Source organism: Cavia porcellus, unplaced genomic scaffold (assembly GCF_034190915.1).
Source record: "Cavia porcellus strain 051 isolate PalLab524CR breed Dunkin Hartley unplaced genomic scaffold, mCavPor4.1 scaffold_12, whole genome shotgun sequence".
In the NCBI taxonomy this organism is placed as follows: domain Eukaryota; kingdom Metazoa; phylum Chordata; class Mammalia; order Rodentia; family Caviidae; genus Cavia; species Cavia porcellus.
The window spans coordinates 6169686-6241774 of NW_026947495.1; the positions used below are offsets into that span (position 1 = coordinate 6169686).

Below are 72089 nucleotides of genomic sequence, written 5' to 3' on the forward strand. Positions count from 1 at the left end.
GATATTTCTAGTGTTTTCATTCTAATGTACAAAATCAATACTCCTACCCCACCCCTTTTTTTTCAGTATTGTACTTTGGAGGCTTCACTCCAGTACCAATATCTGGTGATTCTCGGGTCCTGATTTTCTTTAAGATAAGGCCTTGGGGGCTGGGTGAGTAGCTGTGTGTGGAGCTCTAGTCACCACCCAGGGCAGTGGTGTGCTGTGGTGTTGTGGTTTGATGGTGCTCACGACCCACAGTCCCTAGGTGTCTGGGCTCTTTCTGTATTGCTGGAAATTTCTCCCATTTCCTGCATTTGGGGCATGAATGGTGTGTCAGAAACACAGAGCGGCTCTCATAGGGCCTGCAGCCACTGGTCTGCATGATGGCAGAGTTGGGGTGCTATGCCTCAGATTTTACTGTGCCCCAGAGCAGCTGGTCAACTCTGCCTCTCTACCTCCAGCTCTCTCACCTCAGGAAGGGCACGTTTGGGTATTTCTTACACTGCTTTATCTCTTCTCAGGTTGGCTCAGACCTGGCCTTATGGTCAGTTATTTCCTACCACTCATTTCTCTCTCTGTCTCTGTCTCTGTCTCTGTCTCTGTCTCTCTCTCTCTCTCTCTCTGTGTCTGTCTGTCTCTCTGGTGCCTGCACTCTTTCTCTCTCCTTCACTCTCTTTCTCCATCCCTGCCTCTCATTCATCAGTTAAGTCTGTAACTGTATCTTTGTGGAGTTTACAATGAGGACTATCACTTTAATTGTGTGTCGCTTTCTTTCTTCCCTTGGAGAATATGCTGTCCCCCATTCAGTTACACTGGGAGCACAGTGTGCCATGAAGCTAGGCCTACAGAGGTACCCTCCTCTGGAGAGGTTGAAACCTGGTTCCATACCTCCGTGGGAGTGCACTCTGCTGCCAGGGTCAAGGTCTGGAGGCTGAGGTATTTGGCTCCCAATAGGGTCCTGTTGGTAGCAGCTGGGGCCTCCAGTGACTTTCCAGAAGCGCATGAGCCCCTCCCACCCAGGACCATGGGACACAGTGGTTCCTCCTCAGCCCAGCAGGGACCTTCTCCCCCACCTGCAGGTGAGGCTTCTCATCCTGAGCCTCAGCTCTGTGCCCCACCCTCAGTCCCCATTTCCATGTTCAGGACTCTGAAATGGGGGCTTGGACCACAACCAGTTCCACTGCCCTCACCCGTGCCAGTGAGCTGTGCATAGGACAGGAGACCACAGAGGCAGGAAGACTTGGAGAATGATGGCCTTCTCAGTTAATGGCTCTTTCTCATCGCTTTGAGAAAGTGTAGTCAGTTCTTTGTAGCCAGCTCTGGTCAGTAGGAAATGCAGAAGCAGGTAGCTGATTTGAAAACAGCTTCTCACTTTAGCACCTGGAGGACAAACACAGATACCTTCTTATCACTCTGCCTGTGTTTGCTCAAGCTCATTACCCATCTGCTGCCTTACAGGGATCTGCTGACCACATTTGCAGAGGAGAGATAGGAGATCTCTGAGGACTTAACACCAGAAGAAAGACAAGGAAAGCATTACCCACCCCTACCCTCAGCCACCTCTGGACCTCCCAAGGAAAGACCTGGATTAGGGAGAGGTGCTGGGCTCCTGTGGCCTATGCTGCAGCAGCTGGAGATGCTGGCCCATGCTGAGAGGTCAGTAGGTGGTCTTAGAGCTTGTCCTTGCTTTGTCTGACCTTCTACAGCCTGGTGCGGGTCTGGACTTTGGTTCCTGTGGGGTCTCACTTGTGTCTCTACTCTGGGCACTGGAAGAAGCCAGGCCTCACAGAGCAAAGGAGGAGACAGTGTGTAATCTACCCTGACGGTGTTCACAGGGGTGGTACAGGCCTTTCCAAGGAGCATGGGGGACAAGTTCACTAGCAAGAGGCAAGGTTAAGAGGATAAACAAGCAAACACTAGGAGAGGTCAAAATGAGCTGTGTCCTATTTACCTGTGCAGTCAGATGTGGCAGCTGGCCTCAGAAGCCAGGGACATATGAGGAAGTGTAAGAAAAGACAGGCTGGGGTTGGCAGCATGCAGCATGGCACGCAGACAACTGGCATGACCACCTGGTGGGTTTGTTATTGTTGTTTGAGTGGGTTACAGTGTGGTTTCTCTTTTAGAGGGTCATGTTATGCAGATAACAGTTTGGAACCAAGGATTTTATCCACAAGGATAAAATCACAAGGATTTAACTACAAGGACAGATTTCACTACCTTCTCAAATTACACATTTGAATATTTGGACCCACTGGGAAGTGGTCTGGATTTTTCTCTTTCAAGTATAGTTTACCTTGGGTTCCTTAGAATTCAGAGGAACAAGACAAAATGTAAATGTTTTGGCTTTTGATGAACACAGCCCCAAGAAAGCAGGCACCAAACAAAAGGAAAAGGAAGCAAAGACAGAGGAAAAATAAAGCAACTATGTATTTCTAAGGTGGTCATCATTTTCCAGGAAGTGTGTGGGACCCATCCTAGCTCACCTTCGCATTTTGTCTTTTTCTTGTCTTTTCTTCATTTGTCTTTTTCTTTCCTTCCTTCCTTCCTTCCTTCCTTCCTTCCTTCCTTCCTTCCTTCCTTCCTTCCTTTCTTCCTTCCTTCCTTTCTTTCTTTCCTTCTTTCTTTCTGTACCTTGAATTGAACTCACAACCTTGTCCAGGCACTGTGGCACTGGGCTGTATCCCTGGCACCATCTTCCCATTTTCTGAGACGCTGGGAGCAACAAGTCCCATAGTAAATCTGTTGCCTAAAGCCTCACATCCTCCCCAGCACGGACACCATGTCTCCTGACTATACAGGCACAGTGCTGGTGGGCTCCTCACTCAAACTGCAAGGAGTTGCTGGCACTGCAGCTCGGGATTAGCGAGTGGGTGAGCACGTGAGGAGTGAGGTGGCTAGTGCAGGCTTTCTCTCTCTTGGCCCATTTGGTCAGCCTCAGTTACACTTTTACATTTTACAGAAAACAGAACACTCAGTAAAGTTCAGAGCCCCCTTTAAAGCAGGGGAAAGCCTAGTGTCTGGAGAAGATTATCAGTAGTTTGGGCTTGGAATGTCCTCTAAAGATCCATGAGGCTTAATGCTCAGCCTACTGGAGCTACTGGAAGGTGGTGGAAAGTATTGGAGTCAGGGCCCTGAGGAAGGAAGTGAAGTCATTAGGGCCGTCACCTCAAAGGAGACTGTGGAACAACCCTAGTCTCTGTCTCTTCCTCTTTCATTTCCAGCCACGAGATGAATGTCTTCTTCTTACCATGATGTGCTGTTGCAGGCCCAAAACAATGGGTTAATTGGCCATGGACTCGCATCTCCAAAACTGTGAGCCAAAATAAACCTTTGCTCTTTATAAATTGATTATATCGAGAATGTTGTTATAAATGGAAGCTGAGTAACAGTAGCTAAAAACAAACAAACAAAAAAAAGCTATCATCCTACAGTGTAACTATATTGTAATCCCAATATTGTAATCACTTTTGCCATTCACCTTGCAGTCCAGAAAGTTATATTTGTAATCCCACTGATACATCATTGGAATTCCAATCTACCACTTCAGTGCAACCCATGGCAAGAAAAAAGACACTAAGACGTATTCAAAATTGTTGGTAGTCAAAGGGTCCTGAGTCCCATCCTGGTGAGGATTCACAGAAAGGCCCTGATCCAAATCATCACCCAGAACTTATTGTCTTGAGAAGAAGGGAGTGAGTCGAGGGTGGGTGACAGTGAGGATGGCAGGATTTACATGAGCGAAGTGAGCTGAGCTGGCCAGATGGAGAGCAAATACTTCCACAGTATGTGGAGAGAATGGTATGCAGAGAGACCAGTTTGCATAACTCAATCAGGGTAACATTTGAATGGTTTTAGGAGGTTGTTGCTTCAGTGTCTGATATGTAAATTTTGTGCTCAGGGAAGCCATAGCCTCTTATGGCTTGAGTCCAGTTGACATTCCTGAAGCTGACAGGCTCTGCCGTCCTGCTCTGCTCAGCCACTTCATAGGGAACACAGTTTGAGGAAACAGTCAGCTGGCCTCAAGGATATATATATATATATATATATATATCAATACCTGAGGGAGCCTTACTTGCATTTTTAGTGCCAACTGAAGGGAGAGAGAAATAGCATGGCCAGCTCTGTGCCTATCAGTACATGGAGACAGTATTCAGTTCAATTAAAGCTGAAGTGATGGTTTTGTATCAAGAGAAATCACTCAGGTCATCTCTTACATAGCTGCTCCCAGGATTTTCAATAATAAGAATCATTTCCCTTTTTAACCATCTGGAAGAATGCATTTTTTCCTCTGATCTTTATATTGGAAAATTTTTATCATGGAGAATACGTGAAGAAGAATATTAAAAGGAAAAACAATCACCAACAGACTCAGAGAAACACTATTTTATGGCTTTTTTCTTTTTCTGGGAATTTGTGATATTTCATTTTCTTTTCGTTTCCATTGTTTCTCAGATATGTCGGTCTTGTTTTTGTTCCTTTTAAGATAACCTGTCGTTTCACCTACAGTTATTTCAACATTTTTGTCTTTCCTTTTCCCCAGTTTTAGTAAAATGCGTTTCCCCAATTTTAGTAAAATCCATTGGAGAGAGACCAAAGCAGGCTGAAATCAAGGTACTATACATCTTTGAAATCAGCAAAACTCATAAACTATACTCATTTCTTTCTTTAGAAAATATTGTGGTTATGCTTCTTTGGTTTTTATAGGCCATCTTTGACCTGGGATATGATGTATTCCACTGACTTGGAAAATTCTCAGTATTCCTTTAGATATTGTCTCTCTCATTCTGTGACATCTGGAATTCCAGGTGTAGATATGCATGTTCAGTTTTCTCTGTTGTGTCACATATATACCCCACAACTTTCCTACACCTTTCGTTTCATCCTCTCACTGTTTCACTTGTAGCTGCTCCCCAGTGTGCAGGGCAGGCCACTGTAGTGTCACTGGTTCTCTTTTGGCATGGCCCTTGTCTTAGTGTGAGTATATGAATTCAGCTTCACGTGACTGCAGGCACCACCTTGATTTTCTCTGAGTAAACCTCATTAGTTTTCCTTCCCAGGGTACTATAGAAAGCAGGAAATTTTCCCAGGGTAATATAGAAAGCAGGAAAAAATCAGGGGGATATGTGGAGCCACGCGTCTCCTATGCTGCCAGCATCAGAAATGTGCCTCATGTCTTTGCTGTTAGCTAGAAATAAACCAGATTCCAGATTCATGCCAGCCTGGATGAGATCATTTTTGCACTAAGAACTTCATAAGCCTCCCTAGTTTTGACTCACATCATGGGCATGCACCTAGTCTTGCTGCTCCACAAGATCATGTACTATCTGGAAGGCCCCAGTAAACTGTACTCGGTGCAGTGCTCGATCTGCCTGTTTTTTTCTTGGGTCTCTTGGCATCTTGGAAATGTTTTCATACAGTGCAACTAATTTGCCCCTCCTGAGGTCTCAACTAAGACCCTGGAATATTCTTTGAGGAAAAGTCAAGCTAAGTACGAAGTATAGTTTATGAGTTTTGCTGATTTCAAAGATGTATAGTACCTTGATTTCAGCCTGCTTTGGTCTCTCTCCAATGGATTCTGTAACTGTTTTATAGGATTTGCCCAACTTTTATCAACTGTGTAGTGTGAAGTTAGGCCTGTGTTAGCTGCTCCATTCTCAAAAGAACCAGCAATACCCAGCTCCTTGCTTCCCACTTAACAATTCATCCTGGTAGTTTTTCCACATAAGTACATATTAAATGCCTTGGTAATTTAATGGCTGTTTTATATTCTGCTTTATAGCTATTGCATCATTCATGAAAACGTTCTTCTTTCTGAGGGAAGTAGGTTACTTCCTGGTATTCTGCCAAATATTTAATTTTTACAAGTGCAATTGTAGTTCTTAGAGTAGTAGGTAGAAGTGGATTCCCTAGACTGGGAAGGAGGTGAGGTACTCAGATGGGTGCGGCAGTCCTGAGCATGGCAGTTTATGCCAGACTTCTTGAATTTGCGTCTCACTTTTACTCTTCATGAAGACTGTGGTCTTGCAGAAGATACTTAGCTCTATTTGCCTCAGATTCGTAGTCATTTGGTGGACAAGATGATTTGGTGTGGGATCATCACTGTGTGTACTTAAAATGTCAGTTATTGCAAATTATCCTTACTAAAGGTTTTCACTAGACCACATTCTCACAAGTCACACTAATTACATACTTGTCCACACGTCAGTACTAAATTTTTACCATTCCAAAAACTGAAAAATGGCATGTCATCATAGTTTTATTTTCCTTTTCTACTACCCAGGCATGCAGTTATCTTTGTGTTCCTGTGATACAATACCTGATATGCTCTGCTGGTGAGGAAGAAAGGCTTATTTTGACTTGGAGTTTTGGAAGCTTTGGTCCACTGCAGAGGGGCCAGCTGCTTTTGGCCTGTGCTGTGTTGCTATGTCAGGCAGGAACTTGTGGCAGAAGAGCTGCTCACTTCACAGAAACCAGAAAGTGGAGCAAGAGAGGAAGGGGCCAGGGTCCTGATGCCCCCTTCAAAAGGATACCCCATCCTATGACGTAATGTACTCCTACTAACTAGGCTCCACCTCCAAAGGTCCCACTACCTCCAATAGCGCAATGGGCCAGTGAAGGACATTCAAAGTCCAAACTGTGGGACCGACCATCTATTCATTCATGTTTATACACCACAGCTGCTGGCTTCCTTGTGGACTATGTGTGTGTTCTTTGATAATTTTCAATCAGGTGGTATAGTTTGCATACTAAATGTCTCTCCAAGGTCTATGTATTAAAAGCTTGGTCCCAGAATGATAATCTCAGGAGGTGACAAAACCTAAGGAGAAGGAGCCTCATGCAGAGCTGTGCTTTTGAAAGGTATGACGGGATCTACTATCTTCTCTCCCTCTCTCCTTTGCTTGTCGGCTGGTGATGTGCACAGTTTTGCTCTGCCCTATGCTCCATGTCATTGCCATTCAGCACCTGAAGTTAGCACTTGTCGGTATCAGTAACAAATATTTGCCACAATTATTGGCCAGTCTTTTTTATTTAGAATACCTTTTTCTTCTGTGGAATATTATAGCTTTACGCAGATAAGTCAATTAACATTTTCTTATAAGAGCTTGTGTTCAGATATTTAAAAAACTTCATGCTATGAGAATATACAAATTATAGCTTTTATGATGTTTTATGTTTAAATATTTAATTAATCTGAAATTAGCTTTTAATCTATATATCCCTAGGTATCCTAGGTGATTGATTGAATATATTATTGTTTCTTCATGATGTGGAATGATGCCTTTATTATCTACTCATCCTTCTATCTTTATCTATCTATCTTTTCATCATCACCATTTTGTCTTTGTGTTTGTTTTTCTATTATCTATCTACCTATTGCCTGTATATCATCTCCATGCTCTCCATCCATTTAATTTAATTGATTCACCAGGGATGATTATAAAAACAAAACTACACTAATAATTTTAATCAATGAAACGAGTATAATATCTTTTTGAACACATTTAAGCATGTGAGAGGGGACCCTGGAAGAGTAACACAGAAAGAATAACCTTAGAGACGCGATTATTCTCCAAGGACTGCAGAACAAAGGGAAGTGGTTGGGCTTACTAGAACCTAGAGGCTAAGAGAAAGGCTTCTCGGTACTGAAGCCAGGACCTTTAGGAAGGACTGCTGATGCTGGTGTGACAGTGTGAAGTATATATTTGGTCTTTCTCCTTACATCTGGCATACGCCTCTTAAAATCCTTGACATCTTCAAAGGAGTAAGAGTCTTGTAAGTATCTTGTAAACAAGATGACCAATGGCTGGCAGCTCTCAGGCAGCTTCAGGATGGGATGGTCACAGAAAAGATCAAGGTGGCATTAGATAATTGGGACTTTCAGTGCCCTCCCCTGTCTCTGGGTAAGGGTGAGGGGTGGAAAGATGAGCTCATTACCAAGGATCAGCGATTCAGCCAGCCCTGTCTGTGTAACAACTTTCACAAAACCCAACAAGAGCAAGGTCAGGGAGCTTCTGCAGGATGGCTGAGCACAGGGAAGGCTGGAGTTGGGTGCACCAGCGAGGGTGTGGAAGTTGGCACTACTGCACCGCACCTTGTCTTCTCCCATCTCCCTCTGTATCACTTGGGGTGCACTTGCCAGTGAACCAATGAACAGGTTTCTCTGACTTCTGTGAGTCTCTCTAGCAAATGAATCAAACATCAGGCAGGAATCATAGGAACCCTGATTGGTATTCAGTCAGTCAGAAGCACAGGAAAACTAGCATGGGCTTCTGCTGGCCTCTGAAGTCAAGGGAGAAGGCAGCCTTGGAACTGAGTCTGCAGGTGGTGAGACCCGAGCCTGGCTTGGGTCTGAGGAGGGCATCAGCACCTGACAGGAGCATGCTGGGCCGAATGAGAGGGCAGAGGGAAACTGAAGCTGCTCCTTGTACCGCAGTGGGACTTGGCCCAGCCACGCCTGTGAGGCACAGTGCTGCTGCAGAGGCAGTGCATATTATGAAGGGGCACGGCGGGGGAAGGCCAGTGTCTCAGCTGTCTCATGCCCTCCTCCTCATCTTTTTTCGGCAGAGCTGGCCAGGACACCAGCAGCAAACGAGGGCCTGCAGAGCTCTTGTCTCACATCTCAAGGCAAAAAGTTGGATGGGAGTTTGGTCAAAGGACAGCAGCTTAGTTAACCTGCTTGAATATGCTTTGAAACATTTCTGTGTATTCTGTTTCATTCTGTGCACCTGACTGCTCCTGCACTAGCATCCTGACATTTTCTGTGTGTGTGAAAAAGGCTAGTATATCCCTTCCCCACAGCTTCCCGTCTTACCACTGACTTTCTGTTTCCTTTCACTTTGTGGTTCTAGGGATGGAATCCCGGGTCTTATGCAGGCTAGACAAGTGCTCTGCCTCTCAGTGGCATCCCCAGTCCTGGCTTTGGATCTTCCGGCTGGTGAGATCTGTGCTCCATTGTTGCCTCTCTTCAGCTGTTCTTGCTCCAAAACCCAGCGAATGCAATCGTGCATGTGCCTGTTCCAAAGCACTGATGTTTCTGCTTTCTTGAAAGCTTGCTGCTGCATATGAACAAGGCCAAGTTACCCTGCTGGTAGATGTGACATGTGGGGGGCAGAAAAGCAAACAAACCAGGTCACTGGGTTAGTTTCTTCTTGCTATTGTACCAAATTATCAAAAACCGTGATGGGTTAAAATACCTATATGTGATGGTAAGATTCTGAAGATGAGTAGTACAGAATGTGTCTTACTCAGTTAAAGTCACAGATTTGGCAGGGCTGTGTCCCTTTGACGCTCTAGGGGAAAATCTGTCTCCTTCCTTTCCCAGCGTGGAGAGGCAGCCAGCTCTTCTTGGCCAGCAGTTCCTCTGGGTCTTCATGGCCTGCAGTGCAGCAGCTTGGCCTGTCTCCCAGCCTCTCACTGGCTTTCCTCATCTCCTGGAGCGCCCCCCCTTCCACATCACAAGGACCCTTGTGAGTGAACACCCCTCTGCAGGGTCGGGACTGCCTCTGCCACCTTGCCATCACAGCCAAAGTTACTGACTGACTGACACCCAAAGTTACTTTTCCAATTTCTTAATTTGGATCCCAGTTCATTTATTTTGACAATTATTTTCTTTTTAAAAAAAAAAAACTCTTTTTTTTTTTAATCAGTACCAGGGATCGAACTGACGACCACCTGTTGCAAGGCAGACATTTATGCCACTGAGCTAAATCCCCAGCCCCCAAAATTATTTTCTTTTGGGTTAGAAAATACATGGACATTCCTAAAAATTCTGCCTGCAACAAATTATACATTTTGATATATAACTTTTTATTATTCAATTCTGAATATTTTATTTCCATGATTAGTCTTTTTTCTACTCATTGCGTAAGAGAGTGATTTTTACATTTCCAACCGTATTTTAATTAGCACTTTCTTATTTACTCCCAGCTTAATTAAAATGTACTCAGATAATGTAACTTAGACTTGCTTTGTGGCACAGTGTGTTGTCAATTATTCCTAAAATTTCAGGCAGGCTGTCCAGAGTCATATTTTACATGTGTCCACTAGTCAAGGTTGCTAGCAGTGTTCATTAAAATATTATATCCTTATTTTCTGTTCATCATTAGGTTTAAAATTCTTCTCTGTTTTAATTTTTCTCACAATTATGATACTTTGCATTATACAGTGTCAGCCTTTTGTACTGTATGTGTTAACTTTTTATCTTTTGATAAATTGGCTCATGTACTTAATTTATAGCAAATATCTTTATTCTGGCATTTTTTCAATTTTAAAAGCAAAACAACAGCAAAAAGAATAAAAAACATGATACAGAATTTCAAAACAAAATAATACGAAATTAACATTAGTTAATATATTGTATATTGTTATATGGAAATAGTTATTCAGATTACAAGATTTAGGCATAAAAATGGTCAAACAATCAGGGAAATCACAAACTGTTCTTTCTGATGAATGAACAGAGATTAGAAGTATAGTTACTTATCTTGTAATATATTATATATTATATACACATATATATTATATATACATATATTTATAATCTTTTCTCTTGTTCCTTTTCTCCTTTCCCCTATCCCAGTTGTTCTTTCCTTTCAAGCACTTTCTTTCCTTTTCATTTTCACAATATCTATGCTACATTTTGGATCTTATTTACTCTTTCAAATTTTTCACACTAGAGAGACAATTTGATATTTACACGTGCAAGTCTGATTTACATCACCTATGAGTGTGGTCTCAAATTGCATCCATTTACCTATAAAAGCCTCAGGATTATCCTTTTCTATGGCTGAGTAATATCTCACTGTATAAAAATACAGATTTTTTTTATCCATTCCACAGCTAATGGGCATTTGGGTTGTTTCCAAGATTTAGCTATTACAATTTGTACAGCTATAAACATGGGTGCACATATATCACTGTGGCATGACGTGTTCAGTTCTTCTGGGAAAATACCCAAATGGGGTATTTTCTGGATGGAATGGAACCTCCAATCCTAGCTTTTTGGGAAATCTCCACAGTAGAAATATCACTCTACAGTCTCCAACAGTGGAGAAGTGTTCCTTATTCACCACAGCCCCACCTACTCTGGAAATATTTTCCTTTAAAGTTTATTTTGTCATTTCTATTAGCCTTCATTTAGTGAGATTTGCTTTATATACCTTTTATCTACTTCGAGTCTATATTTTTACTTCCAAACATTCTGTCATTTGAAGAGTAACCTCTGATATCTGATTCAAAAGAAAACTGACAGACATTTGTCTTTTCATTATCAAATTTTAGTCCTTTTAAATGTATTGTTTTAGTTCATTCAAATTTGTTGTTTGGATTATATGATTTCTTGCTTTTTATTTGTCTTGGATTCTCTGCACATTTTTACTTTCCTTGTTTTGGATGACTTGTTTTCTCTTACTCATTTCATTTAATCCTTAGAGACTATTCAGAAAGTTACCTTCTTTTTGTTTAGCTTGCTCATGGTTACCTCAGTTGTTGTAACAGGCATGCTTAACAAAATCTTAGGTCAGCACCCCCTCTCTCGCGGTGCTCCCAGACCTCATAATGCTTGACTACACTCCCATGCGTGTCGTGGTTGCACAGTACATTTTCTCCGCTAAACTGCTAAGTTCAACATTTGTATTGCTTTTGTATAGCACTTACCAGGTAGATAATGGTTGTTCAGGTTTAATCATTTTCCAGGTTTTTCTATTTCCTCCTACATTTCAAATTTTCTACCTCAGATTATTTTCTTCTACTCGACATATATCTTTTAAAGTTTTCTGAAAGTTATTAAAATTGCTCGCGAACAGAAAAGATCTAGAATATCAAAGGCAATCCTGGGCAACAAAGGCAAGGCAGGAGGCAACACATCCCCAGCTTGAAATTATACTACAAAGATACAGTGATAAAATCCGCACAGTATTGGCCGAAAATAAAAAGAACCTGGAGATCAATGGAGCACAATAGAAGATACACACACAACTATAAAGACACTCAGTCACCTTATCTTTGACAAACTGGTCAAATATCTTCACTGGAAAAAAGATAAACATTGCTAGTAAAATCGGCTTTCAACATGCTGAAGACTAAAACTAGACCTATGTCTACCACCATGCAGTAAACTAAAGTCAAATGGATCAAAGATCTAAATATCAAAACAGAAACACTAACTCTACTGGAAGACAAAGTAGCCAAAAATCTTGAAGACATAGGGGTAGGCAGAGAGTTAATGAATAAAAACCAAAGTGTGTGGGAAACACTTCCTAGAATCAACAACTGGGATCTAATCTTATTAAAAAATTTTTGCACATCAGAACAATAATCCAACAGAGTGAAAAGAAAACCTACAAGTTAGGGAACAACCTTAGTCAATTATTCCTCAGGCAAAGGACTTCTATTGAGAACATACAAAGAACTGATAAAAATCAGGCTCCCAAATTCAAAGACCCAGTCCAAAATGAACATCCAATATGAATGGCAAATAAATACATGAAAAAATGTTCAACATCACTGGTCATTTGAGAGATGCAAATTAAAACAACACTGTGATTCCATCTTACTCTAGAAAGAATGACCAAGATGAAGAAATCAGCCAACAACAAATGTTGGAGGGACTGTAGGGGAAAAGGGAACCCTTCTCCACCGTCTGTGGGAGTGCACACTGGTAAAATCCAAGAAAACTAGGAGTGGAGTTTCCATTCAATCCAGCTACTCCGCTTCGGGGTATTTGCCGAGAATAATTAAAAACATCATACCACAGTGACATATGTGCGTCTATGTTTATAATAGCACAATTTGTAATATCTAAGTCTTAGAAACTCTCCGAATGACCATCCACTGTGGAATGGATAAAACAAAGTTGTGATATATTATACAATGGAGTACTACTTAGTTATAAAAAGTGGATAATTTCAAGACTTCTATAGGCAAGTGGATGCAACTAGAGTCCATAATTATAAGTGAAGTAAACCAGACTCACATGTGTGAACATCCTATTATCTCCCTAGTGTAAAAAACTACAAGAATAAAATGTTTCAAAATGTACAGTGGATATAGTGAAAGTGAAAAGGGAAGAAAGTATTCAAAGGGAAAGAACACCTGGGATAGGAAAAGAAGAAAAGCGAGAAGGAAGAAGAAAATATATACTACATATATGATAGATTTGGTAATTACACTACTAATCTCTATTGGTTCAACAGAAAGAATGGTTTGTGCTTATATTGTTTGATCATTTTTGCCTACCTATATTTTATAATCTGAGCAACTACTTTGAAGATAAAATTACACAATATATTAACCTATTATTTTGAAATTCTGTATCATTGTTTTTATTGTTTTCTTTTTGAAATAAAAACGATGTGTATTGTTAGGACATTTTATTTCATTTTTATGTTACATTGTAGCCTACCTTCTGAAAAGATAATTTCTTATACATAGAATTCTAGGTTGATGGCCATTTTTCTCTCAGCACATTGACACCATTATTACCATTGCTTTTGGTCGTCACAGATCTTGGGGAATTCAGCTACCTGTTAGGTGATGTCTCCTTGTCTTTGTCTCTGCCTACTTTAAATATATGCTGCTTGTGCTTGGCCTCTCAGATGAATTCTTTGTTATCTTACTTGTAGATTGTTGGATTTGTAGATCTGATATGTTTTGCCAATTCTGAAAAAATTATCAACTGTAATCTCTTCCAGATAGTTGTCCTTCTGCATTTTCTCTGTTGAATTCTCAAATGAGAAGTCGTGCTAAGCCTTTCCTGCTTTTACTTCAGTGTCTCTGAATCCCTCTTTTGTATTGCTCATCTCTGGGCTGCATTGTCGTAATTTATCTGGACTTGTTTCCCACTTTGTAAGATCTCCCTCTTGTTTCTCATATGCTGTCGAATGTATATTAAGTGCAATTCACGTTTTCCAATTCTAATTATTATGCATTTTATTCCTAGAAGTCCTATTTAATTCTTTTCCAAATCTGATTAGTTATTTAAAATCAGTTCTATTTATTTCTCAGATCTGCATATTTAAAATACACGTTGCTGTTTTGTTTTTCCTGATATTTTAGTGTAATTTTCATGTCTTATAACATATGAGCATTGGTGGAGGTGTGTTGATTGAGCCTTCACCTTTAGCACTGAGCTACATTCAGCCCTTTTTATTCTTTATTTTGAAACCTAGTCTCACTAAGTTGCCCAGGCTAGGCTTGAAGTTGCAGTCCTCCTATTTCAGCCAGCCAGAGTGCTGGGGTGACAGCTGGGCCACCACCCCTGGCTTAGGTTCTGAAAATTCAAGGAGATATGGTGCAATGCTATAGTCTTAGTGCTTCTTCTTGCTGTTATTCACAGAAAATTATTTTCTTGAATGGTTTTGTGAGTTTTGACTATGTGCTATTGTTTGAAGGTTCTTTTATGGTGCAAATTCTCTGGGTTCTGAGTTGAAGCTCAGATCCTCTGGGAGACACATGCCAACCACAGAAAACAGTTTTTTGATCCCTGAAGTACAGTGAGACCTTCCCTGACCTTGCTTGCAAGGTAGTTCTTATTTAAGAATTCTCAAAGATCGTCCTTCCTCTGCACAGAACCACTTATGCAGTCAAGCTCTCTTGCTGCTGCTCTCTATCAGGCCTGATGTCTGATAGAACTGGTGGGGGGGAGGGGACCGGCGGCAGCTGAAAAGATAAGAAGTATGAAATATAACCTTTATTCTGGGAATGTGGGGAGAGATACCCCCAACACCCTGGGGCGTGGCATCTCCACACCTGGGCCTGCAATCTTTCCGTGGAACACGTGGAGTGAGGCACATAAGTAGCCTTGGCTTGGGGTGGAACCTAAGGGGGCCATTAGGGATGCACAGGTAGCCCATTGGTCTTTGGCACCAGGAGCAGATTCCTAAGGGAGGGGGAGATAGGAGCTCTTTGGCTTTACAGGCTACAGTATCCCGCCTCGGCCAAAACCCTTTCAATGTCTTATATCTTTGCTTGTGCTGAGGATAATACTTTGCAATTCCAGTTCTATAGTGGTGTCTCTGTGACACTTCCCACTTAAGCAAGTCCTGCGCAGGTCCTCTTGGCACTCCCTTACCCTGAGCAGCTGCCTGAGCAGAGGCCTAAATCTCAGGAATCTACAGATCTGCCTGAGATCTCTCCAGGTTTTAGCTCACAGAATGTTCTGGCTTCTGTGTTTGTTAGCAGTGAAGCTCGTGAAGAAGCCACGCAGGGTCACCAGTCAAGGCCTTGCCCCCTTAGAACTGATCTTGCTGCTGCCCTCTATAAGGGATGATATCTATATCTTTATTTATATCTTCACTATCCAACGTACCTGGTTGGATAACCTTTACTTGCTTTTATTCTAAAGCTGAGTTTTTATTACAAGATAGCTTTCTCGGGGCAGGGGATTTAGCTCAGCGGCATAAGCGCCTGCCTTGCAAGCAGGCAGTCGTGAGTTCGATCCCTGGTACCAATAAAAACGAAAAAGACAAAAAAAAAAAAAAAAAAAAAAAAAAGATAGCTTTCTCTGACTAACAACTACTGACATTTAAAAATCATCCCTTGAGCTCCCCCTAAAGAGTGGAATGTGCTTTGACATATAATTTTTGACATCATCCTGCCAAATTGTAGGCTTGGTAGCCCTGGGAAATGGTGCAGATGTTCCCCTGCCTCCTGGATGAGAAGTGCCTCCGGATCACCCCTAGCAGTTGACTGTATCGGAGCATATACAGGTATGGGAGCATGGCACGGGGCAGCATCATGAATATCTCACTGTTGGCTGCCAGGAGCCATGTGTGAGTGCTGGCACTGAGGTGGTGGTACTTGGTCAGTATGACGTCCAGGGAGAACACCACACCTGCAACCACATAGAGTGTGATCAGCACCATGTGGATGAACAGGGTGCCCCTGGCTCGGGAGTAGCCTTGAGTGCAGACGCCTGAAGGCCTGGCCTCTACATAAATCCTCCAGAAGCAGTAGGTAATGACAGCTGCACAAAGAAAGAGGACACACAGGGTGCAGGTGTGGGTGACTGTGACCAGGGAGCCATGATTCTGCTTGATGTCCAGGTTCAGAGGCAGGGTGCACATGGCCCCTTGTACCTCCAGATTGGCATCCTGCCGCTTGGCAAACCAAAGGAGAAATGTGGGGAAGAAACAGGCCACCAGCCAGATAAGGGCCAGTGTCTTCCTTGTGACCCTTCCAGACAAAAAGGAGAGGTACTGCAGAGGATGAGTGACCGCCAGGTAGGCATGCAGCACAGTGGCTGTGAAGGACAGGATGGTGCTGAGATAGACGACGAAGACGCCATCCCTGAGAATGCCGCAGAGGATGCGGCCCAGCTCCCAGCCACCCAGCTTGCTGGAGGAGATGAGTGTGTGGAAGACAATGTAGGCGAGATCTGAAAGCAGGATATTGGCTAGCAGCAGGTAGTGGGGCTGATGCCGCGGCTGCTGGCTCCGCAGGATGGTCACTAGCAGCAGGGGACTCAGGGCCAGCGTGGCTGCAGCCAGGAGGCTTGAGGGAAGCAAGAGCCAGCGGAGCATCGAGATGGGTGCCCTCGTGTCCCTGAGGCCCTGGGATGTGTTGCTAGTTTCCTGGGACAGGAAAGATGTCTTGTTGAGAGACTGGAACGGAGTCAGCCAGGCTGTGGTACACTGGGAACACGGTACCAGCTTGCTCCCCATGTTTCCAGCAGGGGTGGCAGGCTGCAGGTGGTCTGTTTTGTGCCTGTCTGGTGTGCTGACTTGTCCCTCAGGGGTCCTGGTGGTGCTCCTTTTCTGCAGAGATGCCAGGCTGGGCCTTAGGAAGGACTGCTTCAACAAAAATAAAAATAACAGTGTGAAATTGAGTTCCGACATGGCTGCTGTGTTCATACTTCTCTGCACCTGTGGCTGTGCACATACGAGCCGCATTACTCCTCAGGGACACTGAGCCCTGAGCTACCCACAGTGGTGAGACTGGCTTGCAGGCAGTGCACAATGAAGGCTCGTTCCATTAGTCTGGGTTCCAGGCTGCCGGCCAGATGGAAGCAGCAGCCACCAGTGAGCAAGGTTTGCTGGACCATGGACCCGCCAGGCTGCAGGCCTGCTGGGGTCTCAGAAAATGAGGCTGTTCTGAAAGAGCCTGGGCACATTCATTCCTCCTCACAGGCCCAAACCTGGCCACCCCTACTCTGTGTGTGTGTGTGTGTGTGTGTGTGTGTGTGTGTGTGTGTGCAGATGCTCACATGCCTGCATGTGTATAGTCACATGTGTGTCCCACTCAGGGCTCCATGTGCGAGCTCTCTGCAGCCACAAACCATCAGCTGCCTTGTATGGGTTTCCTGTGTGGTGGGAATCACTCTGCCCCTGAGGAAGAGGAGGCATGGCAGGGGGATGCATAGGACCTGGTGGAGAGGAATGCAAGGGAAGAGGTAAGTGCACAACAGATTCCTAGGCACATGGGACAAGTTGATTGTGGGGTGATGTACTCTGGTGAGCCCCCCACCCCCACCCAGGTGGCTGATACCACCTTGGGTTTTGGCTCAATGGAGCTCTCACCCTCTGTGGGAGACAACTCCAGTGACTCCCTCTGAATGCAAAACAATTACTGTGACTTTGATTATTTGGAGACTCGTTTCCTTACACTGATATGTAAATAGCTGGCTAGGATATTTCCCCTCTCTCAATTGGCATTAAGCATTGCAAATAAGGCTAGCCAAGGTGTAATATGTAATCTCTAAAGCCAACAGTCAGTCCTGTTTCCTCACATAGTGTTCTCCATACAATACAGAATACATACAGGATATGAGCACAGGGGAAGTTAGAGCAAATAGCTAGGGGAATGTCAGCTGGGTGGGAGCCTCAAGGTAAGAGGCTATGATTCCCCAGGACACAAGAGTTTGCATTTTAGAAACCAAAGCAACAGTCTCTCAAAACAAGTCCACTGTTACTTAATTGGATTATGTAAATTGACTCACCTGCATATCTTTATCTCTGCAATTTACAGAGAAGCCATTCTTGCACCTGGCCAGCCTGCTCAATTACTCCTATTATTCCCACCGTCCTAACTGTCACTCATCCCTTAGCCACCCCCCTTCTTCACAAGATAATAAATTTTGGGAGAGGCCTAGGGTCCAGGCCTTTGTCTGCATATCCTCTTTGGGATTGGATTTAGGACCCCTTGGCTTCCCTTAACTTGAAACACATCTTAGTGTGTTTGCTCTCACCTTGGGTTGCATTGGTGGTGGTAGATTGGAATTAACTTGTTAGGATTCCAATAACGTCTCAATGGGATTACAAATATAACTTTTTGGATTGTGAGGAAAACTAGAAAGAGGATTACAATACTTGGGTGCCTGAACTCGATATTTGGGTTTACAATAGCCCTCCACACCCCGCACTGTGCTGGCTTGGGGCCTTGGAAAGGCTTGTTCATTTCTCTGTGTTAGTTTCCTGATCTGGGAAAGATGGTACTGTCCAAACTGACAGCAATGGAGACATGGCAAAAATTCAGGGATTTTTTATTAATCGAGTTTTAAAAATTGACATTAGTAATTGAACAGATTTACAGGGTAAACTGCGACGTTTCATGTATGCAGAGTAATCATCAGAGCAGAATACTTGGCATATGGATCACCTCAAACATTTACCATTTCTTTGTGTTGGGAGCATTAGAAATCTTTTCAGTTAGCTAATTTGAAATATTCAATTAAATGCCGTCAACCATATTTACCTGATGGTACTAAAGAACACTGGAAGCTATCCCTCCTTCACAGTATTCCTCTACTTATTAAGCATCCTCTCTCATTCTCCCCACTTCTAAGGCTCTGAGAATCCCTATTCTATTCTCTATTTTGTTTGGATCAACTTTAATGTGCACATAACAAACTTAGTGGCACTAGGTTTGTAGAGCCCGAGGTACATGCCTAACAAATATTGTCCCTCTCCACATTTAGTCCCTCTGGGCCTCAGGTTCACCCTGCTAACAGACCTCCTTGCCATCACTTTGAAACTGGCTGTGCCCACAAAGAATACTTCGGCCCACCAGCCACCTTCAACCCTGGCAGACTGACCACTCTATGGGGTAGTGATTTCAGGGTAAGCTTTCTGAGAATGAGCAGAAAATGCTTAGGGTCAGAAGGAGACGGATTTGAAACCCTAGGCCTTGACACATGAATGGATACTGCCTGGATCTTGTCAGGATATGAAATTCAGCACCAACCTGGTCCATTGGCAATGGGCTTCTGGACCACTTCCTGCCCACCTCCTTTGTCTCAATGCATGGTGGTATTGTCCTCCCTGGTCTTCAGAAGAAATATGGCTCTACCTCCTGTGTGTGGTCTTGACCAATTACTTAGCTCCTCTGGACCTCTGTGTCCCCTCCAAGGGCCTGTGGTGACCATAAACCTGTCTGAGGAGGTAGAGTGGTCCCCCATGGTGACGGGAGCTCACCACAAGAAAGTCTTTTTCCTATGTGCTGCCTAGGCTGGCTCTGCCCTCAGAGCTCTGGAACACAGTAGGATGGATAAGGCATGAAAAAGTGGAGCCACCCTGAGCTCACTCACAGGGAAAATTAGCGGGGAGTTTGCCTGAGATGCCTTCTTCCCATCCATAAGCCCCTCCTGGAATGAGCTCTACCTTCTTTTCAGAGTTGTGGAAATAGCCCTGCTCTTCCAAGGATCCCCACACTCCTTGCCTTCTGATGTATGCTTCTGCCCTGTCCAGAGCTACCTAGCCTCATCTGGCGATGCATTACAGTGAAGTCCTGAAGAGTGGTTCTGAGGATGCTCATCTCCCTCTGGGCGAACCACTATGTCAGGCCACAGAATCTGCCTCCTGCTTTTGCTGCTCCACCCACACTCCTCAAGTATTCCCTAGTGCTTCTGTAAACTCCGATGCAAGTCTAACTGGCCCCAGGCCCACAAGAGGGCAGAGGCCTCCGCACAGACATGTTGGGTGGGGTCCTGGTGCCCTCCAGTGTCTAGCTCTGCAGAACAGTCCTGCAGGCCCTTGTCTTTGAATGCAGACTCCCTGAGAAAAGGAAACCTGTTAATGAAAATCCATGAGTAAAATTGTGGCCAAGAGCTGAATCCTTCTGATAGTCTGCAACAGCAGTGACAAGCACAAGCTCCGTGGGAAGTGGAGAGGCTTAACTCTGGGATGAATGACCTAAGTGCAATAAACAGCTTGCCTTCTGCTGAGAACCAGTTTATGACTGAAAAGTACATAAAGCAATCTCGGAGGGAACAGACCACTCTTTCCTGCCTGCCCTTCCTCACCTGCCCCAGATTGGCCTCCGTCCAGAATGAGCATGTGGTGTGCCCAGGGCCAGCCCAGAGTGGATAGGTTGCATTTGCAGGGCATGGAGCAGCAGGGACACTGACTCTCCCCAGGGGGTCACGCTCAGCTGCTGATGACTGCTCATCCCCACTCTCACCCCCTCCCCCGAGTCCAGACAGCCATGTACTGTGTAGGTTCCAGCTCGACAGTGTACGGACTGACACAGGAGCCACACAGGGCGAATGCCCCTTTTGGAAATCTAATCTTGTTTTTCATGGCACCTTCACAGTCTCAAGATGCTGGAGCCTTCTAGGAAGCTGGATATAAACTGAAACTCTGTGTGTGTGTGTGTGTGTGTGTGTGTGTGTGTGTGTGTGTGTGTGTTATAAACGTGTTTAAACTGCAGAAGAACAAGCTCTCAGCCCTCCCCTGCCCCAGGGTAACATCACTTATGATGTACTCATTGTGAAGGCACCAGGCTCAGTATCTCACAAAGCCCACACTGCTCTGCAGAGAGGGGACGAGGGAAGGAAGGTGGGAAACGGAGGCTGAAAGAGGTCAGGTGCCTTGACTAAGATGGCATTTCAAGGGGGCTTAGGGTCACTAAGAACCAGCTGTACCGTACATACAGTTCCTGTTGCTGTTCCTCCCAGATCAGTATTAGGACAAGATTTACTCACTGTGGCACCAGAAGGAGGCTCAGGGCTCAAAGAGTGGGCAGCAGGTGGTTGCGAGGTCACACATTCCCCCAGCAGGAGCTCCAATCACTCAGCTTCTCCCTCCAGCAGCCAACAGACATGACTACCAAGTCATCCAGGATGATAGAAGCAGCTCTGGGGATTCTGGCAGTGATACAGTGTCTCTCAGCAACTGGTCACATCACCTGACCAGGGCCAGGAGCGGAGCAGCAGGAGAAATCTCCACCCACAGCACACTCATCATTCACACCTGGATGCGTGCATACTTGGCAAGGATGAAGTGCGGAGAATGGACATAGTCACTCATTGGTGCAGAAACTTTTATGCACATTATTTGTTCTCAGAAACACTACAGAAGATGAAGAAATTGAAGTGAACATGAGATTAATTAATTTCCCCAGGCTACATAGCAAGAAATAGTAACACACAGCTATGTCACACTCCAAATCCTGTATTGCTTTCAGCCTCACACCTTTAGTTTCCTGGGTGGTCTTCCTCTTTCTGCCTCCACGAAGGCACTGCTAAGAGCCTCCTCCTCAAGACTATTCTCATCAGCATCTCAAGGAGCACATCATCCTTGCCATCATGATTACTGTGTTTTCATCCCCCCTTATCACTCTCATTCTTGTCTTATCGGTACCACCACCATCACCATCATCACTGTCACATCACTGTTGTAACCTATATATTAAAGAAAAACTCCCTCATAAGTCTCCCTGGAGGCTAGAGAAAAATCAAAGGTAACTCTAAGAGTAGAACAGGATGTCTTCCTAATCTAAACTTGCTTGTTTGCAGGATAACTTGCTTGTTTGCAGGATGTGCCTTCCCCAGAGGATGTTTGCCTAATCTAAACTTGCTTGTTAGCCCAACCCTTACTTGAACCTTGCTCTTCCCAAGAAATGTAGCCGCCATGTTCCTGTTCTGTAGTGCGCCACGAAAACACCCCCTGCATTTTGAGACCAGCAAATGTTTGCGGTTTTACAGGATAAAAACCCTGTCCTTTAGCTGTTAGGCGCGCAGCATTCCATATTGGCTACTGGAGGCTGCGTCGCCAGGCCTGTGCTTTAATAAATAATTTTTTTCCAAATTATTTTCTCTGGCTCCTTCATACCTCGGGAAGCGGACCGCCACAATCACCAGCATCACCATCATTACCATTGCATCGACAACATGTCGCTTCTATAAGAAACACTCTCCTTGGTCTCTCATTGCTTGAGATTGCTATGACTTGGGTCTGAAATGTCCCTTAAAGTCTCATGTGTTAAAGGCTTGGTCCTCAGCCCATGGCACAATCGAAGGGTGGTGGGACTTCTAAGAAGTGGGGTTGAGCTGTGTGAAGTTAGGTTGTGTGGAGCATACCAGCCCCTTTCTGTTTCTTTGCTCCCCAGCCACCATGTCGTGAGCAGACCTCCACCACACTTTTCTGTCATGGTGCACTGGGCCACCTCAGGCCCAAAACAACGGGGCCCAGTGACTATGGACTCAGCCTCTGAAACCATGATACAGTGAACCTTTTGCCTTAGTATGTCGATTATCTGAGGCAGTTTGTAACAATGATGGAAAGTTAACACAGTCTTTGTTCTAATGCACAAGACCTAGCACAGCCTATTGTCATCCATCCCTCCCTCTTTATTCCTCTGTGTCTATCCTCTTTTCCATTCCTTAAACTATGCATGAACTTGGTCACCTGGGGAGATTACATATGGTACTTCTGCTCAGTGCAATCTCAGTTCCCATGATAATGTTTCAGAAAATATCCCCCAACTCTTATGATGGACCTCAGCTCCCTTCTTTGGATTCATATACTGCCCATTGTTTCTTGAATGCCATTTTCCACAACTTGTCTTAGTGTCTGCTTGTGTGATCCATGCCTACTTCTGCTATCACAACCCACTTTGTGAAGCAAGCCTGAGTCAGTCCTGCCCACCAGCACAGCTCTCTCCCCCGTGGCTGACACAGAATGGCAGATGATCATTAGGATGGCTCCTTTTTAAGACCAGTGAATTTAGGCAAGAGCCAAAGATGACAGACAGTAAATCCCAAATATGAGGCTCAGAGCCTAGCCAGAGCTGTGCAGTCCTGGTTCTGCCTTGGTGTTCCACGTGGATTCCACAGGCTGTGACAAGGAGACCAGTAACCTAAACTGCAGAGTGACAGGACCAAACTGAGCACCAAAGGAACAAAGGGGCCCCTGTGGGGCCAAAAGGCTGGAAGTGGCCTAAACTCCTAAGGTGGTGCTTTATGATGGGCCAGAGGTAGGTGGTGAAGGTGGGTCCTGAACTAGTACCAGAGCTGTGACAAGATGCTTTTCTGGAGCTAATTCTGAGGTCCTAGAGAGTTTGGGCATCTTGAGACTTTTATAGTTAGCAGATTTTCAAGATAGGTGTGGTGGCAACACCTGTCATCCCAGCATGCTGTGAATCTGAAGCTGGAAGATCACAAATTCAAGCTCTTCCTGGAAAAATTAGTAGCTTAGTAAGACAATCTCAAGAAAAAATGTTTAAAAGTTTAAAAAAGGAATTCACAAATTTTAGTTCACATCGAAGAATGTTGTAACATTGACTACATCGTCTGTGATACTCAGATTTATTTTAAATTGAGTAATATTTATCGCTAAAGATAAAGTAATTCTGACAACTTTTATGGTCCTCATCAATCCTCTTTTCCTTTTTCTTCCTCTCTCCTTTGTCCATCACCCCTTTTTATTCAATCTGTGGCTGGTTCCTGACTCCAGAGACTGGTTTACTTGAGTGCAGGGCTGGGTCCTGTTGGTATTCATTCCCCATCCCCACTTCACAGAATTCTGTTAACTGAGCCTGGTGCTTGGGCAGCCCTGGGATGCCAAGTAAGTAACCCACTGGGTGTGGAGATTGTTGGTACCTAGCGGAGCAGACCACGTGTTCTCATTCTTTACACATACTCGCCATGTCCTTCTCTGAAGTGGCTAGCTTGTCTCCACTGCCAGCCCCTGGTGCTGTCACTGTCACCCTTTATCCATTCAGCAGCCAGGAAGACTGTTTATTCACTTACTTTTGGGTGAGGATGCAAGCTAGTGCCTCTGTGAAGCCTTTGGAGTTCCTGACCACATTTCTCTTCTGAGAGCAGTGTCTGTGCCCTCTGGAAGCCTCCCTGAAGTCCTCATGAACTGGAAATGGAAAAGTTTCCATCTGCTGCTGTAGTCTTCAGAGCCCCACAGCCAACCTCCCTGCAAGGCAGGGGCTCCTCCATCCACCCTAACATGTTCTGCCCAGGCCTAGGCCGCCTGGTGCTGGAGTGTGTGTGGTGCCCTCTGCCTGGAGTGCTCTCTTGTGGCGGAATCTTTCCCTTGCTCCTGCCCCAGCTTCAGAGGCCTCCACTTTCTCACCTTCCTGCCTCCCCCAAAGTCCTGGTTCTCTCTGCAATTTGCAATAGTGCCATCCTGCTGCGTCCCTTGTTGGCTGGTCACCCAAGAATTTATTTTTTATTGATGTGATTTGGAAGGGCTGCTTATATATTTTACATAGCTAAATATATCACATACAGTTCATTTTTTGTTACTATCCTTCGGCCAATTCCAGTGATGGCAAACTTTTCAGAGCTTTCAATGATACAAATAGCCTGCTGTGGTGCAGAGCATGCACACCACAGCAGGCTATTTGTATCGTCTAACACTGGGCTGTTCCTGTCTCTACTTCCCCAGAAGAAGATTCTAACCTGATTTACTTCTATACCTCTTCCACTTATATTATGGAACTTCCACTGCAAATGTATGGCTCTCTACTACCTATATCACTGCTTTCTACATATGATGATGTTCCCAAATTAGGGAAAGACGGGTTTATTTAGCTTATAGTTTTTGGAGGTTTCAGCCCAAAGTCAGCTGGCTCCAAGATAAGGTGGCATGACTGAGGGGTAGCTGTTCATGAGAGCTGCAAATGACAAGAGCAAAAAGACCAAAGAGGGAAAGTTCACCTCCCTGCCTCCCTTACATGGGATGCCAGTTATCTGCTTCTTGGCAGGCACATCCCTCACACTGCCAATCCCAGTGCTGGACAATGAACCAATCACAATTTTTAGATTCAGCTACCTCTATCTATGGTTGCATGAGTCTTGGGGTGGGGGGACTATCTGAACAAACCATAACAGAGTTGTGCTATCATTTCATTATGCTGCTTGCAATTTTTGTTCAGTATTCCACCTTCCAGGCCCACAGTTTTGTCAAACACAGGTCTATTTGATTGTATGAAAGTGCTCCACATTGTGCCCACCACCTTATCTTCCCTATGCTTCCTGACAGCACTAGTTCATTGCGAGTAACACAAGCAGGGAGTGATAAGGATGCTACTTGGGGTTTAGATCTGCATGCATGTGATGATTCTGCAGAAATCAATCAGCTCATCACTGGGAATCACATTGTCAACTATGCAAAATGCACCTTGTGGCCCCACAAAGTATTCACCCTATGCTTGCCAGGATGTGTAAGATAGCCATGCCCAAGTGACCAAGGAATCATCAGGGGAAACCTGGTGCCAAGGAATGGGCTGGTCTACCACCTGCCTATGTAAGATTCACTCCATTCATTCAGGTAGCAGTTTGGAGGTGGACTATACTTCAGAGAAGACTCCTCTGTGAGAAGATGCACCAAATGATGGGGTCAACAAGCAACTTCCTTCACCTGGATGAGCAGGGCATCTCAGTTGCCCTTCCCCACCAGGAGCAGTGGAGCCCTGTGTCACCAGTGTCTGGTGATACCAGTAGCAATGGTCCTCTTCTCTAGCCATACCTCCTATGCTGCTTGCTGTTCCACTAAGGCAAACATGGAAGGGCTTCCTCAAGTACAGCCAAGACAGGGGAGGAATCCTTTGTGTTCAGCCTCAGTGATCTGATCACCCTGGAGCTGTTCCAGAGAACAAAGAGCATTTTCCTCTCAACACACCCTGCCCTTCCTATGCACACTGTCACATCTGATGGCTGCACAACTGCTGAATGCCCAGGACCAGAGAGAAGTTCCCTCACAAGGCCATGGACAGAGTGAGGTCCTCAGGCCTGCACTTTTCTTCTCCCATTGCTGCAGCTATGTGGCTTGGGGAGCTGCAGCAATCACAGAGTTCTCCAAACCAGCACTCCAGCTAGATGAGCCATCACTGGTGTAGTCCATTTCATAGCAGATCTGCAATGCAAGCCGGGTCCAACATAGGCTCTGCCTTGAGGTAGCTTGAAACTGGGAGAGGGAATGGTGTTTATAGTAAGCTTATAGTGCAAGAGGCTAAGTCTTCCTCCCTAAGTTCCTCAAAGCACCAAGTGGACTCCCAGAGAAAGTGAGCCTTTGCTTCCTTGTTAGAGGAGGATAAAGGAGAGTCCCAGGGTGATCTGGGAGAGTGCAGTTTGTGGGGAGAATGTAGAAGCCACAAGTAAGTAGAAACTGAAGATGAGGGGAAGAATAGTACTGGCCCAGGCTTTGGATTTGATGTTAGGTCCTCAGCATGGGATGCAAGGTGGTCAAAGCAGGATCCATGGTTTGTGCTGCCCCCTTGTGACAAAGCCGAGGGCAATGCATTCTTGTCCTTGGCAGAAAAATGCAAGGAAAATGGAAGGTCTGGTCCTAGCAGTGGTTGGACTGTGAGCTCTCAGCCTGTGGGTCTTAGGCAGAGAGCCATCTGGGGCATCGGTTGCTGGCCTGGTTTAGGTGCCAGCTGGAATCAGTCTGGTCACATTGCTGGTCCTACAGTTGTCCTGCTTGTAGGCCACACTGCCTCTGGTGGTCCGATTCTTCATTTGTGAGGCCAGCCTGTCCCTGAGGCAACTGTGCATCTGGAGTATGCTGGCCACACTCTACACACACAGCCTGCCCAGTGCTCGGCTTCTGCCTGCAGTCCCATTCTCTCCTCTGTGTATTCCCCAGTCCCAAATCCAGGCCCAGCCCTCTGCTGGAAACAGCTTGGAGCCAGAGGGAGGTACAGAATGGTGAGGGCTGTGACCCAGTGGAAGCAGGACATGATGGGTAAGCAGAGGACAGACCTGGGCCCATCCCTGTGCTGCTGTGCCAGGTTGGAGTCTCCTTGTTCTGGCTGCTCATCTCTGTGTGCTGATATGTGGAACATAGCAGTGCTGGATTACCGTGGTCGACCTGGGCATCCTCGGGAGCTAACCCTAACCCTAACCCTAAGTTAGGAAAATAGGAAGTTAAATTATCAATATTTGCACATGACATGATACTCTGCATAGAAGCCCCCCAAAACTCCATTGAAAGACTCCTAGATGTAATAAATAAATTCAGGATTGTAGCTGGATACAAAATCAATACTCAAAAATCCATAAAATTTCTATACACTAACAACAAGATTAGAGATAGAGAAATAAGATAAGTCACACCCTTCACACTGGCAACCAAAAAAATGAAATATTTAGGAATGATTCTCATGAAAGAGCTATATAGGGAAAATTATAATACACTGAAAAATGAAGGTATTATCAGAAAATGGAAAAACATCCCTTGCTCATGGATAGGAAGAGTAAATATTGTGAAAATGGTCATTTTCTCAAAACTGTTGCACAGATACAATACAATCCCAATAAAAATACCATCCACATACCTCATAGATCTAGAGAAATCACTCCTAAAATTCATCTGGAACCAGAAGAGACCTAGAATAGCAATGACAGTTCTAAGCAGCAAAGGCAAGGCAGGAGGCATCATAGTCCCTGACTTGAAGTTGTACTATAAAGCAACTGTAGTAAAATCAACATGGTACTGGAATAAAAACCGAGCTGAAGATCAATGGAATAAATTAGAAGATACAACCACAACTACAAACACACTCAACCACCTTATCTTTGATAAAGGGGCCAAAAATGTTCACTGGAAGTACAACATTCTCTTTAATAAATGGTGTTGGAAAAACTGGCTCTCCATATGCCGAAAACTAAGACTAGACCCATGCCTATCACAGTGTACTAAATTAAAATCTAAATGGATCAAAGATCTGAATATTAAAACAGAAACACTAAATTTATTGGAAGACAAGTTGGATAAAAACCTTGAAGACATAGGGCTAGGTAGAGAATTCATGAACAGGAATCAAACCACACCAGAAATATTTTCCAGAATCAACAACTGGAATCATGTCTTATTAAAAGTTTCTGCACATTAAAAGAAATCTCTATGATAGTGAAAAGAAAACCTACAAACTGGGAAAAAAATCTTAGTTAACTGTATCTCAGACAAAGAACTTCTGTCTAAAATATATAAAGAATGAAAAAAATCAGACCCCAAAAATTCAAGGATCCAATCCAAAAATGGGCATCTGAGATGAATACACAATTTTCAGATGAAGAAATACAAATGGCAAATAAATACCTGAAAAAACAGTCATCATCATTACTCATTAGAGCAATGCAAATTAAAACCACACTGAGATTCCATCTCCCTCCTCAAAGAATGGCCAGGATCAAGGAAACTACCAACAACAAATGCTGGAGAAGCTCCAGGGTGGAGTGCATCTGTGGTAGTGACCTGCATTCTGTCACCCCCATGCTAGTCCTTGGCTGAAACTCATCATTTTGTGGTTCCTGCTAGTTTGTTTCCTGCCCAGTTACCGAAAACTAGATATACATTCCCAGAGCTGCTTCATGAAGCCTGCACTGGTGGCAGCTCCCATACTCTATGAGCAGCAGGGTCCATCCACTAAATATTTAAGGACCTCCTTGACCCCATAACTACAGGCTGAAAACAATGTCAGCGGGGCAGAAGAGGGAATCCCCTTATGCCTAGCAACAACACTGGGCCCCTGCACTAGGGGCTGGGAAAGTTGGGTTTTCTGGCTGAAGCGCCCAAGGTAGGGAGAGGGGAAATTGGTGGGGGCAGGGCCAGCCTTGGATTCCCCCTTGGGTGGGAGAGGCTCCGCCCAGTCTCCGCTCCAGTCTGCCACCCCCACTGCAGTGCTGCTGCTACAGACAGACCCTCCTTGAACCTGCAGGAACCCTTCTCTCAGTTCCCTCCATCCAGCTCTCCTGGCAACCCTCTATCAGCTAATTCTGAGAGCTTCCCAATGTTTTCCATTCTCCACTAAGGAACTGTTTTTGGACCATGGTCAGATAGTGAGTGCACACCATGTATGCAATAAAATCAGAAGTGCTTGCACTGTTTCTTTCTCTCTTTCATTCTAATAATCTGACTTTACCACCTACTGACCCTTATGACCAGTCTACAAAGTGTACCATCTGTGTGTCCCCAGGCTGGTCAGCCTGGGCTTATAGACAGTGGCACCCAGGACTGTTTACATGCTGGCTGTGATTGGAGCACCTCCATGGTAGGAGAAGGTCCTTTTAGGACATTCTACCTGAAAATTCTTGCTCTAGTATAATTTACTGTACAATTATGGCTGTGGTCTAACATGGCAGAAGGCCAAATTGGAAATGCTTACCAATTTCTTTTTCTTCTTCAGCCCTAATTGCAGCTCGCTCCCTTTCCTATTTTCACACAAAGAGACTTTCAATCAGTTCTTCAAATGTCATTAACACATCCCATGTGCTACTTCCAATCAGAAGTCATACAACCCTCTACCTTTCTGTATCTGGTCAAAGGAGATAGCCCAACTGCCATGGGTTGTGTGCTCCTTTCCATGTCCTCAATAAACTTGTTCTTTTCTTTTTGTACACTTTGCTTTTCTATTGTGCAAGAAAACTCTAACATTTTGGTACTGTGGATTGGATTGACAGACCATGTTACTTCGTGGGAGTCACTCCCAATTCAAGCTCTCCTGGCTACAAACCATCTTTCCTTCCACTGGAACCTGTTTATTTGCTGCTGCTAATCTACATGCAACACTGACCCTCCTCATTCATCACAAGTGAGCTGCCATCCAAGATTTTGTTTCTGAAAGAGTTGCTGGCCCAGACGGAACACTGTAACCAGAAAAGGCTGCAGCTAAGTTAGAAACTCCCCCCCCCATGGACTTGACTGTAACCCTATATCCCCATCCTTAAGAACCTGTGCGCCAATGAGATACCGGTGCATCTCTAATGGCCTTGGGGCGCTGCCCTAAGCTTAGGCTATTTAGATTCCCCCACACCACGTGTCCGAGAGAGATTGCTAGAGAGAGAGAGGTCACAAAAGAGAGATCGCTAGATTCCAGCAGCCAGCGCGCCAGTCTCCTCTCCCCGTGTTAACCACGGCCCCGGGTACAGTGGAGAGGCTGCACCCGGGGCCGGCGGAGGGGGGCCCCCTCCCCACATTCCCAGAATAAAGCCACCGCTGCCCACTACTTTCATGGCCGTCCACTCCACTCCTTCCACGGACTTCTTCCTCTCTCCCTCTCTCTCTCCTCCTCTCCCTTCTCTCAGACCTAACAGATGGTGCCCTGTGACTCAGCGGCAGGTGAGAGACTATAATTTTTCCAGTTTTGTTTTATAGTCCCCTGCTGGTCAAACTTCTTCACTTCTACAGTCACAAATCCACTACCACTCTGGTGAGTAATCCCCTTACAAAACTTTTAAAGCAGCTCTTTCTTTCCCAGCGCGGCTCCTCTCCCCCCCCCCCTCCCACCGCGTTATAGCTCCCGCGCGCAGCCTCGGTGCCGCTGGTCCCACAGTCATGGGACGGTCTCCCGCGTGGCCCGCGAGGCCTAGTCACCCCAGGGGGGGTCCCGCGCCCGGCTCCTCCACGCCCGGCGCCGGCGCCTCTCCCTCCCCCCTGCAACCACGTTATAGCTCCCTTTCTTTCGCCAGCGCAGCAGCTCTGGGCACGAGCCGCGGCCCTTCCCACATTATAGTTTCCTTTGTTTCCAACTTTACACCAGCCCATCCGCCACCGCCGTTCTGCCGAGGTTAAATGAGACCAGACAATGAGACCAGAGATTCACATAAAACTGCTTTAGATTTTAAAAACAGCCTTTTTTTTCCTTTCTTTTCGCTCTCACATTGCATTCCAATTCTGTGGGCCCTGTGGCTTTGGCCTCCAGCCCAGCCCATTTCCTGTTTCACCACCCGTGCAGCCGCACAGCCGCAGCGTCCTGCAGTGTTCCTGCGCCATACCCTGCCTGCCGTAGCCACCCAGGAGCTGTCGCTTTCACAGCGCACCTGGGTCTGGCACAGCCCGTGAGCCTTTCAGACCAGAGCCCGCCTAACTTCACGCTGTGCCTCTCCCGTGGCCACAGCGTACTACTCGCCCCGCCCCACGCGCGGGGCTCCGCGCAGCAAGCAAGCCGTGCCTCTGACTGCCCCTGCCACCGTCTCTGCCGCCCGCCTCAGCCGTTGCCCCTCCCCTCCGGGGGATGGAACGCGAGCCGCAGCTCCCATTGGTCTGGCGCCAGGCGTCACCTCGGATCACCACTGGGGCCTCCAACCCCCACCCCCTTATGCAGTCGCAGCAAAACGATATCATTTCCCTGCGCCGCTTAGCGCGTCACAGTAAGCCTCTGTTCTCTGCTTACTGTGTCCCGCGTTCGCCCTGCCCACTCTACACGTTCCTTGCCTGCCCGCCCCTCCGCGGCACCAGGCACACAGGCTGCCACTGCTGCCCCACGACAACCAAACATGCGCCAGGCGCATGCCACGGATCTCAGTGTTTCAACCTGCCTTTAACACTACACGTTTCCAAAGTCTCACAGCCCTGCCCAAACTTTTTTTACAGTTCAGTTCCACTCGAGAGAGGCTATTTTTTTCTTACAGTTTTTCTACCATTTGTTCACTATTGCTGGCCACCTGATAATTTTACCAACCTGCCTGCCTTATAATCTTAAATGCTGATATTAAATTCCTACATACTTACTTAATTCTACTGTAGTCCAAATCCCAAGCAAAAAGGCAAAACTTGACCTTCAAACCTTATAGAGATCTTAATATGGTTTTTCATATTTTTAACACTGGTGACACTTAGAGTTCTGAGACAGGTAAACCTACACAAGGTGGAGCTGCCTGCCCCCTCCATGGACCACGCTCAAATGCAACAGAAGACACCCCATCCTGGCATTCTTTGAAACCTTACTCCAGGGCTACTGGACTGTCCTAGCCACCAGAGAGTGGGTAAGTCATCCTAAGTAATAGCCCTTACAGAAAATGTCGACACTGGCAGATTCGTCACCGACAAAAAATCGCTGCTGGAGGCTGAGGGGGTTCAGGGCAACAACAGCCCCCTTTAAGGTGTCCGTCTCAGATTCCAAGTCACACTACAGTCTCAGGTAAGATATTCTCTATATTTGTGGACATAGAGGTCATATATACAGGGTTCTTCCTGAGTATTCAGGTTGCTATATTAAATCAATCTCTATGACATGGTATTGATGGTCAACCTATGCCATTTACAAACAGGCCCATTTTTATACAGGTCCCAGTCCTAAATCATAAAATGCTTTTATTCCCTTTTAAACTGCCATTCTGGTTTCACATCACTCAGGCCCTAGATCTAACCATCCTTTTGATGCTCATCTCTGCCTTATGACTCACAGGTTGTCATGTTTTGTTGTCCAGTTTGATTCTTAATTTCTTACATTCTATTAATGATCATTTCTATAGCAGAAGCCCCTAACACGATTGCCTACAGACTCCAACATCATATATACCAGAGACAAGCCTTACCTACCTACCTTTTAATTTTTATGCTTTCATGGGGGGAGTAAACACCTCTCATAACTTCACTCCTCCTAATCCCACAACGTCACCCTGATAAAATACCATCTCAAAACCAAAGTCACCTTCCTATCTACCTCACCTGGGTCCTTAAATATAATAGTGCCATGTCTCCTAATAACATTATGTCTCTTTGTTTTTCCAGTCTGACATACATACATTCACCAGTGAAGTTGTCCTGGCTAAAACACCTGGCATCAGTGTCTACCTGGGCATCAACCTTCATCCCGTCAAACTCCCCTAGACCCCCAATACAGCGCCCTCAGCCAGGAGGAAGTAGTTACAGAGAAAAATCTTCGCCCCTTTTCCTAATAACCATAAGATGGGATATGAAAGAGTTGCTGGCCCAGACAGAACACTGTAACCAGAAAAGGCTGCAGCTAAGTTAGAAACTCCTCCCCCCCGCCCCCTATGGACTTGACTGTAACCCTATATCCCCATCCTTAAGAAACTGTGCGCTAATGAGATACTGGTGCATCTCTAATGGCCTTGGGGCGCTGCCCTAAGCTTAGGCTATTTAGATTCCCCCATGCCACGTGTCCAAGAGAGATCGCCAGAGAGAGATCGCCGGATTCCAGCAGCCAGCGCGCCAGTCTCCTCTCCCCGTGTTAACCACGGCCCCGGGTGCAGTGGAGAGGCTGCGCCTGGGGCCGGCAGAGGGGGGCCCCCTCCCCGCATTCCCGGAATAAAGCCACCGCTGCCCACTACTTTCACAGCCGTCCGCTCCATACCTCCCACGGACTTCTACCTCTCTCCCTCTCTCCCATCCTCCCCCTTCTCTCAGACCTAACAGTTTCCATTCCTAAAATTCATAATCTTGCATCAGAAAACCTATCTATTGCCATTCCTAGACAAAGACAGCCATTTTCATGTTCCTTGGGCAGGACAGCCCAAGGCAAAACTGTTACCCTCTTGCTCTGGAATTGCACTGTACACACTCTTGGTGACAACCAATGAGAATGGGTGTTGTGACCTTCCATGTTATAAGTTCAAAACAGGTGATGACTTCTTTTGATAGGTGTGATCCAGGACAGCTTTCACATTCCTTGGGGAGACTAAAGCTCTTATGTCCCGAGGCAAAGTTATTTTCTCAGCTCACTTATAATTTGGTCATGAGGACCATTTGCTATCCCCCAAAAAACATACCTCTGGGGTGCCTGGATCATAACCTTGGTGCTCTTGGCCTCAAGAAGGCTATAAAAACCAAAACCCTGATATTTTATTTATATTTTTGTCACAATAGTGGAAAGTTGCTAAAATTAATTAAACAAAATCTCTTGGGGTGAGAAAAAATTAGACAAGACTTCAATTGATAAATAAAACAGTGGCCACCTGTTAACTTTAACCAGTTCTTATTCATTAATCAGAGGCCCCAATAATCTCCATAGCCATAAGGGAGACACCCCAACTAAAGTTCATATGGCAAAGACAATTCATTTTTGCTGATCTTATGGTATATTCTCACCTTCAGTTATAAAATTGGGATTGTTTATGATGATAAACATTTTCTGTCAGATCCAGACATCTGCCTTTTTCTTGTGCTTCAGCCCAGAGGTTCAAGTCCAAGCAACATGAGATCAATAGCCAACTGATAATTTTTATAAAAATTTATGTAATGTTATGTTACATATGTGCCACTATACTTAGAGATGCTTAAATATTAAGCAGTCCAAACAATGTCACAAATTTCTTCAATGATATCCTATTAAAGGACATATGTTACAAAATGTCATCTCAAATGTTAAAACACCCATAGTTAACAGAATTTAGCAGTTCCATTAAATGTTCTATGTTAAGCTTACTGCCTCTACTACACTGTACTGTTATCAATTTTTTCTTCTGGATGTAAAACAACTGAAATTTAGAGATAATTATAAATTCCTTTTAGATTGCTTTTACTAGGTCCACCAGATCTTTTCCAAAAAAAGTTATATGATGCATATTGAGGCCATAATTAACTATACTCAACAGGCCTTAAATGACACCACAGCTGATCTCTCTCCTAAGTAAAAAGGTAAAATTAATATAACAGCCATCCTCCAAAATCAAATGACATTAGATATTTTAACAGCACAAGAGATTTTTACACAATTGTAAAATCTAAATGTGTGTATGACAATTCAGTTTCTAAAATCCTGGGACTTTATTCTTACCCTCCTTATGGGAAACCATTACTAAAACTATACTCATAAATATCTTGCTGATTCTATTTGGCTCTTGCATACTTAATTGATTTTTTGCTTTTGTCTCCTCTAGACTTAAAGCTGTTCACCTACCCAAGATGAAAATGCCTGCTATCTACTGAGGGCCACTAGGTTAAAGCTCTGCAAAGTATATCTGACTACATTTGACAACTTCAACCCCCCTCAGCCTAAAGAAGTCAGATCAGTCATTGACCATTACCCCTCATGGTAGTTTGGGTTACTTATTCAGAGGAAAAATGCTACAGGAAGCTAAGTCAATTAAAAATATTATCAGCAGTCAGACCGGGCTAGGGCCTCAAAGGATCCAGCACAGAGGATCAGATGTCTTATGACCTTGGAGAAGACAGATACCTCTCACTGTGGATCAAATCCCAAGACAAAGGCTAAACTTGGTCCTCAAATCCCACAAGGAGACCTTCTTAGTATGGCTTTTCATGTTTTAAACAATAGGGATAAAAACTAAAGAGAAGGAAAAATAACAATCTGATCTTTTAGCAGTGGCACTTGGGGCTCTAAGACAGGTAAGCCGAAGCAGGGCAGAGCTGCCTAAGACCCTCCCAGACTATGCTTCAAGTGCAACAAGGAAAAGCACTGGACAGAAAATGCCCCTTCTATAATCTCAAAGGCCATTGGAAGAGTGACTGTCCTTGCCCTCACAGGAGATCTCATCACCACTGGATTCATCACTGGCTGATCTACTTGGACTTGCAGCTGAAGACTTATGGGATTCAGGGCCTACAATTTGCATTAAGATTCCTTCTCATAGTCTCAAGTCTCACTGGAGGTCTCCGGTAAGGTATTCTCTGTGCATGTAGACATGGAGGCCATGTATAGTGTTCTTCCTGAGTTTTCAGGCCATTATTCTAAATTCTCAGTCTCTGTAATGAGTGTTGACAGCCAGCCTACACAGCCTCTATAAACAGGGATCATTCCATGCAGGTTATAAACTCTCTTCTTCACCCGTAGCTTTCTGGTAATACCAACATGTCCCACATCCCATAAATGTCAACTTGGAGATAGGACAGTTCTCCTAAATTGGCATAATTTACTACTTCTCCAAAATCTTACTTCTTCTTTACCTTCTCCCTCCCTACAGCTCTTGTCCTGTGTTGGAGATCACTATGAAGTGGCTCTGAGCAGGATTTAAATTTAACTAATTGGCTTTCTATGCTTATCTGTGAGTCTGTCCTAGGCCTAGGCCCTTTGCCTGGAGATGGGAGCTGATGCATAGTAAGTGAACCTCTGTGAATCATGGTCCTGGCTGAGGCCTGTAGTAGCCCATAAGGCCAGAGATACCTGAAAGGGCAAGATAAGGCCACAGCTGAAAACACCTTGGTTCCAACACTAATTAAGTAAATAGAGACTGCAGCTGAAGGAATCTCATTCCTGCAGTCGCACTCCTACCATAAATGTCAACTTGGAGATAGGACAGTTCTCCTAAATTGGCATAATTTATTACTTGGAGAAGTCTTTGAAATGACTCCCAAGACCCTGCTTATTTCCCTCACTTTCCTCAGTTTACCTGCCTTTTGTTCTTGGTCCTAATAAAAGTGGACTGATCCAGAGAGTCTTGGTCTTAGCCCTTGACCTAAACTAAAGGTTTGGACCCTCTTGGAGCCCTAAATTCATACAATTTGTCTCTTTTTATTTAAAACTCCACCATACACTCATTTGGGAGATTGGAGATCTAGGTCAGGACCTGATAGTCCTACAAACACCATCACAGTGCACCACAAAGCTATCCCCTCCTCTCCCTTCTTCCCTTGTTGATCCCATAGTTTGAGACACCTCCAACCCTACCCATGCTACCCGTACTACGCCTGTTTTAATTTAACTTGTCTCAGGGATTCTTCAATTTTTCCTTGTGTTCTCCAATATCCTATAGCTCCCAAACATTTACAGGAACTTAAACTTATAATCAAGCATCTTTTAAGACAATAGTTTTGTTAAATCTGCCCTTTCATCCTACAATACTCCCATTCTCCCAGTACTCAAGCCTAATAGGTCCTATTGTCTGATACACGACCTTAGGGTTAATCAGTGACACTGTTATTCCAGTTCACTCACTGATGCCAAACCCTTGTACTATATTCTCTTATGTTCCTCCTTCTACCACTCACTTCATAGACCTTTTTAAAAATTTTTTAATTTTTATTTTTATTTTAAAGGGGGTAAAATAAACATAACAAAACAGAACAAAATAGGACATAAGAAAGCAGTGTAAGAGATATAAATTTCAAAGATAGACAACCTGAGGTCTTCACTATCTATCATATTGTCTCTTGTTTTCTTCCAAATAGTTGTCCATGTCTTCTCATACAGAGAATTCATACAAAACAATATAGTATAAAACTGATCCAAACAGAATGAGGAAGGCATTTTAGGCTTCAAAACTAGACAATAGGGAAGTCACTAATGGCTATCTTAGAGTCTCTCATTCTGTTCAAAATAGCTGTCCATACTTTCATGTATATTGAAGTTCAACAAAACAAAACAGGCAGGGGGGAGGGGTCACTTGGTTTCCCAGTGCTCCAGGTCCCAGCATGGCTTGGGTCCCAGTAAACACTGGTGGCTCCCATCCTGGGCCACCGCAGTCTGTCACACTCACAGCCACTCACGGCAGCGGCAGCGGGGGGGGGGGCAGTATTGCTTCAAGCTGTTTCTTTCCAATGAATTGACTATTTCACTGCACAACTTCTGAAATGGCCAACAGACCATAGAAGGACATCTCTTTAGGCTCCTACTTGAAACCAACAGCATCGGGCAGCTGCTGGCCTTGATTCAGTGCCAGCACTTCATAGACCTTAAAGATTTTTTTTTAAAAACTATTCCCCTACATTCTGATTGCCAGGATTCCTTTGTGTTTATGTAGACTGACCCAGACACTCTCAGGTCTCAATAACTTACTCACACCTGTCATATCTGTACTAAAGCCTCTCCTCAGGGACTCATACCACCCCTTTCCTTTCCTACTCATGAATTTCACACACGCACCCCTGGTGAGGACTGGTAGATAGATTTTACACACATGCCCTGCCACAAAACTCTCAAATATCTTCTCACCTTTTTTTGTACTTTTTCAGGATACATAAAAGCCTTTCCAACAACCAAGGAGACTGCTGCTATAGTTACTAAAGTCTCATTACAAATAATCATTCCAAGGTTTGGTCTACCTCAGAGCATCCAATCAGATAATGGTCCAGCCTTTATTTCTCAGATCCCGCAATAGGACTACTACCAAAGTGGAGTGGCTCCTACCTGGTCTTCCTCGGAACTTAAACAGTGGTCAAGGTTACTGGACTGCCATTCTGGTTCCACATCACTCAAGCTAAGTGGTGCCCTCCTAACCCTAACTGCCCTGACAGTAAACATTTTGAATGGTCATCTCATGTTCTATCTTCCATCTCCATCTCACCAAGGCCCCACAGCCACAATTTTCAGGCTAGGTCGTATTTGATTAGCCTATTTAGTTCCTGATCCCTTACCTCCTATGAGTTAATTTTTTCACCACAGAATTCTGGGAAGTCTTTTCTAAAGACTCCCACATTATACATAAAATTGTTTTCATGCTGTTCTACCCTCAGCTGTTTAAACATGAGACCTCTGTAGGTCTAGGATTTCCTGTCACTTAGAGTGACGCAGCCACAGCCCTCCTCACCCTTAGTTTATAATTTCCTAAACATGATTCAACTGTCAGATCTTACATTTTTCATGCTTTCCATTCTCTCCAGCTCAACTCCTGACCAAGGGCAAGGCCTACCTACACTGTCACCCTTTCAAATGAAAAAATAATTGCCTCTCATAATTCCACTCCTCCCAACCCCAGGCTTATTTTTCAGATTCTTCCTCACCATGGCCCTGATGGAATGACACATTCAAGTCAATGGCATCTTTCATTCTACTGCTCCTGGGTCCTTTAATTATGATAGTGACCTGCCTTCTCATAGTACCTTGTCTTTTTACTTCTCCAATCTAGGATGTGAGTGTTCACCAACAAAAACTCCTTGTCCTGGATGAAACAGCTGGTACCAGCTTCTACATGGGCCTCAACCATCATCCTACCCCTAAATCCCAACAACATGCCCATTCAGCAGAAAATAATAAGTGACGGTCTTCACCTTTTTCCTAATAATATAAAGACAAAACTAAAAAGTTCTTGCCCTAGTATAAATTACTGTACAATTATGGTGGTGGTCTAACATGACAGAAGGCCAAAGCAGACATGCTTACTACTTCCTCCTTCTTCTTTAGCCCTAATTGAAACACCCTTTCCTGTATGCATGCAAAGAGAATTCCAATCAATTCCTCACACATCATCAATGTGCCACCACGTGCCACTTCTGATCAGAGATCATATAACTCTCTGCCTCTCTGTATCCGGTCAAAGGATACAGCCCATTGACCATGGGTTATATGCTCCTTTCCATGTCCTCAATAAACCTGTTCTTTTTATACACTTTGCTTCTCTATTGTACCAGAAAACTCTAACATTTTTACATCTGGAAATTAATCTCAGCAGGCATAGTAAGGGTCTTAAGGAGGATCGTGCACTTGCTTGGTGGTGAAGCCATGATCCAGAGCCTAAAGCCTCAGCATGGCACAAGGCTGTAGGGTGGCATTCTCTGGGGAACAGTGCCATGTGCAGGAGGCAGGTCGCCAGCTGCACTGTCCACCAACCAGATAACTGTGATGATAAAATGACTCTTTAAAACTGAGCTGCTTCTCCAGACCATATCATCTCCATCCTGTCTTCAGACCTAACAAAAGGGTGGAGTTTGCCAGTGCTGGTCCCAGAAGATCAGGAGCTGATTTCTTTTCTACAAGGGAAGGAAAGAGCAGAGAATGGTGTGGGGATAAGAAAAGTTAGAATTGTCTGTCGTTTCATTATGTTCCTCTCCCTTCCTTCTGTACTATAAAAGCGCTTGCACACATGAATACAAGACAATGATTTGAAGGCATAAGAGACCTCTCCATGTCCTTAGAAACAGATATTTTTAAATGTTTATTTTAAATGTTTATAGTACATGATGATTACGTTCTGTCCTGTCAAAGCCCCTTGCAGGCCCATGTGGGGCTTTTTAGAGGTGGCTGATTCTACAGTGTGTGATGCTGGAAGCGATTCATAGTGCAGTGCTAGGATCAATGGTGCTAGGCTTAAAAGAGTGAGGGCTATCTGTCCTGGGCAGCCTGGATAAGATGTAATTGCTAGAAAAACTGTGGTCACCACTGTTGCTTTGCTATCTTCTGCCCACTATAAGCTACTTCTCCTCTTTGATGCCTGTGTGACATGTACCCTGCCTTGGAGCCAGCTGATTACAGACTGAAACTCTACAGACTGTGAAGTGAATAAAACTTCCCTCATTTGAGTGTCAGGTAGTTTGTTGCAGGAACAAGAAAAATAAGACACATTTCTTTGGGAAGGTTATATATATATATAATATACTTTTTACTCCCACCGTCACCTTTTTGCAAATGCTCCTATTACTTGTCTTTTACTTTATTAAGTTACTTATTTTATAGGGTCTTGCACATAAGAGAAATCACACTACTTTTAAGCTTCTGTTTCCTGATCTATTTTACTTATTATCATGGTCTCAAGTTGTATCCATTCTCCCACAAATGACTCGTTTGTCCTTGTTTATGGCTGAATAGTACTCCACTGTGTGTAAATACCACATTTTCTTTATTCATTTCTCTGTTGATGGACACAGATCACTTTCATGATTTAGCTATTCTGAATTGTGCTGCTCCAAGAATGGATATGCATATTACTGTTGTAATATGATGTCTTTAATTCTTTCAGGACAATACCTAGAAGGGAATTGCTGGGGTCAAATAGAATAGTAAAGTTTTCCACCAAAACAAATGGTCCTTTTTTTCCTTAGGGATCAGCAAGCAAATTGTATAAGAATGTGGTCACATTTTATATTTTCCAGGATGCACATTAAAACACAAAGACTGGTTTTAGTAACCTATCCTACATAATCCAGGGATTCCAAACTAACATTATTTGATCATGCAATCATATAATTACTGGATCTTCAACTTGCTTGCAGTGGTTTTCTAAATTTCTTTTTTTTTTAAATTTTATTTAAGGAGAAAAGAAAAAAAAAAGCAGGGAAAGGGTACAAGTTATACAGATTTACAGAAAAAAAATGAACAGTAGGAAATCACTAGTTAATGGATTACATATTGTCATCTTAGAAATAATTGTTCAAGTCACAAAATTAAAGCTTGTAAAGTGGACATTCCACCAATGATACTGCAAACAGTTCTGTTCATTGATCCAATAAAACTCTGTGATATCATTTTCTATCTTATACACTTAAATATACATGCAGTTATATAGTTTGGAGCACTTTCTTTTCCTCTCTTTTGTACCATGACTATTACACATTTTGGGTTTCATTGCTCCCACGGTTCTTATTACTTTTTTGGAAGAGAGTAAAACCAAATGTGACATAACAGAACAGAATCGGTCAAGTCAAAAGGGTGGACATAATAGATAATGTAAAAACATAATACAAGGTGATCAACAATGGGTACCATAATGCCTCCCGCTATCTCTAATAGAATTGCCTATATCGTTAGTTATAATACAATTGAACAAAACAGTAAAGAATAAAACCGACAAAACCAAAACACTGGAGACATTGTAGGTCTTCAAAAGTAGATAAAAGTCAACAAGAATGGGCGTCATAATGAATCTCATTATCTTCACAGCTGATGCCTAAACTTTTGAACCTGATACTATCCAGCAAAACAGAATAGGGGAACATCAGTTAAAAACCAGATGGTGAGAGTAATACAGGGCTTTAAATCAAGGTAATGAAAAGTCAAAGTGGGTTAATATAATATATCCTGCTATTTTTTTCCTTTAATTAAAAGGATAAAGATAAAAAAGTAAATAATGGAGTGGAGATTGAGATAAAAGAGGGCATAACAACGAAACAGCGCAGATCCAAACATAACCATTTAAGCAGAATAGTGTTTCACCACCAGATAATCCTAACCTAAAAGTAGTTACCATATTGTCTCTTTCTTTGAAATCCTTGAGTACAACTTCGTATACTGTAGCTTTAAGTATATCAAAACAATGTAAAACCATTCAAGAGAATGACAGCATTACAGAGTATTTAGAATCGACTAACAGAAAATGAACAATGGTTTCTGTATAATCTCCTTGTCTTTAAAAGGTTTTTGCTTACACTATCGTACATAATAAAATCCAATAAGATAAGGCCTATTTAGACCATTGGAGACAGAAGAACAAAAGCTAGATGAGACTTCAAAACAAGATGATACTAAATCAGTATTACCTATTAAGATGTCATTTTCTCCAAAATAGCTGTTCCTATCATCCAATCTTCTCTGCCTCATTTCTGTTGAGCTCTTTTTCTGTCAGTAGCTGTCAGTTTGTCTTCTTCATTTTGTTCTCTGCTCCATTCGTTGTGGCCTCTCTGCCATTATTTCTGGATTCTTTGTATTTTTCTTTTTTTTAGAATATCCTGCAATACTCTCTGTAGAGTTGAATTGGTGGTTGCAAATTCCCCCAGTTCCTCTTTATCCTGGAAGCACCTTGTTTTTCCATCAATTTCCAGGGACAGTTGTGCAGGATATCTCAATCTTGGCTGGAGATTATTATCTTTCAAAGCTTGAATTATTTCCCCCCACGCTCTTCGTGATTTGGTTTGTGCAGAGAAATCTGCTGTAATTCTGATGGGTGTTCCCTTGTAAGTGGTCTGTTTCTTGTCTCTTACAGCTTTTAATATTCTGTTCTTGTATTGAATTTCTGGAATTTTTATTATTATATGCCTGGGTGTTTCTCTGTTAGGGTTGTATGTAGCTGGGGTCCTGTATGCCTCATACATCTGAGTATCTTTACCTTTTGCTAAATTAGGAAAATTCTCCTGGATTATTTCTGTGAGTAGCTTTTGTAGTTCACTTGTTTGTGTCCCTACTTCTTCTTTTATGTTCTTAATCCTTAAGTTATGGCTCCTCTTATCATCTTCTTGTCTTTGTATTATTGCTGTTTGTTTCTTTGTTATTTTTAAGAAGTTTTTCATTTCATTCTCCCATATTACAAGTCTGCCCTCCAGTTCAGATAGTCTGTCCTTAGTTTCTTTCAAGCTGTTATGCCAGTCTTCTATAGACTTCTTAGTATCTTGGTAGTCCCTTTGAACCTGCTTCACGTATTCTGTGCTTTCTCTGTTTTCTCCATCAAACAATTCTCCCCTTTTTTTCTGTTCTTCCATTCCACCACCTGTTTTTTCTTGGGTGGTACTTAGCATTTCTATAACTATTCTGCATACTTCTAGCTTCAGGTCGTTGATAACTTCATTCCTGAATTGGTCTATGAGGCTCTCTATATGGTGCTTTATGTGTATTGGTGCGGTGTCTGCTATTGCCTATTTCTCAGAATTGGGGGCTGAGGAGCCTTTCTTGTTGCTGCCTCTTCCCATGCTGCCTCTTCTTCTCTGTTCCTTATATATGCAAGCTTATATAAGAGGCCCAGCTTCTCTCCCAGTCAGCCACAGCCTGATCGAATTGTGCCAGTTAGGTGTTCCCGCTCACCGCTGCGCACCAGGGAGTTACGGACCAGGCAGCCTACACGTCTCCCCTCCCGGCCACCGTCAGGCTCTGGGATCTGGGTTGGGACAGCCTACCAGGTCCGCCGTCAGCGTCACGCAGGCCAGGCACTTTTCACCAATCCCGCCCGAGAGGGGGATGTGTGGCTGGAGTCACCACCGCGCCCTGCTCCCGCAGGACTGCTCGGGCCCAGAAAGTCCTCTGCTGGAGTCAAACTGTGGTAGAGTGTCAGTTTCTCTCACTCACCTCACCACAAGTTAGTGCACGCCTCCCTGCCATTCGCAGATTGCCGTTCTCGGAGCTTCTGCGTGTCTCTCTCCTTGCCGAGCCACTGTAGAGGCAGCCAGCCGCCGCACGGCGGGAAACCCAAATCGCGGCTTACAATGGCGCGGGGTCCAGCCTCCACACCGAGGCTTTTCTGTTCCTGTTTTAGCACCAGGAATGCATTCCAAGTTGGTTTCTCTCAGCCCAGTTTGTTCCTGAGTCAGCAGAGCATATCTCCACCTGCTTATGTCTCCTTAGTCTGCACCATTCCTGACTTCTGAGCCGAGTCTTTCAGAGAGCCCGGTAGTTGCTGTTATCTGTCCGCCATGTTCTCCTGGAAGCGGTTTTCTAAATTTCATGAGAATTCTTTACTTTAACACATCTCTTTGCAGCCACTGTGTGCCCTACTTGGAGAGCTTGTTTCCAGTTTTGGACAGAGAGCCCTGCGGCTGCATGTTGTTGGATTATTTAATACCCAGAAAGAATCCATTTTTGGGGGCTGGGGATTTAGCTCAGCAGTATAAGCGCCTGCCTTGCAAGCAGGCAGTTGTGAGTTCGATCCCTGGTACCGAAAAAAGACAAAAAAATAAAAAATCCATTTTTCTCATCTAGGAAATGAGGCTTTAATCAAAGTGCCAATTCATAGGCCATAGGAAGGATAAAATGAGAACCTGTGCAAGGAAGTAAGATTGAGCCTCATAATATCTGTTTAGACTTAATGATTTTTAAGGCAATTTATATGATTGTTGAATTGTGAGCTGGTTTCACCAGCCAGTCAGTACTCACTTATCATTAAGCTTGCAAGTTCCTCAGGACTGATGTTCTTTTATCTGCACATTCTCTGCCCGGGGACATTGTGCAGCAGGTCTCTTTCCTCTATTTCACTCCCCTCCTCACCTCCTTGCCCTAGGTTCACCCTCTTACTTGTTAGTCAAGTGTGTGCTGGACAACATCCAAGCTCAGAAGTGCTGATATATCCAATTGAAAGTGATTTTGTTTGGAGTCTCACTGTGGAGGACCACCAGAATGGCTCCTTGAGTAAAGAACAATTACCTCTACCTTAGCTAAACCTGGCCTTATGGCCTTCTACTGATATATACAGAGCTGGGTAAGCTATTTCTTTTTCCCTTTGATTGGCTCCAAGCAATGTTAGCTGAGGTACTGATGTGCCATCTTTGATGCCTAGCAATAACTGTTTCCTCACTTTGAGTGTTTTCTTCTAAAAGGTTGAGCACAGCAGGATGGCAGAGCCAATAGCTTCAGGATTGTCAATTGGGTTTGAGCCTCAAGATGATTTCCCAGGGCAGAAAACATTTGCATATCAGAACTGAGGCACTAGCCCCTAAATGGTAAATGCTACCTCAACTGTATTCTGCATATTGGCCTTTCTGCATGATCTTCTCTTTACATATTGCAGAGGTGCTTTCTGGCCACCTAGTTAGCTCAGTTCACATTACTCATGCAATTCCCACCATTCTTACCAACATGCATCCTTGAGCCACTCTCTTCTTTATGAATTAATAAATTCTTGATTAGGTCAAGACATTTGTTTCATGAAACTTCATCTGAGCTAGACTCAGGATTCCTTGGGTACCTGTAACTGTAATATGTCTTAGTGTGTTTATTCTCACTGTGGGTTGCACTGGAGGTGCAATCTTGAAATTAACTCACTGGGATTCCAATAACATTTCCATGGGATTACAAATATAAACTTCCCAAACTACAAGGAGGATGGAAATAGGGATTTGCATATCTCACTTTAAACTGTAAAGTGCTAATAAAATATATTAATAAAATGTGTCATCTCGGGCCATTTGTTTAAGACCTGAGGAGTGAAGGACACCCTCTGTCTTGGTTACTTTTTTCTCAATGCTGAGACAAAATACCTGACTAAAGGACCTTTGGCTAAAGGACCCATTAAGGGAGCCCAGACATGATTTACATAGTCACCTCAAAAGGTTAAAAACCCATGCCAGGGCCCATCTCAGACAAATTACTCAGAAGCTAGACTAAGCCCACATAGGTAACAAAAACAAAGCATACAGCCACAAGTATAATATTTGACCATTTTCAGAAATGTGTGCAGGATATTCTTCCTTAGAAATTGCTTGATGAAGAGTACACCATTCTAACCATATAAATATCCTCTCTAAATAGGTATGTTTTGTACCTTTTCGAATTTAGGTCAGTAGCCGCTTAACATTAAAGTATTTGTAGAGTTTACTATCTGCAATCTCATATTGTGTGTGTGTGTGTGTGGCCTGTAGTGTCTCTATCATCTTCGTTTATAACTCATTGCAGTAAGGGAAGCTTGTCTGTCTCAGTATCTTCCCACACAGTTTTCTCCCTTTACAAGACTAGGGCTAGCAAAAATAATATGGGACCAAGGACATGAGGTTAGCAGGGACTGAACTTCTGCATTTTAAATACAATTCATGTGTGCTTATTCATTCTTTGGGATGCTTGTCAGCAACTGTTGGAGGTCTGGAGTGCAAGTTTTCCACACTTAGCAGACAATCAGATAAATTTACAAAGCTGGCCAATTTTCTATGCTAGACAGTGTTACAAGTGCAATTTCATCCTAGGAATCTTTAACTCCCCCCAAAATATTTCCACAATGTCAAATTATCTTTATAAACATGAATATTTGGGTTTAAGGCTGTAGTTCAGTGGTATAGTGCATGTGCATGATCCCAGAATCACCAATAAATAAATAAATAAGCAAGCCTTTCCAGAAGACGGAGTGGTAAGCAGCAATGGATTAACCCCCTCTGGATTTGGAATTCAGACACTGAAAAATAATAACTTGGGAAAAAAGGAAGGACGTAGAGTCCTGGGACCCATAAAGGATTTGATGAGAGAGTTGAGGTTTACAGAGAATTTGAGACAAAACATAACCCAGAAAAACAAAGAGGCAACTTGTACTTTCTCCCTGGATCCGATGGGGTGAACTTATAAGGAATAGTGAAAGTGAGGGTCTGTCAGGGAAAACACAGCTGTGAACAGACCAGCAGGATGCTATGAGCTATAACACTTGAGAGTTCTCATTTACTCACCTGTTTAACCATAGTTCAAACTTATGACCCACATTCAGACTTAAAACACAGGAACATGAGAAGCAGCATGGCCTTATGGTGGCTTCTTTTACAACGCAGTAGTTTTACGTTCTGGCATACATTACAATATTGCATGTGAGAGTCATACAAATAAAAGTCATCAAGTTGGAGAAACACGACTACAGCTAAAAATAATTAACAGATGTTGCAGAAGTCACTGGTTTCCCATTAGACTTTGCTTCCTCTTTATAAGACAGTCAGGTGACAACTCCATCTAGTAGCCCATGCAGGGTATTATGATTTGTGTCTGGCTGTCTCCCCAAAGCCTCATGCACACATGGTGGCAGGCTTCTAAATCTGTGATTGATTCATGGTCTAATGCTGGGATTATGGATGTGAGTGCTATACCCACCCTAGGGTGGTACCCTATGTACAATATGTTACGGAGTCTTCTCGGTATGCTCCTCCCATTTTGCTCTTGTTGCTTTTGCTGCTTTCCACCACCATGGACTGTTTCCCACTGCCACGAACCACTCTATCTTGGAGGCAGCCAAGTAGAGACTGAACCTCCACAAATTGTGAGCTAAATAAACCTTTACTTCCTTAACTTTTGAGTGTCAGGTATTTTGTCTCAGCATTGAGAAAAAAGTAACCAAGACAGAGGGTGTCCTTCACTCCTCAGATCTTAAACAAATGGCCCGAGATGACACATTTTATTAATATATTTTATTAGCACTTTACAGTTTAATAACTCCTCCACTGGTTTTGTCCCAATTCACAACTCTAAACTAGAGTCCTAGGAACCTAAAAGACCACACAGACATGACCAGAAAGGGCATCTAGAGGCCTTAAGATGAACCTGTCTGAAGATAGAAGTTGGGTTGTAACACTAAACTATACTTGTAATTTTGTATTTTAAAACTTCTTATACATTTACCTCATTATAATCTTCAGATATTAAAATATTTAAAACATTTTGGTCATCTGTTATTTTGCCATTATTTATTGTTGGTTTGCTGTAGCCAGGGTTTATGAAGATATAAATTTAATACAGGATACATAATTTACAGGATTAATTTATAGTATTAATTTAAAAAGCCAAGTGGAGCAGAGCACAGCTTACTAGAGAACAAAAGAACACATGCCCAACAGGAGTGCTTGTTTAACAACAGGAGTACTTGGATCCCATGACAATGTTCTGCAGGAGTGCAGGGGAAGTCCTAGAGCCCATGGCAACATTCTCCATAATTCCAGCTGCAGGCCTAGAGCCCATGACAATATCTTATGCAAGTCTGTATCAAGGATCCACACTTTGGCCAGGGATGTAGCTCAGTGGCATAAGTGTCTGCCTGGCAGGCATAAGGTCCTGAATTGGATTCCCAAAATAATAATTAAAAAAAGGATCTGCATTCAGAAGGCCCAAAGTTCAGTGGAGGAAGCTACAAAGTTTGCACCAGTGGGATGAAGTATCTATGACACCAAGCTGAGGGATCGGCATTGCAGCTAGGAAGCAACACTGAAGATAGGAACCTGAACTTACTCAGAGAACCAGTCATCCTCAATGACAGCAAGGACACGAGCTCCTCCAATGTTGAGAACAGCCAGGTTCACATCAGGAAAATCAGTGTCACATCACTGTCCAGGAAACCCAACCATCTTGCCATCAGGCTCTCCTTTTATATTGTTGGCAACAATCCTCTGCTGGGTGTTGTACACCCTGCACCATGCTGATTCAGTTCAGCTGGGTGTTCTAAATTGACCATTTGTTAATCTACCACATTGTTATTATATATTCATAATACTTTGGTCATTATCAGACTTTCCTAATTTGAATCGTCTTTTCAAAATTAGAGCTATCAAACATTTGAAATTTTTGGCCTGACTTATGACTGGAAAGATATTTTTACTTCACAATGTTATATAAGCGATTGCATTCAGTAGAAATAGTACTCTGAATCTGGATTTTTTTTCCCCAAGTTACGAATATGTTGTACCTGGCAAACACTAGCCAGGAGGACACAATCACAACAGTAAACAACCAACACTCAACTGTGTAGCTAAACTGTATTTGGTACCTTAGGTGTATTACCATGTTTCCTCAAAAGTAAGACCTACTCAGAAAAAAAACTTCAGCTGGTGATGGCCAATGATTATTATGCAGATTAGACCTCACTTGCTCAATGGCTACTCTATATTGGCAGGTAAGGCAAGCCTAGGTTGATTGGGGCTAGTATTTTGATCTAATTAGGTCTTATTTGAGGGAAATATGGTACCATTTTTCTCTGAAAAGATCTCTATTCCAGAGCCAAGTTCTAGAATGATGTTAGAAGAGACATTTCCTAAAAATGAGCCCTACTGTGTCTTTTGGAGTATCTCTACAGAGGTGACAAAGGAGAAAGCAGCAATTTTGCATGAGGCAATGGAGGGACATAGTATGATCAAACCTTCTTTCACAGAGAATCCAAGGTGCTGCAAGGCTGCCAGAGAGCACCACGCAGCTTACCTTCCTTTCATGATCACAAATTAGAAACCACGTAGGTAGCATTTTTGTCATTTCCAAGTGGGTGAAAAAAAACTGGAAAAAAATCCTAACACAATTTTTAAGTAGTTGTTTAAAATAAGGTTTCTATTTTGCTTAACGGATATATTTTCTGATATCCACTTAGTATTACAATTAAATGTAGTTAAAACAGACCATATGCCCAACAGGAGTGCTTGCTTAACAGTTGTCAGCCAGCACAAGACATAAAAGTCAGAAGACAATTCCTGTGTTTTCTCTTCACTCCACAGCAACTTCTGCATCCAAGTGGCATCAGGAGCTGTCTCTGGGAGAGCTGAGTATACAGGGAGAAAGCAGGCACTACAGGACCAGAGCAACACAGTGACCCTACTGGTCTGTAGGGCCAGAGCACTAAAAATGGCTCTGCACTAGTTCCATTCTTTCAAATGCCTCATTTTAAAAAGGGATTTAAAATAGTAGTTGTCTGTGAACAGATAAGACTAAGGTACAAGGCTTTCTACTTGGTAGCTCTACACAAGAACAATGAAATCACGAAATATAGATAAAAGGAAAGCTTAAATCATTTCCAGGAAAAAGATAAGTTCAGACCTTGCAGTATCAGAGCTGTAAGTTCATCAACTCTTGCAATTATTCACTGCTTGCGCATGACTGTGAACCTATGCACCGGTGCCGAAGCTGGCACGCAGATCCCTTTTAGCAAGCATGTTTTTCTCAACTAAAACCTCAGTATTCAGGGTTAATTGTAATGCTGCTATTTTTTCATAAATAAGTGATTTTTGGATTGTAGTTTGATTATGTCCCATGTCTCCCACCATGATCTATTTTGAGTATGTGTTTACGACAATTTGTTTTTAAAAATACCTCAAGGTCAGTAAGAGACCAACTTCTGAGTGTAAGAATACATTTTGAGACCGAGCACGAAGTCCCAGCATGCAGCACGCGGTGAAGCAGGTCGCGACGTTTGGCAGCCTCCAGCCCAGCTCCACTGCCTCTGCGGCTGGAAGCCCGGCGGCGCATAAGGTTGCCACACTGGGGGAAAGAGGGGGAGACCAGGCTCGAAAGAATGATCTTCTGAGTTCCCGCACTAGCAGCGAAGGAGTCCGAGGGTGCCTTAACCTGGACCCCCGGGGCCCAAAGGGCGGATCCGGTTGCGCAGTGAGCCACGACCCTCGGTGCAATCTTCACCAGGCCCGCGCCAGTCCTCTCCACTGTGCTGCAAGGCCTCCAGCCCTGTCTCTGGGCTGCTGGCGGGCCAGGCCGGCTCCACCCAAGACACAGCGCAGACAGACGATCCGCAGCCTCCAACCCCCAGCCCCCAGCCAAACCTGTAGCACTGTAAAAAGAACTCTTTGTAATCCCCGGCCACCGGAAGTTGTGCGGCCGGAAGCGCGCCTCCAGGAGTTCCGGGAGGTGCGGCAGAAAATACGCCCCCGGGAAACTATGCCAGAGCCCGAGCTGCCCCGGCCTGGCGGAGAGCGGAGGATGGGCGGAAGTCCGCGTGCCCGGCAGAAAGGGTTCCTGCCACTGTGGGCATGCGCGCCTGGGGTGTGGGGCGCCTCCTATAATCGCGCACTATCTCCCGGGCCCCTACAGCCGGTGGCGCCTCGCTGCCAGCAGGCTGCCTCCCTGAAGGCAGGGTGTGTCGCTGGAGTAACTCAGCAACGGGAGAGAAGTACAGAAGGAGGGTGCGCTTAATTTAATTTAAAGGAAGACGGTTTATTTGGAAAAGGGCGGAGAAAAGTGAAGATAAACAGCTACTCTGGAAGAATAGGGAGTGTTAGATTATTCTGGCGCAAGAGAAGAAAAGTACAAAATAAACAGGTTTATTGAGTTGAGGATGTGGAAAGTAGCACACAACCCATGGCGGCTGGGCTGTCTCCTTCTACCAGAATGTGGGGTATGGGATATTATGTAACCTTTGACCTTGGGTGGTGCCTAGTACGGGCATTAATGATGCTCCGGGAACTGACTGGAATTCTCTGCCTGCAAACAGGAAGGGAAATTGCAATTAGGGCTGAGGAAGAAACAGCAAATAGTAAGCGTTCTTGGTTAGACCAACACCGTAACCATACCGTAATTTATTGGGCAAAACTTTCAGGGAGCATCAACGGAGAACATCACTGTGGGGTTTTGACCTCAGCTGGTTTACTTGGGACTGGTAATTTCTTCTCCCCTAGGGGACACGTGACAGTTGTTGCCATCCAGTTGGCTCTCTGGCTGTCCTTGATTCTAGCTTGGGAACCACATTCTTTCTGGCCATTTGATTCCTTTATGCCCTTTTGTGATGGGTAAGTCTGGGGAGGGGGAAACCTCATAAAAGGGCAGCACAGATTTAGAAATTAAATAAAGAGGACTCGTGTGTATCAAGAGTCTTTAGGTGTCTGCCACTTATCTCTTCTGTATGGGGGTGGGGGGCTGGTTATCCTGGTCTTTCATGTTCCTGGCTACATCCTGTCTTATGTTAATTGTGTTACCTGGTGCCTTCTTAGGTCTTGATTTCTCTTTACATTGAAGCAAAAGCTGCCTTTAGTAACATTTCTTTAATGAAGTTTAATGATACCCTGTTTTATCTTTCTTCTGCATGTGACCCCCCTCTTTCTACAGAACACAGCAGGCAGCTCTGTAGAACTCATCTGTCAGAAGCCATGCCTCTGAGAATGAGAGGGCCCCAGACCCCTGCCAGGAATCCAGAACCAGGCAGGGTTCTAGGGTTCCCAGTGCAGCTCCCTCTCTCCCTGAAGGAGGGGTGGTGGCAAAAAGTCCAAGAGGAATAACAGTCCAAGCCGAATGACACTGAACTCCCATCTGCAACACCTTCGAAAGCTGGAGAGAGACATTACTGGCTCAGGATCTAAAGTGTACTGATCCAGGAGCAAACCTGAGAAACCAGGTGTACATTCAGCAGAGGTGACATTGGCCACTCACTTCAGAGGAGACAGAGGACAGCCTGAGCAAGGAGGAGCATACTTGTAATCCTAGCTATTGGGGAAGGTGAAACAGGAGTTTCATAAATTCAAGGCCAGCCTGAGCCATTTAAGGAGACCTCCTTCCTCTCAAAAATATGAGAAAGAGCCAGGTGTGGTGGTATATACCTGTAATCCCAGCTAAGGCAGGAAGATCTTTGGTTCTCTGAGCCTAGTCTAGCCTGCAGCTTGGGCTTCTTGGTGAGCTCAAGGCCAGCATAGACCAGATACCTAGACCTTGTCTCAAAAGAAAAAAAAACAGCATTTGTGTTTGGGAGTGATGAAAACTTTTGAAAATAAAAGATGATGTTGACTGACCAAAAAATATTTCTACAGTCTTCTATGAGAGGTCAAAGGCTTAAAAAAATTTGTTACTGTTCATATGTGATATACCAGTCCTGTCCCTAATCTTGAAAGGTTTTGTGATAGCTCAGACCCCGGAATAAAATCCAAGGAGGCAAGAAATTAAGAAATTTGGAGCAAAGGCTTTATTTTAGGTCAGGCCTGGCGACATAGCCTCCAGTAGCCAATATGGAAGACTGGTGCCTGACAACTAAAGGGCAGGGTTTTTATCTTGTAAAACTGCAAACAGCTGTTGATCTCACAATGCAAGGTAGGGGGTGGGTTTGTGGCACACTACAGAACAGGAACATGGTTACATTTCCTGGGAAGAGCAAGGTTCAAGTAAGGGTTGGGCTAACAAGCAAGTTTAGATTAGGCAAACATCCTCTGGAGAAGGCACATCCTGCAAACAAGCAAGTTACCCTGCAAACAGGCAAGTTTAGATTAGAAAGACATCCTGTAATTTCCTTGTAGCTAAATGTTTCTTAAGGAATAGCACATTTTATTACAGATAGGTGGAAGGGGGTAGGGGGATTACAAGAAACTGAAACTTAAGGCTTTTATGGGAAATGGAGACTTAACCTAAAAAGAATGGGGAGGGGAGGGGGTTGTGTGGTGCATACAGAACAAGATGGAGGTGAATTGATTAGAGCTAGGCTACAACAGGTTTCAAGATTTGTCCCATTTGTCTTTTTGAGACAGGGTCTCACTATGCAGTTCAGGCTGGCCTTGCGCTCACTTTGTAGCCCAGACTGGTCTCAAATTTGTGATGATCCACCTGCCTCAGCCTCCTAAGTGCTGGGATTACAGGAGTGTTCCACCATGCCCGGTTGTGTTTTATCTTTAGTCTTCAAAAATCAATAAATTTTGCCTTCAATATTCTCTTTTATTGTTCTTTTTGTGTGCTGTTAATCTTTCATTTTTGGCTTTCCATATTTTTTTTTTCATGATTAACAAAGTAGCCAAACATTTACTCACAGAGTGCGAAATTATGCAGCATCCCATTTGCATCTCATGGAGCTGTAATTATTCTTATTTATAAATATTGTATACTTTTCTTGCCAGAGAATCCATATTTTAAGAACTTCTCAGAACTAGACAGATCAATGAAGATTCTGTCAAACTAACTTTTAAAAATCAAAGAGACGGCCTCCAAATAATTATTTACTTGGGATTGAGAAAGAATTTAAATAGCAGAGCACTGTGAGAATACACAGGCCTTAATAAACTAGACATTTTAAAAATTTTAACACCAATTACATTTATTAGAAAAGCAAGTTATTAAATATCCTGATCTTTCCTTAAGAAATTAGAAATAAAAGAATAAAATAAAAAACAAGTAGAATAAATAATAAAAATAAGAAAGCACAGTCTCTTATTAAAATGCCAACATTATTTTTCATAAAGGTTAACATTTTGATTCTTACATTTTTGTAGAAATACAAAAGACTCAGAATAGCCTAAACATTTTTTTCTTTTTTTTGGTACTAGGGATTGAACTCATGACCTCACGCTTGTCAGGCAGGCACTTATGTCACTGAGTTAAATCTCCAACCCCAGTCTAAACAACTTTGATAAAGGAACAAAGTTAGAGCTCTAACTCTCCCCAATCCCATGAATTAGCACAAAGTTACACCAAGCATGACAAAATGGCATTGATATAAAGATAGACAAACAACCAAGGTACCAATATGAAGTCTCAAAATAGATACCCAAATAACAGACAATTGATTTCTGGAAAAGATGCAAAAGGAATTAAGTGGAGAAACAATTGTACCTTTAATGAACATACTGGAACAACTGAATATCCACATGTAAAAAAGTCAAAACTTCTAGCACATCAGATAAATTTTTTATTTTTAAGAAAAGATTAAGACGAAAGATGACATAACAACACAGGTCAGAACAGAACTATTTAAGCAACATAGTGTTTCACCACAAGTCAATCTGACATAACAGTAGCTATCATAGTGTCTCGTTCCTTGAAATATTTGAGTATACCTTCATATACTATAGTATCAAACATAAAAAGAAAGTGTAAAATCATTCAAGAGAATGAAAGTATTACAGAGTATTCAGAACCAACTAATAAAAAATGAACAATGGTTATTATCTCCTTGTCTATAAAAAGATGATTTGTTTATAAAATCACATATAATAAAATCCAATAAGATACATGATAAAACCAATGGAAACAGAATAATATAAGCTTGGGGAGACTTCAGAACAAGATGATATTAAATCATCACTATCTAATATAATATCTTGTTTTCTTCAAAATAGCTGTTCATACCATCATGGACAATAACATCAAACAACCCAGAATAAAACCATTCTAATGGTTTTAATGGTTCTAATGGTTCTAATGAATGAAAACATGATAGGGCTTCGAAGCAATGTAAGGGGGAATCATGATTACTACTTACTTTTGTGTATTCTTACCATTTCTTACACTAGGGAAACTATTCGGTACTTACACATGTGAATTTGATTTATTTCGCTTATGAGTATGGTCTCAAGCTGCATCTATTTATTTATAACTATCTCAATGTGATAATTCTTTATAGCTAAGTAGTACTCCATTGCATAAAAATACCACATCTTTTTTATCCATCCTTCAGTTGATGGACACTTACGTTGTTTCCAAGATCTGGCTATTACAAATTGTGCTGCTATAAACATGGGTGTACATATATCACTGTGGTATGATGTTTTCAGTTCTTCCAGGAATATGCCTAGAAGTGGAATAGCTGGAACAAATGGGGCCTCCAATCCCAGCTTTCTGAGAAATCTCCAGACTGATTTTCACAATGGTTGCACAAGTCTATACTCCCACCAACAGTGCAGGAGAGTTCCTTTTCCCCTACAGCTTCTCCAGCATTTGTTGTTGGTAGTTTTCTTGATGTTGGCCATTCTTTCAGGAGTGAGATGGAATCTCAGTGTGGTTTTAATTTGCATTTCTCTAATGAGTGAAGATGATGAACATTTTTTCATGTATTTATTTGCCATTTGTATTTCTTCCTCTAAAAATTGTGTATTCATCACAGATGCCCATTTTTGGATTGGATTCTTGAATTTTGGGAGTCTGATTTTTTAAATTCTTTATGTGTTTTAGACAGAAGTCCTTTGTCTGAGGTACAGTTAACTAAGATATTTTCCCAGGGGCTGGGGATTTAGCTCAGCGGCATAAGCGCCTGCCTTGTAAGCAGGCAGTCGTGAGTTTGATCCCTGGTACCGGTAAAATGAAAAAGACAAAAAAAAAGTTTTTTTTTCCAGTTTGTAGGTTTTCTTTTCACTATCATAGAGATTTCTTTTGACGTGCAGAAACTTTTTAATAAGACATGATCCCAGTTGTTGATTCTGGAAAGTATTTCTGGTGTGGTTTGATTCCTGTTCATGAATTCTCTACCTAGCCCTTACCCAACTTGTCTTCCAGTAGATTTAGTGTTTCTGTTTTAATATTCAGATCCTTGATCCATGTAGATTTTAATTTAGTACAATGTGATAGGCATGGGTCTAGTCTTAGTTTTCAGCATAGGGAGAGCCAGTTTTTCCAACCCATTTATTAAAGAGACTGTTGTTCTTCCAATGAACATGTTTGGCCCCTTTATCAAAGATAAGGTGGTTGAGTGTGTTTGTAGTTGTGGTTGTATCTTCTAATTTATTCCATTGATCTTCAGCTCTGTTTTTATTCCAGTACCATGTTGATTTTACTACAGTTGCTTTGTAACTTCAAGTCAGGGATTGTGATGCCTCCTCCCTTGCCTTTGCTGCTTAGAACTGTCATTGCTATTCTAGGTCTCTTCTGGCTCCAGATGAATTTTAGGAGTGATTTCTCTAGATCTATGAGGTATGTGGATGGTATTTTTATTGGGATTGTATTGAATCTGTGCAACAGTTTTGGGAGAATGGCAATTTTCACAATATTTAGTCTTCCTATCCATGAGCAAGGGATGTCTTTTCATTTTCTGAGATCCTCTTCAATTTCTTTTTTCAATGTATTATAACTTTCCCTATATAGATCTTTCACTTCTTTTGTGAGAATAATTCCTAAATATTTCATTGCTTTGGTTGCTGGTGTGAAGGGTGTGGCTTCACTTATTTTTCCATCTGTGATTTTGCTGTTAGTGTACAGGAATGCTATGACTTTTGAGTATTGATTTTGTATCCAGCTACTTTGCTGAATTTGTTTATTATATCTAAAAGTCTTTCAATGAAGTTTGGGGGGCTCTCTGTGTAAAGTATCATGTCATCCACAATTAATGATAATTTAACTTCTTTTCCTACTGTTACCCCTTTTATTTCTCTCTCTTGTCTAATTGCTCTGGCTAGTATTTGGAGTATTATATTAAACAGGAGTGGTGATAAGAGACATCCTTTTCTTGTACCTGTTTGTGAGGTAAGGGCCTTCAGTTCCTGGCCACATAGTATGATATTGACTGTTGGTTTGTTGTAGATCATATTGAGGTATCATATTGAGGTAAAGACCATCTATTCCAATTGTCTGTAAGGTTTTCATCATGAATGAAGGTTAAGATCTTATCAAGCTTTTTCTTCATCTATAGAAATGATCATATGATTCTTACTTTTGACTTTATTGATATGGTGGATTACATTTATTGATTTATGTATGTTGAACCATCCCTGCCTGCCTGGGATGAATCCCACTTGGTCATGGTGTATAATCTTCTTGATGATTTGCTGCATCCTATTTACCAATATTTTATTGAGGATTTTTGCATCTGTGTTCACTAGGGAGATTGACTCTTTTTTAGTTGGGTCTTTCTCAATTTTTGGTACTAGAGTAATATTTGCTTCCAGGAATGATGTAGGAAGAATTGCTTCCCTTTCAATTTCATTGAAGAGTTTGAGAAATGTTGGCCTTAAGTCTTCTTTGTATTTCTTGTAGAATTCTGCAACAAATCCATCTGGGCCTGGGCTCTTCTTTGTAGGTAAAGACTTAATTATATTTGCAGTTTCACTGATAAAAATTGGGTTATTCAGCAGTTTTACATCTTCTTGACCCAGCGTTGGTACTTCATATGTTTCTAGTAATCTGTCTGTTTCTTCTGTGTTATTGAACCTAAGAGAGCAGAGGTTTTTGAAATAGGTGTTGCTGATCTTCTGTATTTCCACAGAGTCTGTAGTGATTTCTTCTTTTTATTCCTTATTGCATGAAATTGAGCTTTTTCTTTCCTTTTTAAATTAAGGTTGGCTAGGGGCTTATCAAGTTTACTTATTCTTTCAAAGAACCAACTCTTTGATTCATTAATTCTTTGGACTGTTTTCTTAGTCTCTATTGCATCACTTTTTGCTCTGATTTTTATAATTTCCTTCCTTCTTTTGGCTTTGGGCTTGGCTTTCTCTTCTTCTTCTAGATGTTTGAGGTGTAGCATCAGTTTATTTATTTGATTTCTTTCTGTTTTCCTGATGTGGGAACTCAGTGTGATATACTTTCCTCTGAGGACTGCTTTCATTGCAAGCCACAGATTCCAGTAAGTTGAATTTTTATTTTCATTTGCTTATACACATTGTTTAATTTCTTCTTTAATTTCCCCTGTGACTCACTGATTACTCAAGAGTGTGTTATTCAGTTTCCATGTGTTTGTGGGATTTTTGCCATATCTTTTATAATTAATTTTTCATTTCATGGAGCTATGATCCACTAACATGCATGGGATAATTTAAACTGTTTTGCATTTATTTAAATATGTTCTGTGGTCTAGTATATGATCTATTTTAGAGAATATACCATGTACTGCTGACAAGAATGTTTATTCTGATGTTGTTGGATGGAACACTCTGTACATGTCCATCAAGTCCATTTATTCACAGGTGTGATTCTGTACTGTTATTTCTTTGCTGATTGTCTGGCTGGTTGCTCTGTCCCTTGGTGTCAATGTTGTGTTAAGGTCTGCTGTTATAATTGTGTTATTGCTAATTTGGTTTTTCATTTCTATTAATACTTGCTTCTTATAACTGGGTGTGCTGGACTTTGGTGCATATATATTTAAGATTGTTATCTCTTCCTCCTGAATTTTTCCCCTAACCAGTATGTAATGACCTTCCTTATCTCTTCTGATCATTCTTGGTTTGAAGTTCACATTGTCTGCGAACAGAATAGCTGTCCCTTGTTTTTTGGGGGTTCTTGTTGCATGAAATATTGTTTTCCATCGTTTGACTTTCAGTCTGTGAGTGTCCTTTTAGATTAGATAGGCTTCTTTTTTTTATTGATACTGGGGATCTAACCCATTACCGCCTGCTTGCAAGGCAGGTGCTTATGCCGCAGAGCTAAATCCCCAGCCCCTAGATGGGTTTCTTGTAGACAGCACATAGTTGGATGTTGTTTCTTGATTCATTCTGCCAGCCTGTTTCTTGTAATTCGTGAATTGAGACCATTTACATTAATTGTTATAATTGTTATATATTGGTTTATTATTGACATGTTGTCTTTCTGCTGTTACATCTTTATCTTTCCATTCTGTTTAATTGCTTGCTTTGCTTAATGGTTTTTTTCTATGCGTGTGTAAACTGTGTTTAAGTATTCTTTGCAGGTTTGGTTTGGTGGTCCTGAATTTCTTAAGTTGTTGTTTGTCATGGAAGTGTCTTATTTCTGCATCAGTTTTGAAGGACAGTTTTTCAGGGTACATCAGTCTAGGTTGGAAATCATTTTCCTTTAGGATCTGAAATACATCACTCCATGCTCTTTTTGACTTTATTGTTTGTGCTGAGAAGTCTTCTGTGATTCTGATAGGTTAAGTCTTCTGTGATTCTGATAGGTTTTCCTTTATAGGTGATCTGTCTTTCTCTCTGACAGCTTTTAATATTCTATTTTTATGTTGGATTTCTGGCATGATGATTATTACATGTCTGGGTGTAGTTTTATTTTGGTTGTGGCTATCCGGAGTTCAATATGCTTCACTGATCCTGATGTCAATTTACTTTCTCATGTTTGGGAATTTTTCAGCTATTATCTCTCTAAATATCCTATTCACATCCTTTATGTTGTCTCCTTCTTTTTCGTTTTTTTTTTTTTTTAAGGAGAAAAGAAAAAAAACAGTGAAGGGGTACAAGTTATACAGATTTACAGAAGAAAAAAATGCGCTGTAGGAAATCACTAGTTAATGGATTACATATTGCCATCTTAGAAATAATTGTTCAAGTCACAAAATTAAAGCTTGTAGAGTGGACATTCCAACAATGATACTGCAAACAGTTCTGTTCAATGATCCAATAAAACTCTGTGATATCATTTTCTATCTTATACACTTAAATATACATGCAGTTATATAGTTTGGAGCACTTTCTTTTCCTCTCTTTTGTACAATGACTATTACACATTTTGGGTTTCATTGCTCCCACGGTTCTTATTGCTTTTTTGGAAGAGAGTAAAATCAAATGTGACATAACAGAACAGAATCGGTCAAGTCAAAAGGGTGGACATAATAGATAGTATAAAAACATAATACAAGGTGATCAACAATGGTTACCATAATGCCTCCCACTATCTCTAATAGAATTGCCTATATCATTAGTTGTAATGCAATTGAACAAAACAGTAAAGAACAAAACCGACAAAACCAAAACATTGGAGACATTGTAGGTCTTCAAAAGTAGATAAAAGTCAATGAGAATGGGCGTTATAATGAATCTCATTATCTTCACAGCTGATGCCTAAACTTTCGAACCTGATACTATCCAGTAAAACAGAATAGAGGAACCTCAGTCAAAAACAAGATGGTGAGAGTAATACAGGGCTTCAAATCGAGATAATAGAAAGTCAGAGTGGGTTACTATATTATATCCTGCTATTTTTTTCCCTTTAATTAAATGGATAAAAATGAAAAAGTAAATAATGGAGTGGAGATTGAGAAAAAAAGAGGGCATGACAGCGAAACAGGGCAGATCAAAACATAGCCATTTAAGCAGAATAGTGTTTCACCACCAGATAATTCCGACCCAAATGTAGTTACCATATTGACTCTTTCCTTGAAGTCCTTGAGTACAACTTCGTATACTGTAGCATTAAGTATATCAAAACAATGTAAAACCATTTAAGAGAATGACAGCATTATAGAGTATTTAGAATCGACTAACAGAAAATGAACAATGGTTTCTGTATAATCTCCTTGTCTTTAAAAGGTTTTTGCTTATACTATCGTACATAATAAAATTCAATAAGATACAACCTGTTTAGACCATTGGAGACAGAAGAACAAAAGCTAGATGAGACTTCAAAACAAGATGATACTAAATCAGTATTACCTATTAAGTTGTCATTTTCTCCAAAATAGCTGTTCCTATCATCCAGTCTTCTCTGTCTCATTTCTGTTGAGCTCTTTTTCTGTCAGTAGCTGTCAGTTCGTCTTCTTCATTTTGTTCTCTGCTCCATTCGTTGTGGCCTCCCCGCCACTATTTCTGGGTTCTTTGTATTTTTCTTTTTTTAGAATATCCTGCAATGCTTTCTGTAGGGTTGAATTGGTGGTTGCAAATTCCCCCAGTTCCGCTTTATCCTGGAAGCACCTTGTTTTTCCATCAATTTCCAGGGACAGTTGTGCAGGATATCTCAATCTTGGCTGGAGATTATTATCTTTCAAAGCTTGAATTATTTCCCCCCACGCTCTTCGTGATTTGATGGTTTGTGCAGAGAAATCTGCTGTAATTCTGATGGGTGTTCCCTTGTAAGTGGTCTGTTTCTTGTCTCTTACAGCTTTTAATATTCTGTTCTTGTATTGAATTTCTGGAATTTTTATTATTATATGCCTGGGTGTTTCTCTGTTAGGGTTGTATGTAGCTGGGGTCCTGTATGCCTCATACATCTGAGTATCTTTACCTTTTGCTAAATTAGGAAAATTCTCCTGGATTATTTCTGTGAGTAGCTTTTGTAGTTCACTTGTTTGTGTCCCTACTTCTTCTTTTATGTTCTTAATCCTTAAGTTATGGCTCCTCTTATCATCTTCTTGTCTTTGTATTATTGCTGTTTGTTTCTTTGTTATTTTTAAGAAGTTTTTCATTTCATTCTCCCATATTACAAGTCTGCCCTCCAGTTCAGATAGTCTGTCCTTAGTTTCTTTCAAGCTGTTATGCCAGTCTTGGATAGACTTCTTAATTTCTTGATAGTCCCTTTGAACCTGCTTCACATACTCAATGCTTTCTCTGTTTTCTCCATCAAGCAATTCTCTCCTCTTTTTCTGTTCTTCCATTCCACCATCTGTTTTTTCCTGGGTGGTGCTTAGCATTTCTCTAACTATTCTGCATACTTCGAGCTTCAGGTCATTGATAACTTCATTCCTGAATTAGTCTATGAGGCTCTCTATATGGCGCTTAATGTATATTGGTGCGGTGTCCACTATTGCCTGTTTCTCAGAATTGGGGGCCGAGGAGCCTTTCTTGTTGCTTCCCTTCCCCATATTTTCTGTTCCTTATAAAATGCAAGCTTACATTGGAGGCCCAGCTTCCCTGCCTGTCAGCCACAGCCTGATCAAATTGCACTGGCTAGGTGTTCCCGCCCACCACTGCACACCAGGGAGTTGCAGAGGAGGCAGCCTACGCGGGAGTCAGTCGCTCCTCTGGGCCACCGTCAGGCTCTGGGATCTGGCTTAGGCCAGTCTACCGAGTCCGCCAGCAGGGTCACGCAGGCCAGGCACTTTTCACCAATCCCTTCCAAGAGGGGAATGTGTGGCTGGAGTCGCCACCGCGCCCTGCTCTTACAGGACAGCCCGAGCCCAGAAAGTCTTCCGCTGGAGTCAAACTGTGGTGGGGGTCAGTTTCTCTCACTCACCTCGCCACCAGTCAGTTTTCGTGTACGCCTCTTTGTCCGTCCTGTTTTCGACTCCGTTCGCAGACTCCCGTTCCCAGAGCTTCTGCGCGTCTCTCCTTGCCAAGCCGCTGTGGAGGCAGCCAGCCGCCGGGCAGCGGGAAACCCAAATCGCGGTTTCCAATGGCGCGGGGTCGAGCCTCCACACCGAGTCTTTTCTGTTCCTATTTTAGCGCCAGGATTGTATTCTAAGTTGGTTTCTCTCAGCCCAGTTCGTTCCTGAGTCAGCAGAGCTTATCTCTACCAGTTCATGTCTCCTTAGTCCGCATCATTCCTGGCCTCTGAGCCGAGCCCTTCAGAGAGCCTCTGGTAGTTGCTGTTGTCTGTCCGCCATGTTCTCCCGGAAGTCCTTCGTCTCCTTCTTTTTCATTTAGCCCTCTAAATCTTATGTTGTTTTTCTTTGCATCATCTTGCAGCTGTTGAATATTTATATCCTGATTCCTTGTTATTTTTAAAAGATCTTTTGTTTCGTGTTCACTAGCTGCGATCTTGTCTTCGAGGTGTGAAATTCTATCTTCAGTTTCATTGTGGCAGTTTTTACAACTTTCAATGGAATTTTTGATTTCCTGTATATCTCTTTGCATCTGCTTCACATATTCTGTTTGTTTCTTGTGTTGTTCATTCAGGGATTCTGTCTATTTGCTTAGTTCCTCCAATTTTTTAAGTGTGTCTTCTTTAGATATGTTCAGCATCTCTTTCATTTCTTTTATCATTTCTTCTTTTACCTGGGAGATTATTTCTAGTTTGAATTCCTTTAAAGCTTCCTGCAGTTGCTTCTTTATTTCAGTTGCTATTATTTCAGGTATTTCCGTTGTATTGCATATATTTTCTTCTATGTACATACCTCCTAAAGTTTCTTGGGATGGGCTGGAGGTTTGAAGTTGTATTTTGGTCTTTCATTTTGCTATTTTCCCATATTTCCATGTTCCAAGTTTATAACAAGGTTTCCCCTGGGCCTGTTGTAAATTCCCTTCTATGTCCTCAGCTCAGAGGACTCTCACTGCCCATTTCCCAGTATTGAGATAGTGTCAGTGGGAGTGGGGCAGGCAGGCCCTAGCCTCACAGGACGGTTGAGTGTGACAGGAAGCTGTGAAGTTCCTTGGCTAGTAGAAACAATGATCCCAAACTCCCGGGCATGGGGTGGTTTGGGGACACTCATCCCAGGCCTTCCAGCCTCCAGAAATTAGGGCAACAACCTGCCCAAATCTGTGGAGTCGGCTGAGCAGGGTAGGAAGCCGGGAAGTTGGTGCAGGCAGGCACAAGACCTGCTGAGCTGGTCCAGTGCACCAGGAAAGCATGAAGTTCCCTGGCCAGTGGGAGCAAGGATCTTAAATTGATGCCTAATTGAATTACATGGAACCACTGTGGGTGGCCCCTGAAATATTTTTTGTTGTTGCTGTCATTGTTGCTTTGTTTTCTTTTCTGTGTATATCATATTCATTGTAGTGAATTTTACCTGTACATAATATATCTTAGTTATCTCCATTCCTCTGCCTTCCTTTCAATCCTTCTTTCTCTCTACATTCACACATGCTTTGTTTCAATTTTTTCCTCCATTCTCTTTTTTTCTTCTTTCCCTGTTTATCCCTCTTTTCTTCTTTCTCTTTCCATTTGAACCTGTTCTTGCTGCTTGCCAATATCTGCCCTCTTTTATGCTTCTTATTAACACTTTGGGATTCTTATATGAGAGAAACAATACAATAATTAAATTTGTATGGCTGACTTATTTTCCTTAAAGTCTCAAGATACATCCAATTCCCTATGAATGACTCAAATTTATTGTTTTTGAGACAGGGCAGTACTCCAGTGTTTTTAAATGAAACATTTTCTTTATCCATTCATCTGTTGATGGGCATATGGGCTGTTTCCATGATGTAGCTATTATAAATTTTTGACTATAAATGTGGCTGTTCACTATTACTGTGTCATGATATTTTTAACTTTCAGGAAGATAAGCAGAGGATGAATAACTGGATCAAATGGAACCTCTAGTTTTTGCTTTTTGAGGAATTTCCATAATGATTTCCACAATGGTTGCACTAATTTACAATCCTGGCAGCACTGGAAAAGAATTATTTCCCCCCACAACCTCAACAATAGTTGCTATTGGTTGATTTCTTGATGATCACCACTATTCATGGAGTGAAAAGGAATCTCAGTGTTGTTTTCATTTGCATTTCTCAAATAACCAGCGATGTTGAGTAGTTCTTTCATATATTTTATGCTATTTATACTTCTTTATCTGAGAAATATCTGTTCATATGAGATGCCCACTTTTATAATGAGTCTTTAAGTTTGGGGAATCTGAAATTTTTGTTTCTTTATATATTCAAAAAGTTAGTTCTTTGTCTGAGCAATACCTGATAAAAAGGTGTTTGCATTCTGTGGCTGGTCTTTTCACTCTGGTAGTGATTTCTTTTGCCATGCAAAAGCTTTTTACTTTGATGTGACTCATGTTGTTTTGTAATATTTCCTATGAAGTTGGATTTTTGTTCATAGTCTTTGCCTATAACTATGTTTTCATGAGTTTTACCTATTCTGTTTTCTAACAAATAAAGTGATTGTTTTAATATTAGACCTTTGATTCATTTCAATTTCAGCTTAGTGCCATCTTTAGCATGTTTTGCTAGCACCATATATTAAAGAGACTATCTTCTTTCAGTGAACATGCTTGGCCCCTTTGCCAAAGATAAGGTAGCTGATGTGTGTTTCAATTTGTTTCTGCATCTTCTAATCTGTTCCATTAAAAAACAAAATCTGCTCCATTGATGCTTGGGTCTATTCTTAGGCAAGTATAATGCTGGGGTTTTTTTTGTTTGTTTGTTTTTTGTTTTTTGTCTTTTTCCTTTTTATCGGTACCAGGTATCCAACTCATGACTGCCTGCTTAGAAGGCAGGCACTTATGCCGCTGAGCTAAATCCCCAGCCCCTATAATGCTGTTTTAATCACAGTAGTTTGTAGCATAATTTCAAACCTGGGATTGTGACACTACCATCTTTGCATATGTTGCCCAGAATTGCTTTTGCTATTCTAAGGCTCTTCTGGTTCTTTATAAATTTTAGGATTCTTTTCTCTTGTTCTATGAAATACACTATTAGTATCTTGGTTAGGATTGCATTAATTCTGTCTAACGATTTGAAAAGTGTGACCATTTTCACTATACTGGTTCTGCCTATCCAAGAATGGGGGATATCTTTCCATTTTCTGATATCCTCTTCAGTCTTATTTTCCAAAATACTGTAGTTTTCAATCTATAGGTCTTTCACTTTGTCAGATTGATTCCTAAGTATTTCATTGTCTTTATGTCATTGTGAAAAATGTGATTTCCCTAATTTATCTGTCAGTGAGTTTACTACTTGTGTACAGGTATGATACTGATTTTTGAGTGTTCACTCTATCCAGCTCTGCTCCTAAATTTGATTACTAATTCTAAAGGTCTGTTGGTGCAGTTTTTGGAATCTTCTATTTAGAGTATCACGTCATCTACAAGTAATGGTATTAAACTCCTACCTTTCCTGAATTTCATTCTTCTTATTCTTTTTCTGTTTTCTAATTCCTAGTGTTTTTAAAACTATATTGAATAAGAGTGATGATAGTGCACATCCTTGTCTTGTTCCTGATTTTATAATGAAAGCTTACAGCTTTTGTGCACTTTACCATGATGTTGATGAGTGGTTTGTCACAGATGGCTTTTATCAGTTAGAGATAAAGACTGTTGATTCTGACATTTTTAGGTTTTTATCATGAATGAGCATTGGTCTTTGTCAAGTGCTTTTTCTGAATTTATTGAGATGCTCATTTGATTTTTGCCCAGGTACCGTTAATATGGTATATTACATTTATTGATTTGTGTATGTTTAACCATCCTTGCATATCTGGCATAGATTCTACTTGCTCATGGTATGTAATCCTCTTGATAATGTGGTGCATTCTGTTTGCCTGTATTACATTGAAGATTTTTGCAACTGTGTTCATTTGTGAGATTGGCCTATAGTTTTTTCTGATTTTGATATCAGAGTAATGCTTGCTTGCAAGAATGAGTTTGGGAGTATTACTTCCCTTTCAACTTCATAAAGAGTGTAAGGAGGGGCTGAGGACTTAGCTCAGCGGCATAAGCACCTGTCTGGCCAGTGTGAGGTTGTGATCCCCAGTGCCACAAAAAAAAAAAAAAAAAAAAAAAGAGTGTGAGGAGTCAGATTAGATTTTCTCTAAACTTCTTGTTGTACAAGAAGTACTCTGCAGTGAGTATGTCAGAACCTGGGCTTTTATTTGTGGGTAGTTTTCATATTATTATTATTATTACTTCTTCAATTTCATTGACTTATGGTGAATTATTTAGAAGTTTTTAATCTTCTTGAATGAGCTTTAGTAATTTACATGAAAATATGAGTCTGTCACTGTTTTTGGTTTTTTAGTTTTCTATTATTTTAGGGTACAGGTTCTCAAAGTAGGTATTGATGAAGCTCTAGATTTCTATAGGATCCATTGTGATAACCTATATTGGTCATGGTATAAATCTTGATGATTTGGTGCATTCTGTTTGCTAATATTTTATTGTGGATTTTTCTATGTATTTCCATTAAGGAGACTGGTCTGTACTTCTCTTTTTTGATTGGGTCTTTGTCTGCTGTTGATATCAAAGTAACACTTACCTATAAGAATAAGTTAGAATCGATTCCCTTTCTATTTCATTACAGAGTTTGAGGTGTATAGGTGTTAAATCTTCTGTAAGTTTTTATAGAATTTAGAGAGCAATTCTTCAAGAATCAGTTTTCTTTTCTTTGTAAGTTTTTTTTTGTTTTTGTTTTTTGTTGGTACTGGGAATAGAACTCATGACATCGCGCATGCCAGGCAGGTACTTATTGTTCATAAGTTTTTAATTACAGTTTCAACTTCATTAACTGACCCAAGGTTATTCAATATTTTTATATCATCTTGATCAGCTTTCGCAGTTCACATATTTCTAGCAATCTATTCATTTCTTTTGTGTTTTCTGTCTTACATGACTAAAGATTTTCTAAGTAGGTATTGATGATATTCTGAATTTCCACAAGATATTTAATGCTCTTACTCTTTTCTTTCCTCATTGTTTCAATTTGAGCATTTTTTCTTTTTTTCTTTTTTTTAAAACGTTGGCTAGGAGTTTTCAATTTTGTTTATTCTTTCAAAGAACCAACTCTTTAATTGATTAATTTGTTGTATTTTACATTATCTCTATTGTGTTCATTTCTGCTCTGATTTTTAGAACTTACTCCCTTATATAGGGAGTAAGTTATAAAAATTTGACTAGGTCTTCTTTTTCTAGAAGTTTAAGATGTAGTGTTAGGTTGTTTATTTGTATAAATTCATTGTTTTCCTGATGTGGGAATTCACTGCTATAAATTTCCCTCTTAAGACTGCTTCCAACAGGTCCCTGTAAGCTTTATTTACATTTTCATTTGATTGTAGACATTGTTTAATTTGTTCCTTAATTTTATCTGTAACCCATTGGTTGTTTAGGAGGGTGTTATTTAATTTCCATGTGTTTATGGAGTTTTTTTCAGTTTCTTTACCATTAGTTTCCAATTTTACTGCATTATATTAAGATAATATACATGGGATAATGTCAGTTCTTCTGTATCTGTTTAAGTATGTTTTATGCACTAACTCATAGTCAATTTTTGAGAATATCCCGTGTGCGGCTGCAAAGAATGTGTATTCTAATGCTGTTGGGTGTACCAGTCTGTAAATGTCTACTAAATACATTGTTCATGGCTTGTTTTAGTTGTGTTATTACTTTGCTGATTTTTTGTTTTGTTGATCTATATCTTTGAGACAATGGAGTATTAGGGTCCCTCATTACAACTGAAACGTAACATACTTTTTATATTTTGCGGGGGGATTTAGCTCAGGAGCATAAGCACCTGCCTGATAAATGTGAGGTCATGAGTTCAGTTTCCAGTACCAGCAAAAAAATATAAAAGGTGAAGTTATATGTTTTTTATGTCAATTAATGTTTGTCTTATATAGTTTGAATTTTCCCCCTAACATTTATGAAGTGATCCTCTTTATCTCTTTTGATCATTCTTGGTTTGAAGTTCACATTGTCTTCAAACAGAATAGCTACCTTGCTTTTTTCTGGGTTCTTTTTGCATACAGTATTGTTTTTCATCCTTTGATTTTCAGTCTATGAATTTCTTTTTGAGTAAAATGTGTTTTATTTTTTGGTACTGGGAGCCCAATTTCTGACCTCACACTTATCAGGCAGGTGCTGTGTTGCTACACTAAATCCCAGTCCCCAAAATAAGTTTCTTGTGTATGACATATTTTTGAATCTTGTTCCTTGATCCATTCTGCCCGTCTGTTGCTTTTGGTTTGTGAATTGGAGCCGCTTATAATAATGGCAATAACTGATATCTACTGACTTTTCTTTGTCATGTTGTTTTCCTGCTATTAGTTCCCTAATTTTCCTGTCTGTTCAGCTGTTAGCCCTGCTTGATGTTTTCTTTCTGCTGTTGTTCTTGGAATTGTCATCATCTTTGTCTTTATCTAGTAATATCTTTCAGTACCCTTTGTATTCTTGGTAATAATGAGTTTCTTCAGTTGTTCTTTGTAATGGAAGTATCTTATTTCTCCATTAATTTTGCAAGATATTTTTGCAGGTTACATCAATCTGGGTTGGAAGTTGTTTTCTTTCAGGACTTGAAATACCTCACTTCAAGCTCTTCATGACTTTAACATTTCTGTTCAGAAGTTTGCTGTTATTCTGATGGATATATCTTTATAGGCAATCTGTTTCTTTCCTCTAATAGATTTTTTAAAACTTATTTTAAAGGGAACAAAACTGGATTGGGAATTTAGCTCAGTGGTGTAGACGCCTGCCTGGCAAGCGCAAGGTCCTGAGTTCCATAGCCATTACCGCAAAGAAAATAAAAAAGAAAGAAAGAAAGGAAGAAAAAGAAAAACGAATAAAACCAAGCAAAATAAAGGAGACTCAAACCAATTAAATCAAACCACACAGGACCTCAAGGGAATAAAAAATCCACAATGATTACCATAATGCCCCTTGCTGTCTTCAAAATAGCTGCAGATGCCTTCAGACACAGTAAAAATCAAACAAAACAGAACAGAGTACAACCAATTAAAACAAAGCAATAAAGGACTCCAAAGCATTGTAAGAGTAAACTCAAATGGCAACCATAATACATTTTGTTATCTTTGAAATAGTGGCCCATGCCATCACATATAATAAAATCAAACAAACCAAAACAAAATAAAACCCAACTCAACAAAACAAAACAAAAAATGATACAGAACTTCAAAACAAAATAACAGGAAATTGGGAGCCCGAGATTTAGCTCAGTGGCAAAAGCACGTACCTAGCAAGTGTGAGGTCATGAGTTTAATCCCTGGTACCAAAACAAAAAGAAAAATGAACAAACAAAACTAATGATGAATTTACTTTGGCTACCACCTTTAGAAGAAGATCCCCATAGATGCTATATTTTGTGTTGTTGTCCTCTGAATAGATGATCAGACTACCAGCTTTTGACCTGCAAAGTCAGTGGAACACTAAACACTACAAAGATTAAATTATATTGTGTGCTGGGTACCTGGCTCAGGGGCATAAGTGCCTGCTTGGCAAGCATGAGGTTGTGAATTCAATCCCTGGTGCTCAAAAAAATAAAAAAGATTAATTTGTATTTTACCTCAATAGCTATCATAACAGCCTGTGTTTCTCCATATCTGCAGGTCTCCTATGACAAGTGAGGGGCTGGCTTTTCTTGTTTCCCAGCCTGCACTAGAATAGGCTGGCATCTGGCTCTCTCCCCAGTAGCCCGGGCATGGTGTGAATTCACAGGAAGGCCTGGTTCTTGGTGACTTCCTAGTCCCTTCCCTCATAGTCCATGAATAGTGCTGCCGACTTTGACCATGAACCAAACTGTTTTTGAACAATTCAAATTTCCCCATAAGGTTCAATGTCATCTGATGCAGAGCTCCCAAACTGAAGTAAAATTTTGCCAAATGATTCTGATCACAAACTGAATTGCTCACAAAAATGAGACTCATGTATCAAGGTATTACTATAGTTCATTCAAGGACTCCTTGATTTAAGGGTTTCTGTTAAGAAAGCCACTGTGATTCTGATGGTTTTTATTTGTAGGTGATGTTTTTGCTTTTCTCTAACAGCTTTAGGAAAAGCTGTTTTCATTTCATTTCTTTCCTGTGTTGAATTTTTGGAATCTTGACTCATTCTTTGGTGCAGTTTTGTTTTTTTCTCATCATGACTATTTGGAGTTCTATATGTCTCATTGATTGTGGAGGACCACCAGGCTAGCTCCTCTTGAAAGCACATAATTTGCCTCTTTTATGATTCACCTCTGCCCTACCTCTTTGTGCTGATGTGCACAGAGCTGGCTAGGAAAATGCTCTATTCCCTTGATTGGCTTTAAGCAATGCAAATATATCCAGCTGGGACACTGATGTGTAGCCTTTGAAGCAAAGGGGCAGGTCTGAGTTGTACCATCTGTAGCTCCTTCCTCTTAGCATGAGCTAGTCCAAGAGATGTACACTACCAGCTGGGATTCAGTTTTGAGAAAGAGGCAATGAGCTCACAGGGCTGACGCCAACCCAAAACACAAGATACATCCTCTAACTGTTAGCAGATTCCTCAAAACTTAGAGGCCCATACTCTTTCTGCAGATCTCTCTCTGCATATTGCAGAGGTGCCATTGTGTGTGTTACCTAGCCTCAGCTCACAGTACTCACACAGTTCCCACCATTCCAATAGGCACTCAATCTCAAGCCACTCCCCTTTTCATGAATTAATAAAACCTGTGTTGGGTGCTGGGTCATGGACTTTGTTTCACTTATTTCTTGCTCTCACTAAACTTAGGATCCCTTTGATTCCCCACAACTGCAGATATAACTTTGTATTTTTGCTGTGGGTTGCATTAGAAGTGATAGATTCATTCATTCATGCAAATTCCAATAACTTCCCTGAGATTACAATTAATAAACTCCTCTGGACCTCAACAAGGTCTGAATGGGCTCCTATAACTTATCTGTATCTCACATTCATTTTTTCCAGTATTGAAAATTTTTCTGCTAGTAATTCTGTGAACAGGATTTTTATACCCTTTGTGTTAGCTTCCAATCTTCACTGATTCCAGTTAGTCTTATGTTAGTCTTCTTTGCATTGTCTAGCAGCTGTGAATCGATATTTTGTGATTCCTTGCTATTTTTAAGAGGTCTTTCACTGGATGCTCTCTTGCTAAAATGCTGTCTTATGGACATGACATTCTATATTCACGTTGTTTGACCCTGTGGTGGATAATTTTCATGGAATTTTTAATCTCAGGGATTTCTACTTGAGTCTGTTTTTGTGGAATCCAGTTTCCTGTGTTGGGCATTTATAGTTTGCATTTGTTTCCTAAGCTCTGGATTTTTTCAAATCTGTATCTACTCTGTACTCATTCATTCTTTCATTGTTGTCACCCTCTCTTCAGTTATCTCTATTTGGTATTGTCAGGAGCCTAACTGATCTGTATTTTTACTTCTGTTGCTACAATTTCAGAAAATTCAGGTGAGTGCATTTTTTTTTTTTTTTTTTTTTAGTTTCTTTCACTTCACTGCCCCATTCATTTGCTTTGGATGAGTTGGAGATTATGAGTTGCATCTTGCTCAAATGTTTTCTCACTTTCTATTTTCTTTAATTTGTTTCCTCCGTTGAATCTTGCATATTGCTTATGGTAGGTAACTTTATTACTAATACTGAGACCTCCTTAAGTAATTACTACTGAAAGGTTCTTGCCCTAGTATAAATTACTGTA

At 41.9% G+C, this 72089-nt stretch overlaps 2 protein-coding genes and 1 non-coding gene across 3 annotated transcripts; 1 reads left to right on the plus strand and 2 right to left on the minus strand.

Moving 5' to 3' along the window:
• Window positions 1–14626: 14626 nt before the first annotated feature.
• On the minus strand, window positions 14627–16788 carry LOC100729217 (probable G-protein coupled receptor 148). The gene has a single exon (XM_003478638.2). The coding sequence runs from the start codon at window positions 16641–16643 to the stop codon at window positions 15570–15572; it is 1074 nt and encodes a 357-aa protein (XP_003478686.1). The 5' UTR covers window positions 16644–16788; the 3' UTR covers window positions 14627–15569.
• Window positions 16789–37379: 20591 nt separating this feature from the next.
• LOC111754178 (small nucleolar RNA SNORA2/SNORA34 family) lies at window positions 37380–37516 on the minus strand. The gene has a single exon (XR_002788893.2). It is a non-coding gene; the product is annotated as a small nucleolar RNA SNORA2/SNORA34 family (small nucleolar RNA).
• A 12014-nt stretch (window positions 37517–49530) lies between these two features.
• LOC134478251 (uncharacterized) lies at window positions 49531–51920 on the plus strand. The gene is made up of 3 exons (XM_063258770.1): window positions 49531–50840; window positions 51333–51443; window positions 51760–51920. The coding sequence occupies exons 1-3, from the start codon at window positions 50086–50088 to the stop codon at window positions 51779–51781; spliced, it is 888 nt and encodes a 295-aa protein (XP_063114840.1). The 5' UTR covers window positions 49531–50085; the 3' UTR covers window positions 51782–51920.
• Window positions 51921–72089: the final 20169 nt, after the last annotated feature.

Coding starts and splice junctions, on each gene's coding strand:
- LOC100729217 (XM_003478638.2), bottom strand. CDS start 16,643: ATGGGGAGCAAGCTGGTACCGTGTTCCCAGTGTACCACAGCCTGGCTG.
- LOC134478251 (XM_063258770.1), top strand. CDS start 50,086: ATGCAGCACGCGGTGAAGCAGGTCGCGACGTTTGGCAGCCTCCAGCCC. Junction 50,841..51,332: donor GAGAGAAGTACAGAAGGAGG/GTGCGCTTAATT, acceptor CTTCTCCCCTAG/GGGACACGTGACAGTTGTTG. Junction 51,444..51,759: donor TTTATGCCCTTTTGTGATGG/GTAAGTCTGGGG, acceptor CTCTTTCTACAG/AACACAGCAGGCAGCTCTGT.